This window comes from Dipteris shenzhenensis, chromosome 7 (genome assembly GCF_047967505.1).
Source record: "Dipteris shenzhenensis isolate YYH24624 ecotype China chromosome 7, Dip_SZ_1.0, whole genome shotgun sequence".
Lineage (NCBI taxonomy): Eukaryota > Viridiplantae > Streptophyta > Polypodiopsida > Gleicheniales > Dipteridaceae > Dipteris > Dipteris shenzhenensis.
In genome coordinates this window covers 25,605,798-25,677,886 of record NC_141602.1, presented here as the reverse complement: position 1 = coordinate 25,677,886, position 72,089 = coordinate 25,605,798, and the positions used below count along the sequence as shown (strand labels likewise).

Sequence of the window (72,089 nt, the reverse complement as noted above, 5' to 3'; positions counted from 1 at the left end):
ACCTTCATAATGGTAAAAAGTGTTGCAGACTGTGACGGGCTAAATTACAAAGTTGACTAGCTATTTCAAGTCATCAACCGTTAGATTAGCTTTTTATCAACGGCTCACGAGCAACGCTTCATTATAGTCATAGGATCTCAAAGTAGATCCAAGGGTCTATAATGCGCAATGCTTTGGAGAGGGGCAGAGTGTGGTACGCATGGCACAACATGAACATGCTTCAACCACGACCGTACGATTCAAAAGGAATCGACAATTCACGTGAAGCACCTCTCCTAGATCATAGATTGAAGGCCCTTCATCGAACGATAGACATAAACCCTCAAGACTGCACCACAAGCGTTGCCGCCAAATGAAAAAATGGCTATTTTACATGTGTTTCTAGCCGCCTCCTGCATCCATCGACGACTGAAAATTGACTCCGGTCACCGATTCCTGGTCGAAAAGTGTGGCCACCAGCTTCTGACCTACGGCCGGTCGCCACTGCTGCACACTTTCCTCCCGGGAATCGGCTCCCGGAGCCAATTCCCTACACCTTCACCAACCTTGTTTACGTTTTGCTTCTCTACTTTGACCTTTACTGCCTTAGTTCACGTGGCGATGTTGGCGTTGCTCTACTATGACTCTGGCCTCCTTTGTGCCTCTACCCTCTGTGGCCCTCAAGCATCTCTTCTTCGCTCTATTCGCTCAGGGTTTGCTCCACCGCTCTTATATTGCCAGCCTCATCCATTGTTGCTTTACATTTCCATGGCTTCCCCGCTACCGCTGACTTGCTCTTCCCTCCGCTTTGGTTTGCCTCAAGCCTCTCTACTATGGTGACAAGCTTCTTTTTATGTAACTATGACCTACAAAATAATTGCCACCTTTTATGTAGGGCCGAAAGCCGGTGGCCACACTTTTCGATCGACTCCGGAGCTAATTCCCTACACCTTCACCAACCTTGTTTACATTCTACTTCTCTACTTTGACCTTTGCTGCCTTAGTTCACGTGGCGATGTTGGCATTGCTCTACTGTGAATATGGCCTCCTTTGTGCCTCTACCCTCCGTGGCCCTCAGGCATCTCTTCTTTGCTTTACTCGCTTGGGGTTTGCACCACCGCTATTACACTACCAGCCTCATCCATTGTTGCTTTACATTTCCATGGCTTCCCCGCTGACTTGCTCTTCCCTCTGCTTTGGTTTGCCTCAAGCCTCTCAACTGTGGCGACAAGCTTCTTTCTATGTAATTGCAACCTACAAAAGAATTGCCACCTTTTATGTAGTTGCCGTTGACTATTCTTATATGTTTGCTATCCTTTCAGGTCATCCCCTTTAACCGGTTGGTCAATCCATCCCCATTGATGTGTGTGTGTCTCCCTTCCACTCTTCTTCCTCGCTTCCACTCACTGCATGTTGACCTTTAAGTAGCGCTTTACATAGCTACCTCTTTTGTCAACAGTGTGCCTTCGTTCACCTGCCTTTTTGGTGCCCTATGTCATACACTTTCTCATAAAAGTCATTTTGGGATGAGCACCTTCCTTATTGCTGGGTTACATTTTAATTTTGGTCATGGTTTTCCATGACCTCAAGCCATTGCTTCATCATGTCTCTTCATGGCTCCTCCTTTTGGCCCTCTTTGGAGATACACCCCCCTTATGCCCCTCGATATGTGTATTATTCATAGCTGCTTTGGATGGAGTAATATTATGCTCTTGATTTTGCGGCGGCTGTGTGTCTATTATTCATAGCTTCTTCGGATGGACTAATATTATCCTCTTGATTTCGCGACTGTGTGTTTTTTCAGGGACTTCCTTTGGGTAGTGCACACTTTTTCTTAAAGCCTTAACCACATTATCTGCATATCAGTTTGGAACGATGATCCCAAAGGTTTGCAAGCGGCTCAATATGTATGTTATTCACAGTTTCTTCGAATGTAGTAATGTCTTTCCAGAAATTCCTTTGCGTAGTGCGCACTTTTTCTTACGTGCTTTCCATGATGAGAGCCTTCTAGACATATATCACCCACAGTCATCTGATTTCCTCTACAAGATCATGGATGACAAGCATCAAGCTTATCCCCATATTGGTTACTTGGAAAGCCTGGAAAAGATAATTCCTTTCGTTCAAGAAGTGAAACACTTGAAACGGTTGAAATATTTGGGCACAATCAAGGTTCATGGTACGCATGGGGACATCATGTGGAGATCATCGAGCAGAATTTGTTCCCAATCTAGAACACGGGCGCTTACAAAGGACAATGATAGCTATGGTTTTGCGGCGCTCTATTCTTTAATGTATAATCTAGCTAATTGGGTCTTATTTTTATTCTTCATGGTCTTTCACTGTTATATTTCTTAAAGATTTTCTTGAATTTTTAGCTATTACATCTATAAATGTGTATGTATTTAATCCCTAACATTCAAGCTCTCTACATTATCACTTTCTCTTTAATTGTTTCCTTTTTACTTGTTTTATTCTTCTTTGCCTTACTTTATTTTTCTCTCTCAAAATTGCCTTAAAACATTTCCTTGTTAAATGCATTTCTTAAAGCTATAACTCTCTTAATTTTTTCTTTAAGTTTTTTCCATTCATTTTTAAATTCTTTTTCTTTACCTTCATTCAAGGGAGTGGATTACCCCCCTTAATTTTTTTTTCCAAAAAAACGATGGATGTGGATTATCCTCCAAATTTAATTAAATTATGCATGTACAATAAAATAATGTAGCTTTTACACTAAGTGCAATTGCCTAATCAAGTTTGACCACTTTTTCAAAAAGAATTGGATGTACATACTCTTGCATGAATGTCTTACACCTTTATAGTTCTCATATTACTATAGAATCTAGAAGGTTGTGCTCGTGCCTAGGTAAAGCAATAACAAGCCAGGGAACACATGCATTACTTGTCTTCCCACATGATACCAATTTTGTTCTAACAAATGGTTTTCTGTGGATGGTGATAAGGTAAGTGGACCCTGACCTCGGAGCCTGGATTACCTGATGGATTCGATACTTTTTGTACTAATTCTTTGCTTAAATTTGCATAATATAAAGAAACTTTCTATTGCCAATCCTTTTGCTCAAGTCCTTACCAAGAAAAACAATAATAAAATGTTTGGATTTCAATATTGTCAAAAGTTATGTCAATTTTGTTTTCTTAAAGTTTTCAATCCATTTATCATATGCAACTTTTTATAATTATCCAAATGATTGAATTAATTGTATGGTTCATTTATTGATGGGATCTTTAAGAGAGCATTCATGAAGGATTTTAATTGATATAAAAGCAAAACCTCTAAAATCATATGAGTTCCTAAACACTGTATTGAAAGGCCAACCTTGATGAATCTGGATCATGATCAAGAGTAGAAACCTTTGCTCATATGCAAGTAAATGAAACTAATCCCCAATTTCTTTAGCTAACTAATCCCCAATGCCAAGGTCCCACACATCTTTCCAAATCCTTATGCCTTTCTTTTGAAGCTTCCTAGCCAACCTTGGCTTTATCTTTAGTGGAGGACGGCCTTCCTTCAAAGACTAATTAGTAAGCTAAAAGGACCTACCTAGCATTCCATCCTCTAATAAAGAGTGGAGGCCAACCTGATAGCATCTTGCAAGAGTTAAATTTCCAAACTTGTATCAATTCAACAACAATTGTGATCGTGGGATCTTATCCAAAACTCAAAAAGCACCAAATATTGCCATAGGGTGTATGGTCCTTTTATACCCCGGATACCATTGCATATCTAATATCAATCTAAACACACCCAACATTGATTACATCTCAACTTCAAGGGCCATTTAGAATGTAATCGATCACACTTAGACTTCATAGCATCAAGACCAAGTCCCCCTTCCTGCATAGCCACCACCACCACATCCCAAGAAACATAGTGCCATTAATTCTTCCATAAGGATCATGAATAGAACCATCCATCTTACTAAATGTATTCTAGACAAGGGGAAAATAGACAAAACATAGACTACAAAGGAAGAGAGAATGCACTTGGAAATAATGATCCATCTTACAAAGGATAACTTCTGAAATTTCCATTTGTTAAATTTTCTTACCAGTTTTTGAAAATACCATTCAAAATTTTTTTTGAGAGAAAACCTAATCCAGTCACAATCCAAGATATCTAAGCACCTCTCGAATCCACTTGAAATTAAAGTTACAAGTCCACTTAGGGAGTTCATTCCATCCAAGCCATATTGCAGTAGTCTTTGTTTGATTAATTATAGGATCCAAAACAAAGTCCTGAAAAAAATTAAGAACATTCCTTATGTTTTTTTTCAGTGCCACCCAAAATACTTGTATTGTCATCCACAAAAAATTGTGAATAGAAGCACGAACCATCAGGTAAAGGAAAACCCTTGATTAGACAATGATTCCAATTATAGTAATAGAAGTTGATTGGGATTCCATCTAGACCTAGAGTCTTGCCCCTAGTCATGGGTGGACAACAATAAACTTGACCTTAGACATGGAGAAAGTTCATTGTAGCTGCAAAGCCTCATGAGGGTAAACAAAGTACTAAAGATTAACTAAAAAAGCATTGATCAAATTATCATAAGCAAGATGTCGAATGGGCATAGACCTTGCAATACTCGAAAGATGTCTAGGATGGATCTCAACAACCTAGAATCACTATAAACAGGGTTATTGTTTTGGTCATCATGAACCATAGTGATGTTCTCCTTCAATCTCGTATCCCCAACCACCTTGAAAAAGGATGAAGAGGGCCAGTCTCCTTTATCCGACCATCTGATCCGAGCTTGAATTTTAATTTAGCATATTCTCTTTCTCTTAGAAAATTCCTAGTAGTGCTCAAAAAAAAAGGAAGAGTTGGATCATGTGGTGAATCATCAAGTGCAGAGACTAAGCAATCCCAAATCCAACAAGCTATCTTTCCCTTGGATCGAGCCATACAAGACTTGCTCCTACCAAAAATCTTTCCAACTTTCATGATATCTTTGATACAAGCATCCCACCTCTCAAGGAGACACACCTGCATCTTGCTTCCATGGATGTTGAATTGCCTTATTAAAATCCTTCATTCCCAAATAGGAGGTGTTGAGCTTAAAAGGAATCGGGCCTTTTTTTGCTTCAGGAAGAGCAACAAGATCAAAAGTCACTAAAATAGGAAAACAATTTGAAGAAACTACATCTGTTAAGAGATTGCCTTGCATGGTTGGACCAAGCCACGAATAAGTATATTCTATCCAAGCATGCTAGTCATCACAAAGTATCCGAGTGACGATTGTGCTAAGTAAAAGTATTTAATTTGCTTAGCATGTCAATACTAGTCCAGTCTGCAAACGAGCAGAGACCAGAATTCTCCAAGCTTCTTCTTCCTAGTTAGAGTTCTATACCACTGTGGAAATGGTCTCTAGGATCCGAGACACTACTAAACAGACATCTTGCTTCCCATATAAAAATTATTTAAGCCTCACCCATAGATCAACCCAAACATTCAATTGATCAATGGCATAGATAGAAAGAACAAAGAAATTAACTCCTTGATATAGAATCTCAACAAGAAGAAACTCACCATGATCATTGCTACAAACAAAGGTGGGCTTAAGAGCATCTTTGATCAAGAATGTAGTACCACCTTTCCCAAAAGTGCAGTTTCACCTTTCCCAGAGAAAGGATAGTTGTAGAATACCCGATACATTGGCAAAACTAAATCTACTAGTTTCTTATCACCAAGTTCTTGAAGCGCCAAAACATCCGATCTGCATGCATATAGTATCCTTTTCATAGCCCTCAACTCTATTTAATTCCTATTTGTTTTGGACCATGGAGGCTAATTAATTATGTTTGTCCATGGATTAATTCATTTATTTTGGTTAATTTATTTATTTAAGCTGTCTAAGAGGAGTGCACATTATTCAAGAGGGTAGGATTAGAATCCACAATGTTGTCTTTCCCACATGTGAGCCCTATCACTAAGCTATAGAGTGGAAGAGCATGCTAACTAAAATATCATAAATGGTCCCTCTTCCCTTCCCCCTTTAAGTACGTGAGTTCTTCTTTAAAGCCCCCTCAAATCGTCTCTATTCCCCCTCCCCCTTTAGCACTTTAATGCCCCCTTCTTAAGTGGTCCCTCTTAACTGAAACTCCTCCCTCCTCCCTTTATCCCTTAGTTTAATCATGCCCTTTCCCTCTTCCTTTTCACCCCGCTTCTCTTCTCCATAACTAATTAATGGGAATTTCCCATTTTTCAATGTATGGGGGAACATACCTAACACTTTGCTTCCACCTCAAACAAACACCTCGCACATTCCGGGTCATCATGACAATAGCAGGAGATAAAGTTGGTTGACTATTCATCAAAGGGAGCACTACCTTGCTCCATATCCACCTTCGCCAGTGGAGCAAACCCATTAACAAGCGCACTTCCAATCTAGGCCCTTCCTTTGGCGGCTTTGAGTGATTCCCTGCACTAATAGTTTTATAGATGTCACTACGGGTTTTGTTACCAAAGGTTTCCTTCCAAGATGCTTGGCCACTACCATCGGCCTCTATTTCAATGTCTGATGGTGGAATTGGTTTCATTGGTAATCGTTACCACCTTTTAATACTAGCTTGTGCCACAACACTCCTCTGAATCATTGTTTCTGTGTCTTTTGTTTTATGACCTTGACTCGATCACCATAACATCTTGAGACATATACTTACTAAACTAGAAGAGCAAGCAAAACGTGAAAATCTGAACAATTTATGACCTTGACTCGATCATTTTAACAAATTGAGACAAGACTTACACTAGAGGAGCAAGCAAGACGTGAAAATCGGAACGTGTGAGCTCTATTAGATTTCAAAATAATGAAGAGCAAGCAAAACGTGAAAATGGGGAACATGCGAGCAAAATTAAAATCGCCGTTGCCGGGGATCGAACCCGGGTCATCCGCGTGACAGGCGGATATACTTACCACTATACTACAACGACCCTGCATGCAGAAAGATATAGAGTAAACATTATTTATACATAGTTTTAATACCCACCCAGTGGTTTCTGTTTACTCAGTCTTCGTAACCTCTTCAAGTAGCGCCCGCCGTCAGCTTGTTCTGACTCCTTCGGACGAATTTCCTTGAAAGTTAAACAAAATTAAGCAGCAGACCACGCTTGAGAATGTCTGAACCGCGAAATCGTATCGCCTATTGCTGTCCAGCATAATCCGTTAGCGTTCTCCGGTTTGTAGCGGATATCGAGCTACTAGCGTTGACAATATAGCTGAGTGAATGGCGTGAGTAAGCATTGAGGAGGACTTTAGTCCACAGCAACGGCATCGTGAATACTAATTGAAGACCCTTAAGAATCCCGATGTAACCATATGAGTATTGCATACTACTTTTCATAAGTCTCGTTCTCTTGGAAGTTGGTCAAAATGCAAATCATTAGTCACGCTTCACATTGTTGGCAAGGTATCAAATACACAAAAATGAGATGGGATGCATTTGCATGTGTTACGCTTAGGCGAATACAAGTGTGACCTTTTGGATAGATGTGCTTAAAATTTACTTACTCCCATGGCCACTCCATTTAGGCTATAGATATGATATTAATGCAAGTGATCTTCTACATTGGTGCATCGAGTGTTTCCATGTCCATGTATGATAGGCTATGTATAGGCCTCGGATATGATTACTTGAAATCTTTACTATACCTAAATCAATTTGGTATAAATGAAACTTTATAAATCCCAATGAGGAGATTTAGTTAGAGCATTGAATGATTTTACAAGCTCTAAAGCTAAGGCATGTCTAAATTTCTCAATCTGAAGGGGCTTTTTTTATTTTCTTTAAAAATAAATAAATAAATAAAGTTCCACTTTCATTAAGGGTCTAATCAAGCCCAAAAGAAATGACCAATAACAAAATTTGCTTGACAAAGGGGGCCACATGCCCTCAACCTATGCTGTAAGTAGCAATAACAAGCACTAGTAACTGATATGGATCTCGATCAACAACAGATTCCTCTTAACCATAGGATCTTTCCTAGTCAAGACCCATCCCAAGTCCCTTAGGATCCCCTTCACCTACACAATAATAGTCGAGTTCTGAAAACTAAAACCCTTGGCTTCATCGAACACCAAATTAATGTGAAACTCCCACAAGGTGATCATCACTAATGTGCATATATATGGCTAGCATGCCACCACAGAAGATGGGAGGTGTGTATCCTCACCCAACAACACCATTCTCCATCTAGAACCAATTTAAAACTTTTCCATGAGGCCTAGGACTAATTAAAAACTTTTCCATGAGGCCTAGGACTAATTAAAAACTTTTCCATGAGGCCTGACTCATGTACTTCCCTTTCCACCTTACCCAAACCTCATTAGAAATACAGCAAATGGCTAACCATCTCCACCGATCTATTACAAAGGAGGTACATAGGAGAAACACGGAGGTTTTTTGCAACTTAATACTTGATGAGGATCCACTGATGCAATACCTTCCAAAGAAGAAATCGAGCTTTGCCTGCCACATAGCTCTTTCAAATAGCTCTCAATCTTCAATGCCACCATGCTTGGCCTATTCTTAGAATCCATTCTCTATTCAATTCTTGAAGAAGCATACTACTGTGCATTAGGTGGTGATATATCACTTATATCTTGAAGACCTCCCTCCATATAGATGATGTATCATATTTTGTGGCCAAAAATCAGGGATCCACCCAAGAATGGCTCATAGCGGATCCTTCTCACTAGTGCTAAGAGTCACCCGGTTCCCAATTTTCTCTACATTTAGCCAATTAGATGTTAATGGATCCCATAGTTCTACCCAAACCCTCAGACCTTTCCTAAATAGGCTGCATGCCCTTAGGACATCATGAAAACTAAATGGCTCCTCTTTGAATAGTGTACTCCACTAGATATTTTCCCATAGACTAGCATCACCCTTCAACTCTTTTCAGCCTTTCCATGATAGTAACCTAATATGAGCCTAATACCCTCCTTCCAAGCTACCACTAACTGTGGCAACAATATCAAAACTCGACACTCAAGCAAGGAAGCCAAATACAAGACAATCATACCATGGTAGACCCTCCAACCCCTTGCATCCTTGCTGTTACCTTTTCCTTTGAAAGCCATCACCATTTTGGTGCATGGGGAGAAACTATGAATGTGACAGGGAAACCATTTAAAGATAACCTATTGTGTAATATTACATTGGGCAGACCTAAACCCCCTTGCAACTTTGAAACTTTAAAAGGGTCCCAAGGAATATTATGCATCCTTCTTTTGCTTTTGTATTATTGCCATAGGAAAGTGTAGCAACCTTTCAATTTCCTACCAATTGGAATTGGAGAAGTTCCATACCATTGCTACATATGTTGTAGTAGCCGAGACGATATGTTAGATGATGAGGAACCCAGCACACTAGCTCAGTTGAAGGCCATGCCATGCCTTGAGCTTCACTTTAACATGTTCCAAGAACCATAGGAAACTCTATCAAATAGTAAGACCAAGGCTAAGGGGAGTGCCTAGATACGTGACTATCTTGCCCCTTTGAACCATCTATATTTAGAGCTCTCTTAGCCATTCTAGTGGATGGCTATAGTCAATTCCCAAGGCAAATGTCTTCATCTAGCTCCATTGTGATCTTGATGCCCTGCAAAACAACTTTAGAACCTCCATTACATTTAGCACACTCTCCCTATCTTTGATGGAGAACAAGACCATTCATCAGCAAAATAGATTAGTGTTGAGCTACTTGCCAGATGCTAGAACAATTCCTCTCATACAGCTCGCAGAGATGGCCAAGTTGAGCAAGTACCATGCAAATTGCAAAGAGCAGCTGGGCAAGGGGACACCCCTACCAAATGGATCTCTTCAAATCATATGTTCCCACCACACCCATGTTGAGACACAAGATGGTACAGGCATTGCCAAAAAAGATAAAAAAGATTGATAGGATACATCTCATATGACCCTATCATAAGCCTTATCTAGATCAACCTAAACAACAAAACCTTATGGTCCATACGTGAAGCAAGATCTAGTGCCATAGATATGGCTAGGATGTTTTGTACATGAGGCATGATCTAGTGCCATAGATATGTTTAGGATGTCATGCACCTTGATAAACCCACACTGCTCCTGATCCACTACATCCATGCACACTTCTCTTATCCTTATGCCAAAACCTTAGAAATGAACTTGTAGCTAGTGTTCAGCATCGTGATTTGTCACCAATCCCCAATATTCAACTGTGATTATCTCTTTGGGAAGAGTTTGACAAACTCTGCATTCACATCTGGGGACAAGAACCCCTAATTGCCGAATCATCCATATCCGTTAAGTCATTCCCCATGATGTCCCTAAATTCTCTAAAGAACTCCACTAGCAACTTGTATGGCCCAAGTGCCCAGTCATTCTCCATTGAACTCAAAGCATCCTTTAAATATTCCATGGAGAATGGTCTGGCAAGCACTACCTATTGTTACTATGACACTCTGCTATCCAGTTGTGGGCGCGTGTAGCCCAAACACATTTAAGAACTATTTATCTTTAACAATGATATAGGATGTATGGAAAAACCTTAATGGGAGTTAGTTGTGCAACCGCTGATGAGGCACGTCTACAAGTTAGCAAGCAACTACCATATGTAGTTAGTTAGTTGTTCGACTCATGGATCTATCACGTAGTATTCCGAATGTGGATATGATGTTGTTAATCGAACTCTGTTTTGCCTAGTTCTATGCCTACTTTATATGTTATTGTTACAGAAGCATTTGCAATATAAGAAATATGTAGTTGTTTACTTCAATCAACTAGCTCTATTGCACTCAATCTTGAGTTGATGTGTTCTCTTTCAGAAGTTCTAAATGCATTCATGAAGATACCGTATGTTTACTAATAGGTAGATTTTGGGATCTAATCTCTACCTATGACACTAGCGATCCTGCAAATAAATTGGTCATTTTGACCGAATAAGGCAAAGGAGTTGAAAGACGAAGGAGATAGTCAACATGTCGAAGCCACAGGTGCTCTACCCGTAAGGGGATGAACAATCAGAATGACTGAATCGAATCCTAAAATAGTTAATGATCAAAGAGATTAAGTCAACACAATCTGCGCCTACAAGCAATCCAATGCTGCAAAGCAATTAGCCATTTTTCAATTGCAAGCATGAGAAGAGAGATCATATGGCTCCTTCATGCAAATGTTGTGGAAGCGGAGTGCATGTGATAGAACACACGCAGAGTCTAGTCTGTGGAATGATAACCTCTAACACTTGCAGGGAGAAATAAATATTCTCTACCATGCTCTCCAATCACTAAGGAACCTCAAACAAACAACTGTGAACGGTGGAAATTGTGAAGCACTTCAGGAGATTATCAACAATGTGCAGGAATTAATCCGTGATTTGAAGCAGAAGAGGCAAGAATTCTTGGCCAAAGAAATCATGGATGGAAATGTTAGGGAGCATTGAGGCGGGTGCAGATAATTCAATCTAAAGACCGAAGGAGAAAGAGTCGAGCAATCTTATAGAATGTTCATGGAGAGAGTGGTAGCAGATGTTAGACACGGAGGAAACAAAGTCATCTCCTCAACATATCAGTCATCTCTACTTTACAAGGGCCCAAGCAAGGGGTCGTCTCGATGCAAATGAGAAAGGACCTGGCAAGATGGTTGGAACGTAGGGAGAGGTAGGAGAACCAGTCCAGCCAAAATTGGATGAAACTGCTCTGAGTGCAAAAGATGAAGATTGGGTTGCTGGTAACACAACATCTAGTGAGGATCCCTCCACGAGTTTGGGAGGAAGTTCAGAATACCAAGATGCAGTTAATGTAGAAAATCTCACATGGTCTCTATCAAAAACCTTCATTCAGGCAACTTTTGGGTACCATGCAAGAGTTGGGCTGTATGTAGGAGCACAAAGGCAATTATTTGATCCACTCTCAAGAAAACCCCACCCAAGGAGAGCAAACCAGTAGTTCTAATCAATCCAGTAGGTCAATATGCAGAACCCCAAAGTTCGCTCTGCTAAATTCAGTGGCAAGACAAAAGAAGACCCTGATAGTCACATTGGGCAATTTGAGACCCGATGGGTAGCAAGTGGTTTTGAAGGTCAGCTTGGTGATGTGGTCAAGAAGGAACAATTGGCAGCAACCTTGGTAGGCAAGACCATGAGTTGGTTCATTCAATATGGTATGAATCACTTTTCGGACTATGATGCTCTAAAACAAGCTTTTATATCAAGATTCTCACAAGAGAAAACACCAGAAGCAATCCTCAAGAAACTTCAACAATTGAAACAGAAGGGTTTGTTGGTAGAAGACTATGCCTAGAAGTTCCAAAATCTGAACCAGATGCTAGCCACCACATAGAGACCGACTGAGGAACAATTGGGGGATTACTTCTGCAAAGGGTTAAAAAAGGAATTGAGAAGTGCTATGGCAGGACGGGACACATTGGCAGGAGCCAACGACTTTGACAACATGGTTGCAACAGCACAATGTGCAAAATAGAGATTTGGTATGACCAAAATCAAATCAAAGAAGGGGAAAAAGAAGGAGGCATTCGGATGCTTCAGACGATGAGGACATGAAGTCCAAGAGAAAAAGGAAAAAGGAATCCAAGAAGGGAAAGTCCAAGGGGAGCTCCAAGTCAAAGAAAAAGGCAAAAGCTTCCTCAGGGGATGAAAAGCTAGAGAAAAATATAAAAAAGCATTTGAAAAGTATGGGGCTATCAGAAGCCAGTTCATCTGAGAAAGCTCAATGTGATTTTTGCCTCAAACGGAATCATGACAGTGCCAATTGCTGGTACAATCCAAATTATAGGGGGTGGTTTCCTCCTCACATGCAAGCTGCTGTAGCAGTGGCACAACCACTTGCAACCAATCAAGTAGGGGTAAATGAGAATGCTAACCAGATGAGAAGACCAACATACCCAAATTGGGGAAACAATCCTCGACAAGCCAATACAAGTAATGATGCACGTAATTGCACATATTGTGGAAAAGTTAGACACATGCAAGGTCCGAGATGTGAACTCTGGTGTAAACATCGCAATGAGAGGGGCATCTTGATTGTTCAATACAGACACAATCACAAATGCATACCTCATCCACCGCCAGCCTAGGCCAATGCTGTGATAGTACAGCTCAAGCGCTCAAGCAGAATGGGGTAGAGGAAGGACCAGGAAAATCGAAGCAAACAGAAGCACAAAAGAAGAAAGGTATGGAGCCAATATTGGCTATTTTATGTGATTGCTCAGGATGTCAATAGATAAGTGACATGTAGGAAGGACAAAATGATTCGGCAGCACTGGCTATAACAAGGTCTAAAGGACCCATTCCAAAGGAGGAAAAAGTACCAATGGCAGACAAATGCAAACACCCAATTGATTAGGATGAGAAAAAGAAAGTTTGACTTGAGTTCTTAAAGCCTTGGATAAGGTAAATGCATAGAAAAAGGTTAAGTGGGCATTGATGGACACCACATAACCTATACCTGCCCAAGTGAAAATGGGTGAATTAGTACAACTAGCAGAGAACAAAGAACAACCTCAATGTGCAAATCCAACAGTGATTCAGGTGAAACCAAAGGAAGATCAGGCTGATAGCAGTAAAGGGAGCATAGAACAACCTGAGGTATCTGATAGGCAAGATGAAACCCAGAAAGTAGACATTCTAAAAAACAAACGGGCTTACAAAGAGGCTCAGCAAAGGTGTGGCATGCTTAAGGAATCAAAAAAGGAGGTTACAGGGGAACAAGACGAATTGTTTTACAGCCTACTCAAGGCGAAGATTAATATCACATTGGACCAGCTTCTTAATCTGGTACCAGAATTCAAATCGCAATTGTTGGCTAGGTTGTCAGTTGACATGGGGAGCCTAATGGATAAGGCAAAAAAGGAAGAGGGAGAGTCTGTTGAAGTTGACCCAGCTGTGAATGCAACATAGATAGATGATGTGGATTATACTGTACCACTTATTCAAGTGGAATATAAGTCACAGATGATACCAGAAGTCCTGCTAGATGGTGGGTCACATGTGAACATCTTGTTCAAAGACCTTTATAGGGTCGGTCACCCAATTGAGCCTAACCGACTACGACTGGTGGCTATATAAGAGCAAGCCCGTGAAGCCCATTTCATCACTGGCTATAGCAACCCTGATTCCTTAGCATCCAGCCTCCGTCTTCTACTATTTCCAGCATGCCATCGAAGCTTCTTTCACAGGAGCGCACGGTTGAGAGGCAGCGCCATCTATTGTATCAGTTCTACAGTAATCAAATTTTTTATTCTCCATACTATCTTGTTTTCTCTCTTGCATATGAGATCCTGTTATCTGTTGAGCACAGACGTTGTATTATTTTCTTACATGGTATCAGAGCCTAGACTCTAGCGAGAAGATTTGGTAGTGTGTTTCTGTTTGTGAGCAGATTGTGAGAGATGGCCCAGCCCGCAAGACTGCAAATCCCACCATTCGGCGAAAGCAAAAAGTTGGACGGCTCTAACTATCCACTCTGGAAGTTCAAGATGAAGACCATCCTAAGTGCATACGAGCTTTGGGACACTGCTACTAGGGTGGACGTGAGGCCGGTTACGAGATCAGATCTAACCAATGCAGGACAACAGATAGTACCAACTGCGAATGAGATTCTCACGTGGACAAGATGAAATGCAGATGCGCTATGTTCTATTGTCTGCAGTGTTAGTGATTCCGTCATGGCGTTAATTCAACATGTCACCACAGCAGAGGAGGCATGGACGGTCTTGAAAAATTAGTACGAGACCACGAATCAGATGCGGATTCAGAATTTGGAGACTCAACTCGCGAACGAGAAGTTGTTTGAGTTTGAAGTGGCAGAGAAGTTCATCACCAGGGTAAGGAATTTGCGCGATCAAATGACTGCGATTGGCATCACCATCATCAGTGAGAATCTAGCACAAAGGTGCATACAGATTCTCCCACCAAAGTACGACGGTCTTGTTATGGCACTGAATACGCAGAACAAAAATCTACCCCTCAACTTTGAGGATTTCAGTGCGATGCTTCTGGAGGAGGAGATGCGTCAAAAGATGAGGACTGGAGAAGATTCGGCTTTCTAGACCGGATCAAAGAAAGGTAAGGGTAAGGACTCTGGTAACCCATCTTCTTCTTATGATTAAAAGAGAAAGAAGAAGATCAAGTGCTTCTATTGCAACAAGGCAGGGCACAAGCAGAATGAGTGCCGAAAGAAGATTGCAGATGAGAAGAACGGAGTAAAGAAAGAGTCCAGCAATAGTGCACAGGCAGTACCAGTAGAGCTGTTTGTCGCAATTGAGGAGATTTGCATGGAGGCAGTTCATGTACCTACGGATGAACCTTGGATCATTGACAGTGGTGCATTGTGCCACATGACCAGTCGAAAGGATCGGTATACCTCTCTTCAGCCGGTAGGGAATGACATCCTGGTAGCAGTCGGCAATGATGCAAAATGTCCAGCAAAAGGAAAAGGTACGATTGCTCTCAAGTCAGATGGAGTTGTAAAACAGTTGTCCGATGTCCTTTATGTGCCAGATATCAAGAGGAACTTGTTGTCCATTTTTGCGATCACAGATCAGGACCTCAAAGTTCAATTTGATAAGAATGGTGCAAAGATTCTAGATCTTCAAGGCAAGGTCGTTGGTAAAGGTATACGGCGCAACAACATTTACGAACTCTCAGCTTTCAATGCTCGAGCAGATGTGAAGAACACTAAGCTATGGCATGAGAGGTTTGGTCATCTAAACCTTAGTTCTTTGAAGGAGATGCATAAAAGTGGAATGATTGCAGACCTACCAAAAATTTCAGATTTGCTCAATTTATGTAAAGCTTGCATGATGGGCAAGCAGCATCGGCATCCCTTTCCTAAAGAGGCCAGCAGGGCAAAAGCTCCTCTAGAGCTCGTTCACACAGACCTCTGCGAATGGATGGAGATGGAAGCTTTGGGTGGTTCCTACTACTTCATGATGCTGATCAATGACTACAATAGAAGGATATGGATATACTTCCTGAAGACTAAAGACGAGGCTTTTAGTAGGTTCAAGGAATGGCATGTAATGGTCGAGAAAGAATCGGGGAGGAAGGTGAAGAAGTTGAGATCAGACAAAGGTGGAGAGTTCACATCAACTGAATTCGAAAGTTACTGCAAAAGTCATGGGATCAAGAGGCAGAAACCCCCGCCACATACATCACAGCAAAATGGAGTAGCAGAATGCAAGATGCGCATCATCTGTGAAATGGGCCAGAGTATGATGAAAGGGAAAGATTTTCCAAAGACTTTTTGGGCTAAAGCATGTAACACTGCAGTTTACATCCTAAATCATAGCTACACGAAGGTTGTGAACGGGATGACTCCACTGCAAGCCTTTTCTAGTAAGAAACCTTCAGTTGCACATTTCAAAGTTTTTGGATGTGACTGTTTTGTGCATGTCCCTGATGCTACCAGGACCAAATGGGAACCGAAGAGCCTAAAGTGTATTTTCTTGGGCTACAGTGAAGAGGCAAAGGGTTACCGTCTCTATAACCCTATTACCAAGAAGGTAATTGTAAGTCATGATGTGGTCTTCTCAGAACAGCCGCATTAATTGGAGGAGGATGCTTCCTTCCCAGACAACCAGGACTAGGATATCCATCCAGTACTGCCATCAATAGCAGACCAAACTCCCCCAATGGTGCTTGGGAGGATTCAAGACAAAGAAGATGAAGAAGAGCCTGCAGAACCACAACGGCAATGGCCATTCCCGAAGTGGGTAAAGCAGCTTTTGTATGGTAGAGAACTCTAGCCATTGAGGAGGAACCATCCGAACACCGCCGGTCCAAGAGATTAGAGGAGCAAAGAAGGGCACAGGAACACTTGGTCAACTAGGCTTTGATGACAGAAGTGATCTGTGCTGATGAACCCAAGTGTCTTGAAGAGGCACAGGGTGATGATAGGTGGATGGAGGCTATGCAGTCGGAGTACGGCTCCATAATGAAGAACAACACTTGGGACCTTGTGGATCAACCACCAAAACACAAGGTAATCGGAACCAAGCGGGTGTACAAGACCAAGTACAAGTCCGACGGCACGTTGGATAAGTACAAGGCTTGGCTCGTGGCAAAAGGATTTGCACAGGTACATGGTTTTGATTATCAAGATACTTTTGCTCCCTCAGCTCAACTAACCACAATTCGCAATGTTTTGGCTTTAGCTGCCTAGGGAAGTTGGCCCGTGTTTCAGACGGATGTGAAATCCGCCTTTCTAAATGGAGATCTCAAGGAGGAGGTATACGTGGAACAACCACTAGGTTTTGAGATCCCCGGTTCAAAAGGTAAAGTTTGCAAACTGAAGAAGGCACTTTACGGGCTGAAACAGGCCCCACGAGCGTGGTACCAGTGAATTGATGCCTACTTTCTACAAAATGGGTTTAGGAGGAGCCCATCTGATGCAAATTTGTATATCTTCACAGAAGGAGGCAGGTGTATGATCATGGTCCTTTATGTGGACGACCTCGTCATAACAGGAAACCATGAAGAGAAGATCTTGTAGATGAAGCATTTGCTAGGAAGAGAGTTTGAAATGACAGACCTCGGACTGATGCATTTCTGTTTGGGGATTAAAGTTTGGCAGGAGCCGAAATAGATCTTCATTTCACAGTTGAAGTATGCTGGAGAGATACTGAAGGCATTTGGCATGGCTGAGTGCAAGACAGTTGGTACCCCTATGGAAGTCGATGCGAAGCTCTCAAACGAGGATTCATCACCATTGGTGGACGAAGCGAAGTACAAAAGGCTTGTGGGCAGCTTGATTTACCTGTGCAACACACAGCCGGACATCAATTTTACGACTGGTGTATCGAGCAATTTTTCCAATAAGCCATGGGAGAACCATTGGAGGGCAGGGATGTGGGTGCTGAAATACATCAAAGGCACACTTGATTATGGCATCACCTATAGCAAGGGCAACATCTTGACTGGATTCTATGACTTGGATTGGGCACAAGACGTGGATGTTGAGATATCGAGCTCCACTCGTGATATGCCAGGGTGACTGTTGTGAATTTATGTCACCGACTTGTTAGCTACAGATGCGGTTGGTACACCACCCACGAATAATAGCTGGATGATAGCTATCCTTATCCACTCTAGTCCGTGGCTCAGTTAGTATGCCACCTTAGTTAGTTGAGTTTGGTTTGAGACCCACATATAGGGTTCTTCTATTTCTTTGTACTAGAGTTCTTTTGGCTTTCACAACTAAGAAGAGGAAAACTATTTTCAGCCTCCACCTGTGTGTGTATTCCCCCATTGTGCATGTGAGAAAGCCGCAAGTGAGACTCCTTCCCTCTCTCCCACTATCTTCACATGGTATCAGAGCCTTGTTCATGGTAAGGAGCTCAAGAAAGCAAACCAAGTTCGTGGTGTCCTGGTAAGAGGACCAGTGTTGCTTTCTTATTTCGAGTTTGGGAGCAAATCTCTGCAGGTAGCACAGCCAAAAGTGCAAGAGTGCACTGTCTCAGATTGGGACACCCTTCGCAGTGTGGTGAGAGCGCAGTATATGCTATGGGAGAGGCAAAGCCCTTGGTGATACTATTTTTTTGATTCGAGGCCATTTTGGTGAAGGCGGAAGTTCTTCGCAGGCACTCAGAAAAAGGCCTTGTTTTTGCTGTGCGACCACTGCTCGGCTGGTCGGTGAAAAGTTGCTGCAGAAATTGCATCGTATGCCTGTGTGCAGTGATATTGGGAGTTGCAAAATCATGCTTGTTGCCTGTTGATGCAAAATCGTCACTAGGAAGTGATTGTGTGGTCAAATACCACTTTCGTCAGTTTTGCAGATCTGCCCGTGTGAGGCAAAAGCCGTGTTTTTCGCAGTGACAAAATATTTTGCAGTGTTCTGTAATGGCGTCTGATTCTCTTTCACAGATTGTCACAGAAAAGCTTGATAAGAACAACTTCCAGGCATGGAAGTTTAGAATGACAAATTTCCTTATGGGAAAAGGCTATTGGGAGTTCATTACAGGAAATGAAGAAGAACCAGTTCTTCCTAATGTTCCCAATCAACAGGAAATGCAGGCATTTAAAGGATGGCATGAGAGAGCCAGAAAAGTTATGTACTGGCTGTCTATCAGTATTTCGGATTCTATGATTGTGCATATTCAGGATGCAAGTATGCCAAAGGAGGCATGGGATACTTTGGCAAAAATGTACAGCACAAATACGCAAGCCAGGAAAATGCAGCTCAAATAGGAGTTGCACAATGTGCAGAGAGAAAATTTGAGCATAAATGACTACCACATGAAGGTGAAGAAAAATTGCAGATGCACTTGCTTCCATTGGGTCGCCAGTGGAAGATGATGATCTAGTTTCTGTGACTTTGAATGGTCTAGGAAAGGATTATGCACAGTTCCGGACATCCATTGCCATCCATAAAAAATTTCCTGATTTTGAAGAGTTGTTTTCTCTTTTAATTTCTGAAGAGCAGAGAAATGGGGGTGCATCTTCTTCAGGAGGAACTTCAAAAGAAACTGTCTTCTACTCAAATGCTGGAAGAGGTAGAGGCGGAGGTAGAGGAGGCCGATCTGCAGGCCATGGTAGAAATCAGAATATGCAGCAAACTCAAGAAAACCAGTCTTATGGAGGAGGACGTGGTAACTCTAGAGGCAGGGGGAGCCAAAGAGGCCGTGGTGGATGGCAGAGAGGCCAAAATGCAAACAACAATGTTGAATGCTACTACTGTGGTAAAATGGGTCATATGGCTAAGGACTACTACAAAAAGTAGAATGACATTATAAATGGAAAATTGCAGCAAGGTAATTATGCATCTTCTAGTAGACAGGGTGATGACAGAAATGAGCATCTATTTATGGGGTGCAGCACATGACCAATTCTGTGACAAGTGCAGAAGAACGAAATGATGTGTGGTATGTTCACTCAGGTGCATCAAACCACATGACAGGTCATGCAGAGTGGATGCAAGATGCAAGGAAAATGGAAAAACTAGGATTTGTGGAGACTGGTGATGATACTGCACATCCTATTTTGCAGATTGGTAAAATTCCTTTGTCTATGCAGGATGGGAAAAAGAAATACCTGTCTAATGTATTTCATGTCCCGAACATCACCAAGAACCTGGTTTAAATGGTTGAGCAGGGCTTGCAGGTCTGATTTAATCCTCATGGATGCTTTGTTGAGGATATGAAAAATAACGGTCGCTTGATAGCAAAAGGAAAGAAGAAGGGCAGGATGTTTACGTTGGATGCGGACATGCCTGAATTGAGTGCAGCAATGTTTGCACATGGGACCGGTGTAGTTGCAAATATTGATATCTAGCATATACACATTGGTCATGTTAATATACAGCGACTTAAATCAATGCAAGCCCAAAATATTGTTGCAAGATTGCCTAAATTCAAGGTTGCAGAAATGCATAAGGTTTGTGAAGCTATCAATTTGGAAAACAGGTAAGGAAACCATTTCCTAGGCATGTTCAAGAGAGTAAAAAGCCATTGGAATTAATCCACTCTGATGTATGGACTACTAAAGCTGCATCTATTGGAGGCTGTCACTATGTTGTCACTTTTATTGATGACTTCAGCAGAAAATTTTGGGTGTATTTTATGAAAAAGAAAAGTGAAGTGTTTGGGCACTTCAAAGCTTTTAAAGCTATGGTTGAAAAAGAAATAGGCCTGCATATAAAATGCCTAAGGTCAGATGGAGGGGGAGAGTACCTCTCAAATGAGTTTGCAAGGTTCTTGCAGGAGCATGGCATAAAGCAGCAATATTCATGCAGTCATACCCCACAACAAAATGGACTTGCAGAAAGGAAAAATAGGCATATTGGAGAGGTATCTCGGGCCATGCTAAATGAGAAAGATCTACCAGATTATTATTGTATTATTGGGCTGAAGCAGTTGCTACAGCAATTTACATAATGAACAGGACTCCCACTGCAGCAATACATGGCATGATGCTAGAGGAGATGTATACTGGTAGGAAACCAGACATTTCTCATTCAAAAATTTTTGGTTGCATTGCCTATGTTCATGTGCCAGATGAGTTGAGGTCCAAGTTGGATCCAAAAGCTGAGAAGTGCATCTTTATTGGTTATTCTCTGTAGCAGAAAGGGTATAGATGCTATAACCCTTCTACTCGTAAGTTTATAGTGAGCAGAGATGTTGTTTTTGATGAGATGAGCAGCTAGTATAAACCAGTAAATGTGATGATTGATGTAGATGCACAAAATGGTAATGTTGCATAGAATTCAATGCAGCAGTCACAAAATATCAGTGGACCTGCAGTGTCCTCTAGCAGTGGTTCACATACTTCACCATGGATAGGCAGATTGAGATCAAGAGAATCTCCTCAAAGCAATGTAGATAATAGTGGTACGCAGGTATCACGAAAAGGAAAAGAGAAGGTAGATCAGCCCATGTTTAATGTGAATGCAGGTCACTCTTATGTGGATGGTGAATCCAGTGGCTCAGAACAGAGCATTGATGATGAGTTGGGTATTCCTTCTGTTGTTACACCTAGAGTAAGGAAGACCCGGGATGTTTTGAGAGCACCTGGAAGTGAGCCTATTTTGCGCAGGTCTACCAGAGCTAGGTATCCTGTGGATAGGCTAAAATATGATGGATTTACAGCCATTCACTATGCCTATATGGTCAAAGTGATACAGGAACCAGAACCCACTTCTTTTGAACAAGCCATGGGAAATGAAAAATGGGAGAAAGCCATGGATGAAGAAATGGATGCCTTGGAAGCAAATGCTACATGGGAATTGGTGCCTTTGCCTAAAAACAAGAATGCAATTGGCTGTAAGTGGGTTTATAAGATCAAGCACAATGCAGATGGTTCTGTGAATAAATACAAGGTAAGATTAGTTGTCAAGGGGTATGCACAGACATATGGCATTGATTATGAAGAAACATTCAGTCCGGTTGCAAGGATGGCAACTGTAAGAGCAGTCATTGCTATGGCTGCATCAAAGGGATGGTCTTTACATCAGATGGATGTAAAGAATGCCTTCTTGTATGGTGATGTGCAAGAAGAGGTCTTTATGGAGCAGCCAGCAGGTTATGTTCATGCTATTCATCCTGAGTTTGTTTGCAGGTTGAAGAAAGCCTTGTATGGCTTGAAGCAAGCACCTAGAGCATGGTCTGATAAGATAGGACAATATCTTGTCACTATTGGCTTTAAGATTTCCAAGGCAGATTTCTCACTCTATGTGAGAAAAATAGAGAAAGGGATTATGCTGCTTGTCATTTATGTTGATGATTTGATCATCACAGGTGATAGTGATGAAGATATCCTTCATGTGAAAATGCTATTGAAGCAGAAGTTTGAGATGAAGGATTTGGGAGAGCTACGTTATTTCTTGGGCATTGAGGTGATTAGATCACCAAGTGGGATACAGCCCTTGCATAGGCAGTATGGATTGGACATGCTGTCCAAATATGGGATGACAGGCTGTAAGCCTATTTAAGTTCCTTTGGAGCAGAATGTGAAGCTAAGCACAGATGCAGGTGAGCTTCTGGAAGACCCTACTATGTACAGATGCATAGTAGGAAGTTTGATTTATATGACTATTACCAGGCCAGATTTAAGCTATGCTATTGGATTGGTAAGTCAGTTTATGCAGGCTCCAAGGAAACCACATTTGGATGCGGCTAGACGCATACTCAGGTATGTGAAGTCCACATTGCAGTATGGACTATTTTATGAGGCTGGGGTTCAGATACAGTTGCATGGATACACTGATGCTGATTGGGCTGGTAGTACTTCTGATAGACGATCTACCAATGGATATGTGTTCTCCTTTGGGAGTGCTGCAGTCACCTGGAGCAGCAAGAAACAGCCTACAGTTGCCTTGTCGAGCACAGAGGCTGAGTACAAGGGTGCAGCAATGGCTGCATGTGAGGTAGCTTGGTTGCATAAGCTACTTTATGATATGCATCGGTCTACAAATGGGCCAGTTGTCATTTATTGTGACAACATGAGCAGTATACACTTAGCAAATAACCCAGTCTATCATGCTAGAACAAAGCACATTGAGGTGCATTATCACTATGTGCAGGAGAAGGTTTTACTAGGTCTTATTGATCTAGTTTATGTCAGCACAGAAGATCAAGTAGCTGACATATTCACGAAGGCATTGGGCGCAGAGAAGCTGCGCAAGTTCAGAGACGTGCTTGGTGTGCAAGAATTGGGATTGAGCTCGAGGGGGACTGTTGAGATATCGAGCTCCACTCGTGATATGCCAGGGTGACTATTGTGAATTTATGTCACCGACTTGTTAGCTGCAGATGCGGTTGGTACACCGCCCACGAATAATAGCTGGATGACAGCTATCCTTATCTACTCTAGTTCGTGGCTCAGTTAGTATGCCACCTTAGTTAGTTGAGTTTGGTTTGAGACCCACATATAGGGTTCTTCTATTTCTTTGTACTAGAGTTCTTTTGGCTTTCACAACTAAGAAGAGGAAAACTGTTTTCAGCCTCCACCTGTGTGTGTATTCCCCCATTGTGCATGTGAGAAAGCCGCAAGTGAGACTCCTTCCCTCTCTCCCACTATCTTCATAGTGGACAGCAGGAGATCAGTGACAGGTTACTATTTCTCACTTGGATCTGGAGTTGTGTCATGGGTCAGCAAAAAGCAACCCATAGTTGTTCTTTCTTCTACAGAGGCCGAGTACAAATCTGCATGCTTTGCTTCTTGCGAGGCAATGTGGTTGAGGAGGATTTGGGGGACATGGGTGCAGTGCAAAACAAGCCTACACAGTTATCATGTGACAATCAAAGTTGCATGGTGATTGCAAAGAACCCGGTGTTCCACGCTCGCACAAAACACATTGAGATTCAATATCACTTTGTATGTGAGCTCATCATGGATGGAGAGGTCGACTTGGTGTAGTGTCTGATTACAGAGAATGCTGTAGACATCTTCACGAAGGCTCTTGGAAGAGACTTGCTAGAGAGGCATCTTCATTGACTTGGCATTGGGCCAAAAAAGTAAGTTCACTTGCGGCTGGACATTGAGGGGGGGTGTTAGATATCAATGCTCCACTCTCATGTAACTATGCGGGAACTAGCTAACTCTACTTGTAAGCCCCCCATATGAGGAGAAGGCATTTGAGTAGCTCGGTTATCTGGTAGGTCCTAGTTTGGACACCAGATGGGGGCCATGTGTGGCCTGATGGCTGGACAGCTTCAGATAGAGTTGGCACATTGCCAACTAGGCTACATGCAAGTGCAGGAAGGCATCCCTTGACTGACTGTACTGAGGGTTGATAGAGCATTTCCTGGGGCATCCCACTCGGGTTGCGGGGCCCATTTGGAGCCTCAGATGATCCCGAACGGATAACCGTAGGTTAGTTGTTCTGTTTTGCGCACCGGTTCTATCATATGGTTGGTGGCCTATTTTGGGACTGACCCCTTGTCGACCGTTTTGGGCGAACTCGGTCACCCAATTGAGCCTAACCGACTACGACTGGTGGCTATATAAGAGCAAGCTCGTGAAGCCCATTTCATCACTGGCTATAGCAACCGTGATTCCTTAGCATCCAGCCTCCGTCTTCTATTATTTCCAGCACGCCATCGAAGCTTCTTTCACAGGAGTGCACGGTTGGGAGGCAGTGCCATCTATTGTATTAGTTCTATAGTAATCAAATTTTTGATTCTCCATACTATCTTATTTTCTCTCTTGCGTACGAGATCCTATTATCTGTTGAGCATAGACATTGTATTATTTTCTTACACATACAAGGTGACTACTGGAATGACACCATTTTGTTTGGTATATGGGTGTGAAGCTGTGGTTCCAATGGAGTTCATTGTTCCAAGTCTTCGAACAGTAGTTGAATGCAGATTGTCTCCAGAAGAGTCAGTTCATCATAGGATCCAATAGTTACTAAAGTTGGAAGAAGATCGGGTTGTTAGCTCATACAATTTAGATGTGATCCAGAAGCAGAGACAAGCATGGGTCAATAGGAATATCAAATTTAAGGTGTTTCAGAAGGGGGATTTGGTATTGATGTTTAATTCTAAATTGGGCCCTCGTCGTGGTAAACTAAAGTTGAGATATAATGGTCCCTACAAGATTGTTGAAGTCTTAGGAGAGGGAACCTTCAAATTGGAGGAAATGTATGGGAATGCAATTCCGAAATGAGTGAATGGATATCGATTGAAACCATATCATGCTCCAACACTTTCTGTGGAGGTTGTGGTAGAGGTTTCAGTGGTGCAGTTCATGGTGGCAAAGTTGTGTTCAATTGGCTGCTTTGGAGGTCCGAAGATCCGAAGTTCCAAAGAGATCCGAGATCCGAATGCAGAGCTATGATTTGAGATCCAAAATTCCAAAGCGGCGCGAGATCTGAATGCGGAGTTGTGCTTCAAATTTTAAAGTTTCGAATGCATTAGTAGTACTATCTTTACTATTGGCGACATTTCATGCATATCGATGATGATTCTTCATGCCCAAGGCAGGGGGAGGCTGATGCAATGTTCGGCATGGTTGGTTTGTCTAGTCTGATTACGATTAGTAACATCTCATCATTATAAAAATTCTCTTCAGTTTGAGTTGACGTGTGTGGGGTTTAGCTATTTGGTCCTTGCCAGTATCAATTTTCTTTGACTTCTGTTCGAAGTTGTGTTCAAGCCAATATTTCCTAGAGGATGTCCATTGTGAGTGTGGATCTTCATAACGAAGGAGAGCTCCCAAGGTCGTGTCTAGAGCTTGATCTGCTATCGGCCACGGCAAGTGAACAGATGGCCCCAAAATTGAAAGTAGCACCTGTGCGATGCAGTAAGAGGGTGAAAATGGAGGTGAAGCTGCCAGAGGAGGATTTGCTAGATGTTTCAAAAGATTTAGAAACAAAGTCAAATGAACCTCCGAAAAAGCAAACGTTGAAGAAGCAGTAGATACTTGAGAGTCCACTGGTTTTTCAACAATCCAAGGTATTTCTCAATTTGATGGTGAGAAAGAAGAAGATCAAGTTGTATGACTTTGCATGCTTACCATGGCAACTGTGGTGGGATAATCCTGAAGTTTTGAGTCAGCTGCAGACATTGCAGTGCACAGCGGGAGAAATTTCTTTGGGAGTTAGAATGAGTTAGAATAACACTAGAGTTGATAGCTATAGTTTTTCATCTACCATACTATGAGGAAGAGATTCAACTAGACAAGTGTTCGGATGATGTAATGATGGCAGAGTTTGGGAATCCTTATTCATCTAAGAATTTTGGTTCATAGAGCGACTGGTTCTGTTGGTTTGCAATGACTATATGGCAAAGGAAAATTATGCTTATCTAGCGGCAGCAGAGCAAGGGGAGAAGGTGTCGTGGGCTACACTGTTGTGCACAAAGCTGTTGCACGAAATTTCTAAAAAGCAAGTTCGCACCCCGAGTCAATTTTCAAGAATTGCTCCTTATGTCACAGCCTTATTTAGTCATGTTACTCCTAAAAAGGGAAAAACTCTATCTCACAACAAGGAGAAGGGCAAGTAGTTGTTTGGTGATGCAGATGAGATTATCAATAATACAATTGATGATTTGGTGCAAGCCAAATACACTTATCAACAACAATCAGTAGAGATGGTGATTGGTAAATCACTATCTTCAGCTTTATGGAATACACCTATTGTGAGCAAGGAGAAGCTGCTACATAAAGATCAACCAGTTAAGAAGTCAAAGATTTGGGTAAGAAAGGGAGCTATGATGGATTTAAAGAAAAACTAGCCATGTCTGAGGACCAGAGCATGCAGGGTGTCACTACAAGGCACATGCCTATTTCCGACGAAAATACTGACCTTTTTTGGACTAAAAGTTTTTTTTGAATGAGCGCAAAGGTCGGCATTTACGTCGCTATATAAGTGTCACTATATAGCAACACTGGTAAACGTCGCTATATAGTGACACTGGTAAACATCGCTATATAGCGACGATTAATAAAAGCTTTAAAAAACATTAGTGGGGCTAAATAGGGCCACAGCAAGGCCTATTTTGCCCCACTAATGATTTTTTTTAGTAATTACAAAAGAATGTTTTTTGTTACAAAATTATCCTTGTGAAAAGGGTGATACAAAATTGCTCAAACAAGCTGAGTGACAGAAGCATATACATGTCAAAGATATACAACATTGTTTGTTACAAAATTACCCTTTCGAAAAGGGTGATACATAATCGCTCAAACGAGCTGACATACGAAAGCATATACATGGCGAAGTATATGCAAACTACTACTAAAACAACAACTACTATTGCTCATCCGAATCCTCGTCCTCGTCCTCATTGCACTGGCTTGATCCCTGGCCCTCGTAAGCTACACCTCAGATCCCTGGCCCTCGTGAGCTACACCTGATCCTTGGCCCTCGTTGAAGCCATGTAAGCCTAATTCCTCATCATCACCCGCTCACCTCCGCTGATGGGACGTTTGAGCTTTGATTCTAAGAGTGAAACCATATTTATTCGAAATTAGATTGGAACTTAAAGAATAAAACAGTTTAAAAAGTGAGATTACAAGTAGGAGTAGACTTATACCGTGTGAGCAGCCACCTTAACCCAATTGATCGTCACTCCCAGCGCCTCCTACTCAATAAACCATGTCTTTGTTCCTACGCGAAACCCACGTCTCATCTCTATGTATGTGGGAAGGCGTGTTGAGAGTTGTGGTGCCATGAGCACATGTAGACCAAAGGTATGAGTAAAGGGAAAGGTGCCACATGGCATGGAGGAGATATCCCACATGTGACCGAGCAAATGGATGTAAGTACCCTCACCTATAAAAGGGAGGTTCATTTGAAGTAATATCAATCAAGCACTTTGCACTATCTCAAGATTCTCTTTATGAGTCCAAGCTAATCTATCTTGGAACCTAATTGACTGAGGTACACGTCATGAGCACTCTCTTCATCATGTTTCCACACAGGTTCCATCCACCTTAGAGTGCTCCATAGATCCTGAGGCACACATGTTTTGTCATGGTATCAAAGCATAGGTTTAGCTTTCCTAGTTTAGCTCATTAGTAGTTTACTAGGATTGCTCCCATTCCTAGATTAGTTGTAGGCACACCTTAGGAACTCATGTTTTTCTCCTAGGTTAGTTTTAGTTGTAGATTGAGTACAAATTTCCGTCCCTTGAGAGAGAAATTTCCGTCCACTTTGAGAAAATTTCCGTATATATTTTTGTTCATCGCTTGAGTTCTTTGTAAGGATTTCTCTTCATTCCATTGAGAGATTGTGAGTGATACTTTGAGATGAAATATAGGGAGAGTTTGAGAGTTATTCCGAGAGAATTCCAAGAATTCCTTCTTCTCCGATTGAGAAATAAAGCCTGGGAAAGTTTGAGAAAAGGGGAGATAGAGCTTGTTACTTCATCTAATCCAACTATGACTCTAAGCAACAGACAGCTACAGGCCTCCACGAACTATGATGACGGACTCCACTCAACAACGCCTAGCGAGCACACGCCTTAGCAGACATGACTCTTGCTCACAGCAGTGCTACAGCGTCAACGGACAGCCTAGACCTTCGCCCTTTCTCAAGCTTCTGCCTCCAGCCAATGACTCGGGTTCTCCTTATGCCAGTCAACGGATCTCCAAGCGGACCATCAAAGCTTCAGTCACGATCTGCAGCTCACATGTGGGGTGGGCTATGCAATGGTAACCATCCCTTCAATGAGTGCCCCTGCCTTAGGTCAAGACAAGCCCTCTACTACATCCACTACTACAGATGGGGAAACCATGACACGGTTCAATGAGATTCCCGAGGATTCTACCCCAACCGATGTACCAAGCAAGATCTCTCCCTCTAGCCCTGACAGCCCCACCCAAGCCTATGAACTCGGGATAGTGAACTCGGGATAGTATAGGACACAACAGGCTCCCTTACTGCCACCAATACTAGGCCCCCAACCTCCCTCACCCCATATAACCCCCGTAAGCCAAGTATTGGTAGAAGAATTGCCCAATGATTGGAAGGCAACAGAACAAGACCACGATCATCCTGACTATTACCCTTACAAGGAAGAAAGTGGCACCCTAAGTCACTACCTCTTACATGAGCATCAACAAATCCTAGTGTTCCAGACAACTCCCATGAAGACAACACTTGTGATGCGAAGGACTCCGATCCAATATTATAATTGCCAGGGTCTGCATAGGGCAAATGAAATCATTATGTTGTTTTTGTTAATTATGTTCAATGTTTGAGAGCATGAGGGACAATTACTCAAGATGTAAATTTATTCCATGTGTATTATATAATTATATGGATGCCTAATGATGCGACTCTTTAGAAATAATAAATGTGGTCATGAAAATATAATTATTATTATAATTTGGATTGTTGAGAATGAAGCAAAGCAAGAGGCAAGAAAGAGCATTGAAAAAAACATTTCTCCTTTTTTGTTGCAAAAAAAAATACACATTAAAAGCATCCGCATAGTATCCAAAATGTAACATGTACAAAAAACATGCAAATGTAAATGAATTTTAGTCTTAAAAATTCGAAATAAATGCAATGATGAAGGATTTGAAGCCAAGTCTTCAAGCATGTAGGCAATATCTACAATGCAATGTGCACACTAAAAAAAGATTTGGAGCCAGATATTCCATTGACTTTTGGTGATATGTTGTACCTAATGATTATACTAACTTTAATCATGAATGCTTGTTTCAAAATTAAGGCCATGCATGTTTGTTTCAGAATTCATGCTTTCAACAAATTCATGTTTCTACAAAATTCATGTTTTTCACAAATTCATGCCATACATGTTTGTTTCAAAATTCATTTTTTTAAGACCCCAAAATTGTTAATGCGAAAAAAAGTGGGACTTGGGATTTTCCCATTTTTCCTAATACGGTCTTTTGGGGACTATAAAAGGGAGCTCTATTATTGACGAGAAAATTGTGCTGTAGTGAGAGGATTGGTTCAACTCTTTTAACCTTGCAAAGTGCAAAAGTTATAAATTTTGTAATAAGCCTCAGGGTCAGTTCTCAAGCTTGAGTGCAATCATATGTATTATCAATGAGGTGGTGTTATTGAATGTGTGGCATTTTAGAATACAAGGTGGTGGAAGAGTCAACTTCACAATAATCAATAGTAATTGGATAACCTAGGCTAGAGTAGAAAGGATTTAATGCTTTAGAATATTTTAACTACTTCTCATTCAGCTGGATGTTGGTGCTCTTATGTCCATTTAGTCTCCTTACTTTATGGAAACAACACCATCAACAAGTCTTTTACACTTCTTTCTTTTGCTTTGCCAGGCAAAACAACATATGATTGGCGCATCCTATAGAACTTGTGCCCAAAAGTGGCATTATGTGAGACATACATCATCTCATGACGTTATCCTTACCATTATATGCGACTCTTTTGTCACAAAAAGAAATACATAGGGTACGACATTTGGTTTGTGGGTTGAAATTTCCGAATTGGTATGGGCAGCATTGAAGGGGCACAAAAGAGAGAGAGAGAGAGAGAGGAATGGGCAGGATTGATGAATGCAAGTCGCATGGCCAAGGAAGCTCTAGTAGCACCTGCCACGTGGTAAAATATCTGCAAGGCTGGCGCGGCGAGAATCTGCCACGTGGCAAGCATAGGAAGTGGCCTCTTTTCTTCTCCAGCAAAAGAGGACCTTCTCCATCGTCAGAGCCAGAGCCAGAGCCATTGAATTTCCATTGGCATTGCCATTGCCACCTCAGATCGCTCCTCGATGTCTACATTCAACAACCACCCCGATCATCCTGTCTCCTCTACCCTCCTCTCGCCTTTCAGAATCGGCCCTTACCTCCTCTCCCACAGGTACCTACCTGCCGCCTGATCTTCGTTCGACTTCCTTTCCTAGTAGTCCCACCTCCATCGACTTTGTTGCTTGATTCGCTCCCTGCCTTTCTCTGCTCGTCCATTTTGCAGCTTGCACCCTTCTCATGTACTGTCAACTTTTCACGTTTTTACTTTGTTCTGTTGTTCCACCCCGTCAGGGTCGTCTTGGCTCCCCTCACTCGTTGCCGTGCTCTCAACCACGTACCTCAACGTGCCCATGTCGACTATTATTCTCAAAGGGCGACTCCCTCTGGCCTGCTCATCACGGAGGCCGTTGCTGTTGCTAAAGAAGGAATTCGGTACGTGACCCTGGATTAGACGTATGTCATGATGTAAATATTGTGTCCTGCGCGCTCACACTGTTAGCCTCTTTCAAGTCATTCTTTCGTTTACGTTTGATGCAGCGCGGGAATCACCCATCTCGAGCAGGGACTGATTTGATTTTGGTGATTTGAAGTTTCCGGGAATTTTTAACGACGAAGAAACTGAGTCGTGGAAGACAATCGTCAGTGCGGTGCATGAAAAGGGCGGTATCATCTTTTGCCAGCTGTGGCACGTTGGTCGCGCTTCTCACACATGTAGGAGAGCATTTTGTTTCGTGTCCTTCGATGCCTCCCCTCTATAATCTGCACTGTTCTTCGTTCATGTAGCATTCAGTTGACGGCCAGTTCCTTTGCTTGTCAGATTATCAACCCCACGGTGAATCTCCTGTTTCTTCAACAAACAACCCGATTCCAGCACCTTGGAAGATTAGAATGCCTGACAACCAGCCAGCTCTCGATTATTCGAGTCCGAGTGCCCTGACGACAACAGAAGTCGCAAAGGTCGTTCAACAGTTCCGCCAAGCAGCTCGCAATGCCGTGGCAGTGGGTAAGAATTAGTAAGAATTTAGAGTATCAATTCGCCTGCACACATGTTATACCAGTTGCAATACTTTCGTCATCTATGTATCCGCATTTATGTTCCTTCCTGACTAGGAATAATTGATTTCAGGATTCGATGGTGTGGAGATACGCGCTGCGCACGGATATCTAATTGATCAGTTTTTTAAAGATAGTATAAATGATCGTAACGATGAGTATGGCGGCTCAATTGAGAACCACTGCAAATTTGGCTTGGAAGTGCTGTGGGCTGTAGTAGACGAAGTAGGAGCTGATAAGACGAGTATTCGGATCTCACCCATCATTGATTATTTAGGTGCAACAGACTTGAATCCCACGGCACTGGGTCTCTATTTGGTAGAGCAACTGAATCAGTCGAACCTTGCATATGTGCATTTCACGGAGCCACGCTACACGTCACAAGGCACGACCGAAACAACCGAAAACTGCCCACAATTCTTAAGAGCTTGCGAACGGCCGGTGATGAGCAGCGGGGGCTACACCAGGGAGTCAGCGATAGAAGCAATAAGAAGCGGGTATGCAGATTTAGTGGCCTATGGGAGGCTCTACATTTCCAATCCCGATTTGCCCATACGATTTGCATTGAATGCAAGCCTTAACAGCTATGATAGGTCGACGTTCTACACGCACGATCAGGTGGAGGGATATACTGATTATTCTGTTCTCGACGTGAAGCAGGTGAAGTTGGGGCTAGACCAAAGTTTTGAGGAGCAAATGCGTCATAGCTACTACGCAAAAAGCCGTTACGCAGAAAGAAGTCGTGAGGATTTCGGCAAGCTTTGGGCAAGTTTGAGCAAATTGTGCTCAAAATTGTCTTAAATTTCCCGAGTCACTTGTCCTATCGAGGGGCACCTTGCCCTAGACCGGTGGGCAATGGGTCCATAGCTGTGGCACTCACATTAAATGTGTATACAGAGCTTTTTGGAAAGATTGAATCCATTCAAAATTCGTCATGGCCTTGGGCTAATTATCTTGCTGTACACACTAGGTAAAATTGACATGATTCATAGCCCCTTATCTATACAAGATGGGGATTTCTTATTTGATAAAATGGAGAAAATTTATTTGTAAATTGGAATAAGGGTGCTAATTTTACCCGTGCTAAGTTTCTTTCTTATTAGCACTATTAGTTCCTCCTCTTTCTTGATTTCAAAATCCAGATGTTTGTGGAAGCCTTCATTCCATCATTCTTCAAATATGAATGGAATCTTGAAGCCCACTTGCATGTCTATGACATTGTATGAAGGAGTTTGGTCATTCCTAGTAAAACCACCCACCTCCTTTTAGATAGCCCTTAACTTTGGTACATTGAATTAGGCCTAGTAATAAATACATTGCATAATATGCAACTAGACACGTCAACAATGCTCATTAGACTCTAGTACCTAGTTTGTACATGAATTTATCTTTGCTTGCATTAGTGGTGAGGGGGTCACTAAGAAATATGTAAGATAGCATGTATAATCAACAAAAGGGTTTTACATTTTTTTGGAGTTACAAAAAATATGCACATCCTTGGGGTTTTCTAATTCAAAAAGTGAAAATTTCATACTTAAGGGATACTTTAATCATCTCAAAAGCTATAGAAGGGGTGTATATAAGTTATAAAAATTCATAGGTAGGGTTTTTCTAAATACGGTCCTTGATCGCATGTGCTATATGGGTTTTTTACATAGTGGCCTCCCTTCGGCATTGGTTGCATGCCATGATGACCGTACTCATTAGATAGTTTTAATTCTTTTGTAAATGGACTAAGTTGTCATTCCTCATCATAACAATGATGCCTTTGGGGCATTGAACTTCTAATTGTAAGCATAGAGAAATAAGCAATAAGACTAATAGCATGTGCATGATGCGTGAGAACACATGCACATGATACATGAGCACATGCACAACATACGCACGTGCATGCATCCATACACACACACTCGCATGCGTGCTCACACATGCACACATGCATGCATGTGCACATGCACATGCATGCATGACATTATTTATCATTTTGTATCGCTTCCTTCTTATGCACCCTTGTAATAGGGCCATAAATATGTGAAAGATGATTGGATTTCTTAATTTAGAATATCAAAACCACTAGTATTCCATTTTTCCTTTTCACGACAAGATATTGGTTGTTTTTTTACAAAAAATCCAATGAAGTTTATGAAGAAAATTAACTTCTAAGTCTAAAAACATCAGTACTAAACAGTTGTGACACTATTATTGATATGGAACAAAAGCAATGGGTTGATATTTACGTTGAATGCTTACCATACATGCACTCAAGAAAAAATTACGAGATAGAATGGTTTTGAGCTCAAATTTTCCTTCTATAAGTTAGTATATTAATTAATTAAGGTGCATCCAAGTAGATGTGCTATAAAGTATACAAATGGACTCTAAATGGATGAGCCCAAAGGGCTATAATATGTATTATAAAAGAGGGGAGAATAATAGGTGAGACGTATGAGAGTAAGTGGTGAGATGTATTACAAAAACCATTCTCACTTGATAATACTAGATGTTGCACCCTACATGTAATACTTAATCTCAGTCATAGTTGGAAATTTGAAAATGCAACGTGAAGATATTGTGATGGAACTTTTGAATAAGATGAAGTTGTAAGAGATGGACTAGCAAAAAATGGATTTAAGATGTATGACCTACAGTTCATGGAGATGATTTTGAGTGCTTGATAGATAAATTTGATAAGTTGATTAGTCTACCTAGATTTAAGAAGAGGATTGATGGAAAGGGAGATGGCAATGGTTATGCTAAAGCTACATTGGTTACATTCATAGTATGGAATTCAAAGGCAAAGGAATGCACAAAATAGTAGGCCTTAGTCTAGGCCTAAGACAAATTAGATCCATAGATTCAATTATGGATGGATCAAGTCCTCATCAAGCCCATATCTGATGTCTTGTTGATGATTATGTTAGCCATCAATATTCCATCTTTGTTATAATGTGTTGATCAAAAGATTCGAGTTGTCTGTGTACACCTCCAGCAAAGAAAAGGGCAACAAGACAAACTTGAGCCATTAGATTGTAGTACCAGATTTGGTGTTACTAACATGACCCTATAATGGAGATCTATTTTTTCAAGTATATACTAGGTAGTGCACATCTCTTGTTCTGCATCATACTACACACTCCATTATGGTGTAGTTTGTGCATTCCCTCCACTGCATCATTCTATTACTATGTCTTTTTTGGTGATTATCCAATCATTTACGAGTCATTTACAAACCCAATAAAACCTTTGGAGATATTCTCTCCATTCTCCGATCAACAAAGACATTTGATTTGACAAGTTAATCAGTCTTTTGCCATAGACTTGATTGATAGTCTAGATCTATTAGAACTCCTCTAATAGCTATTCAAACTACTTCTTCACAAGGTAGGCAAACACTATGTGTTTTATCATCTAGATATTAATGTAACAAAGGACTTGTTAGTTGTTGGTGATGATGTTTTCTATATCATGTGCAAGAGTTTTAAAGTCTTCTTTCATGTGGGCCATGGCATATATACTGTGGAATCATTGAACCCGATGTTGGTATCCCTAAACTCATACCTCACACAAGTCAGTTGCTTAATAGGTGGTAGACCATAGACCATGTCCCCCCTCAAGCATTTGCATGGGCTTGACGTGAAGATATCAAAAATCTTGGACCACAAACTAGAATCAATATGTGGTATCAATATGTGTCATTTCAAACATGTGATAAAAAACATCGACTTGAGTGTGAAGGAAAACATTTTGCCCAGGATTATATGACATCTAAACATGAAACATGTTGTGAATGAGACAGAATTTTCAAAGCAATCAATATCAATGGAGATTGTAGATAACTTGAAGACATGACTAGATATTGTCAAAGGAGTGCAATTGTTGAAAATTTAGTTGCAAAGAGAGCCTAAAGAGAGCTGCCACTGCACATGATTACCAAGACAAATCAATGGAAAAACAATATAGTGATACCAAAGTTGCTAAAGCCCTTGGTATTCAACCACAAGATTATCCACCAGCATTTAGATGTGGGTAAGCAATGGAACTTGATTTTGTGATGAGAAGGAAAATTATACATGCATTTGTAGACCCTTTGACATTACTTACGAATATACTCCGCTTTTTTATGGCCTCTAATGCATCTTTAGTAATGCATCCTAGCAAGGCAATTGGAAGAACATACTTTAGAAACAATGATGTGTCAGGGGTCATTGTTTGCTTGGGTGTAGCCATTTTTGGTGAGGTTCAGGGACTTTTTTGTGTATGGGTATCTTGCATGACCCATAACTTATGCATTGCTCAATAGAATTCGGCAAACTTTGTCTTCAAGTTGTAGTACACATTCCAAACTTGAACATGAGAGCAAAAAATTATGGAATAAGGATTTGGAATGAGACCCATTATAAGTGCTATGTTGCATGTGAAGCATGCATCCTGAAGACTATAGGATATAGTGATTTATTCAAAAACATCAAAATTTTATTCTATACATACATGCAACCAAGTAATCATTCTAAAGTACACTATGTGAGCTTCTCCTCAACCCAAGGACATACCTAAATGAGATCATTATGTATGGATTAATGGGCCTCCAATGTTGTGCTAAAGTGATGCATACCCATTTGAGGGCACGCTCCATAACTTTCTTTTGATTTGTTGAAAACCAAAACGGATTGAAAATTTGGAATCCAAACTATTGGGACTAGTGCATGGTGGTCTTAAAACATTGATAGTTTTTTGTATTGGTATCTAGATTCACCCTAAAATGGAAGAAATTGGAAAAGTACAATTTGTGCATGTGCAAAGATATTTTAATAAATCCAACACTATTTACAATTTTGAATTGTTTCTTTTTCCATGCCCTTGCTTGCTATATGGCTCATAAGCATGCCAAAGGTCTTTGCATTTGATAATACACAGCATCAAACCCAATAGCGTGCCCTTTGGTCTATTTGTGTTTTGAAGCATTTTAGGCCACATTGCACTTGTTTTGGATATCCAATTCTGTTGACGTGTATCGTCGGAGGGGGAAAAATCGACGACTAAAATTTTGCTATTCCCACAAATTTCAAATTTTCAAACCTATCGCCCATCAAATCTTGGAAGATTTAAGTACCTGCAACCTAACCCCGCCCTACAACCCGCATGCACCTCGACGTGACCTTGTGCAGACTTTGGTTTGCCATTGTCTTCTTTCAGGTAAGTTGTCTTCTATTCTTTGCTTACCTCACCAGCTAGCTTCTCTGGGTGTATTTTGGATTGATCGTGGCCATGGTGTCAATGGCAACATGCATCTCACCATGGCTTGCAAAAGAAGCAGACAAAGGCTGTGAGACAGGAAAGCCGAAAAGCCAAGTCACGGCACAAGGAACAGAGTGCGGGTCGAGGAAAGCACTGGCATGGTATCGAATCGACAATGGAATACACTTTTGCAACATTTGCAAAGGGAGAAACAACGAGAACAAAGAAAACTCCTTGCCGAGCAGCAGCAAGAAGAGATTGCAGATGCACGCATTCGATCATTACCATCGGAGCGAAGAACACGAGTTGTGGTGTCACGATTGGTGGGAGAATTCGAGGCAACAACATCAAGCCATTCAAGTAATTACCAATCTTGAGTCTTCATAAGATTTAGCGTGCACCCTAAAGTTCATAGAGTAACAACCCTACCAACACCTCGGGAGATGCACGCCCAAGAGACGATGCTCTCTAACCTGAGAAATGACCTACGTAATGTGAAAGGGGTGCATAGCTTAGATCAACTAGCTGCAAAGAGGGCGACATTAGCTATGTTGGTGTCCGCTAATGTTGGTATCCCCTGAAACAAAGGAGAAATGGCTTCGGCGCACAATGTCGAAGATGTTGTCAATCAGAAGGACCAACGTGCCTCCAACGATTGAATGTAGAGCAGAAGCATCATCTCGATCCGAGAAGCCCATGGGCTTCAACAAAATGCAAGAAAAGGAGAGAGAGCCTAAGTGCGGAGGTCATTACTATAGTGACAATGTTTTGGCATGAAAATATGAGAGTTTCTCCAAATAGAAAGGACATCTGTAAGAAGCGGACGGGATGAAAGGTGTTCAAATAAATTAACAAGAGGAGTTTATATAGGGTCATGAGGGTTACTCTAGAAGTAGTGTAAGTGAGGGTAAAAGAAATGGTTGCAAGCTAGAAAAAGAAAGGAAGCGGGTGGTTACGGGGGACAAAAGTGAGTGTGTGCAAATTAGGAAAAAAGAGGAGGGTTAATGGACTAAATATAATTATAGAAAGTCAACATACACATGCTAGATACAATGCAAGTCAATGGTGCCTAAACCAACCCGGTGGTTGTTTGTGATTGAGCTTTGGGATAGTTTACTTGTTTCTTTTCTTAAACTAGACTTGGACTAAATGTGATTGTCCTAAACCAGCCCAGTGGTTGGAACATCATGCAACCGTAGGTTGGTTTAGCTCAATTGCCAGTGATGTGATTGTCTTGAACCAGCATGGTTGAATAGATATTAGTTGTTGTCCAGCCCGGTGGCATGGTTGAGTAGAAATTAACAGCAATATATTATTATTTTACTAAACCAGCCCAATGGTTGGAACATCATGCAACCATGGTTGCTTCAGCTCAATCACCAGTTATGTGATTGTCTTGAACTAGCGTGGTTGAACAGACATTAGTTATTGACCAACATGGTGATTCAAATTATTGTGTTTCTTAGTACTTAAATTCGTTAAATTTAATTTCCAGCTATTCGGGTCATATACCACTGTTAAATTGTGGAATTCAAAAATGAAAAGCAATATGTTGTTATTTTCTAATGGTGAAATTCAGAAATGAAAAGAAATATACTTATTATTGTCTAATATGTAAAGTTGAGACCATCAGGCTAAACCATCCCGGTGGTTGAAACTATGACAGTGTCCTAAACCATCCCGGTGGTTGAAATTGTGACTATCCTAAACATGTCCTAAACCAACCCAGTGAATGAAATTGTGACTGTCCTAAACTAGCGTGGTGGTTGAAAATTGTTCTGCTTCATTATATACTTTAATTAGATTGTGTTTTGTATTCTTTCAGTAGTAGCAAAAAGGGGCTCATTGTTCTATTGTTTCCGCATGTTGGGTCAGTAGACGGAGTTGTATCTCAAGTTTGTGGATCATAATCCACCGGACATTTCAATTGGGCAGAGGAGCTTTGAGCATTGTAAGCCCTAGTACATCAGGAAACTCAAAGACAGGAATGTTTGTTATTGCAAAACACACATAGACTTTGACCTGGCCCGGCAAGCTATGAATGACTTGAGATTTGGTTGTGTTGGAGCATTGCTCCATGGGGATTGATGCCCATGCCTTGCCGATGAATGTGCAGTCTGTAGGCCACTTGGATCCTCATCATGTGTTATAAGGGAGGGCAAGTTTTGTAGCCTGAGGTCTCTGTGGCAGCCAGTGGTTTGTCCAGAGGGAGACCATGAGTGGCACAGGATTGAATGCATTCATGGCACATGCAAGCATTGCAATTTGAAGCTGAAGAAGAAGACATTCAATGTCTGTCCAAATGAAATGAGGGAATACAACCATGTTGCTCCAAAATGGACAAGATTTGAAAATGTCAATGTTTAAGGATCCGATAAAAAGAGATGGCTACTATCATATAATAGCACCTAGCCAAGGGAGCTTGTAGGTCACGTGGTTCAATCCATCCCAAAATATGTGCTTCACAATTTCACAGCCAGCTGGCAGGATAAGTAATTTAGGACTCTATCATAGATTTTGCAAAAAATTATTATTTTCAAGAACAAGATGAGATACAAAGTCCTCACTGGTATAAACAAATAACAATTCTTGTGCATATCACATATAGTCATTTGCTTGATTCTTCCACACCTGATGCCAATCTATTTGATGACTCACAGGAGTCTAGGTCAGTGCAACGCACTTACCATTTCTACATTTCAGATGATAGGGAACATGACACCCTAAGAACTTTCCTTTTTCCTTTTTCTGCATTAGGAATGGCTAAAAAAGGAAAATTCCCATGCAGAAAATATAAAACAACATTGGGTGTGGTTAGATGGTGCTGCCTCTCAATTTAAATCAACACGTGGATTCTACTTCGTCTCAAGGTTCAAATCCCTGACCGACGATCTAGACATGATGTTGAATTTCTTTGGGTCTAGCCATGGCAAGGGTGAACATGATGGATGCGATGCTGTTATTAAAGCAAGCTCTATTTAAACGCCAATTAGCATGCCCTCAAGAAAAACTTAATGATGCCCATGATGGTGTAACATGGTGGCTTATAGCCAACCTCTCCACAGGAGTGCATTCAACATATAGTAAACAAAGCCTTAAGAATACTGTAGTACGCAGAGTGTTCCATGAAGTGAAAGTGGATGAAGTGCAAAGGAGAAGCCAGCACGGTTGCGAGAAAATTAAAGGAGTTCATGGTTTGCACAGCATATGGGGCTTTTCAAACAACCAACTAATTAAAACAAGAAAACTTTCTTGTTTCTATAGTGCATGCATCATAGGGGATCATGACGATTGTGAGAACATTGCAACTCTACAAAGACATGGGATCGAGTTCAAGTTTTCCTCTACGTTCAGATGGAGTCACAAACAATGGAGATGCAAATGACTCGCCACAGTTTGAGGAGAGTTTCGATGACCTCACTGACTGTCTAGAAGAGGGGCATAACTTTGCAGTTGTCATAGATTCTGGGGAGAACGAGGGAAGGGATGTAGTAGTCGGAGCTTTTTGGTACAAAAAAACATCCAACAGAGGTTGCAATTACGAACTGCTACATAAGAGTCCATAAACATGTGTGTACTCTCATCTAGTAAGAGCTATAAATTTCCTGATGCAACCTGTGCCACAACGAAAGAAGGGCAAGAGTGTCTTCAAATTGGATTTAGACATGCATGAGCACATCTTGGGGTGTCTTGGAGTAGTGGATGAGGATGACTCAGATAGTACTAAGAAAATGTGTGTAGTCTCATTGCAGGGAAATAATATGTCCACTTGTCCTGTAAAATGGAATTTGTATTGATACTGCTTCTTACATCCCAAACAACCACCCTGCTAGTTTTATTAAATTATTTTTGTAAATCCCAAATGGTAAAACCCATGCCTGTTTTTAGTATATCCCAAAAACCACCATGTTGGTTTTCCATAACGAATCCACACATCCTACAAATCCATTCATCTTATAATAATAGAAGCAAACCACCACGCTAGTGGATGTTCATATCCTAGTGCAAACCAACCACCGCACTGGCGATAACGTATCCTGCACTACTACCGTGCTATCCCTACACTACTACCATGCTATCCTAAAATTCTTTGCACTGTGCTATACTAAAACAGTGCCCTTTACACTTTTTATCATTTCATTTTGTAAATCCCAAATGGTAAAACCCATGTCTGTTTTTAGTATATCCCAAAAACCACCATGCTGGTTTTCCATAACGAATCCACACATCCTACAAATCCATTCATCTTATAATAATAGAAGCAAACCACCACGCTAGTGGATGTTCATATCCTAGTGCAAACCAACCACCGCACTGGCGATAACGTATCCTGCACTACTACCGTGCTATCCCTACACTACTACCATGCTATCCTAAAATTCTTTGCACTGTGCTATACTAAAACAGTGCCCTTTAGACTTTTTATCATTTCATTAACCGTCAAATTTCATCCCATGCTTGCTTTTAGTATATCGCAACAACCACCGCATTGGTTTCCCATAACGAATCCATTCATCTTGTAATAACAAAAGCAAACCACTGCACTGGTGGCTATTCATATTCTATTGCAACCAACCACCATGTTGTCGATAACTTATCCTGCACTAATCCTGCACTACGACCGTGCTATCCCTACAATACTACCATGCTATCCTAAAATTTGTTGCATAGTGCTAGTGCCCTTTAGACTGGCTATTGTTAACCATCAGATTTCAACCACCGGGCTACTTAAAACATTTAATTACTAACATGGAAGCAGGTCGATACAAAATCAGGTATTACGAGCACCATGAGAATATCCACAAGTTCAAGAAATGTTTGCAAGATTTTTATTATTTCAAGGAAATTACAGACTCCAATAAAAAAAAATCAACCTCTCTATAGTAAGCATCTCCCAGCTCTGGAGGCCAGTCTGTTGTACTATGGTAGACCTCTTCACACACTCGAATCACACACTACTTGCTTGACTCTGCCAAGTTATATGTCCATAGTAACTCCTCCTTTCGCTAGGGGTCCTCTTCATCCTGCTCTTTGTGCTCTATACATCTTTGAGCTCTTTTATGTCCTGCCAAAAGAAGCCTACATCATGAGATTGACAAGTACCTTAAAGGAGCTAAAAAAACAATAGCCAAGGAAATTAATAATCACCATCTGTGCCGACTCCAAGTAATACACCCACCACCAAAGCATGTCCTCCTTGTAGCTATTTTCCTCCTTCTCTAGGTCTATTTTTGTGAGGATGCCATCCAACATCATTTTCAGATAGAACAAAATCATTCCAAAGTCTTTTGGGTATGCCATAGATTTACAGTAGGTGGATCGGTGTACAAAGTTTGAATCTATGTACAGAGTTTTGGAGCTAGATTTCCTAATGGGCTCTAAGTTGTGTCTGCATTGCACTTAAATAGGGAGAGAGTTCATTGAGCCCGACATTCTCATTCTTCAGTCTCATGTTAGTTGTCTAATCTAAATCTTTTGTCTCACATTAGTTGTCTAATTGAAATCTTTCATGGTACAATAGTTCACTAATAAAAATCCTTTAGTCTCACATTAGTAATCTAATCAAAATCTTTCGTCTCACATTACGTGTCAAATCGAAATCTTTCATCTCATTATTATCACCGCGCTGGTGTGGATCAAAGGACACTATCTAGTCACTTAGCTGAGAAAACATTACCTAAGTAAACTTAGGAGAAGATTAACGATTCAAGAGATTACACAAAGATTTCATAGATCACAATCTCAATGACTGCTTCCCTTCATGCCACTTCCTCTTTCCTTGATTTGAGCTTCCTGGTTGCAGGCTCTCGGCCCTTTTTCTCCTTTTTGAAAGGGGGCTGGTTCCTCCCTTCAAGCTCCTTTTCCTTACAGTCAGGTTCGGTCTTGGCCTTCTTCAATTTGAGCTCCTTGTCTTTAAGATCTTTTGCCCAAATGGCAAATTGAGCTGCAGCATCTACTTTCTCGTCGTAGATAGCTGTAGTAGGCAGGCACATTTGATCTGTCCATGACCTGGGCAATGGCAAATGGCATTCTCTAGATAGCGATTTTGTATGCACCCACACTCCAAAGCAAAAAATGTGCACATGGTGGTAGCATGCAAGCCATGGATACAGCAATCATCTATGATGGGGGTATGGCAGACCATGCATTTTGGACCCTGCTGCATAGCAAGATAGGCATCCAATTTAACTATTGCAGCCTTCAATACCACAGTCTTGCTCTATACATGACAAAGTTGCTTCTTGATTCCTTCCTCCCTCATCCTAAGGCTGCGGATGTTCTCCTTCATCTCCTCCACTTTTTGCTCACTCTTTGCAACACCTACATCAGAATCCCTCAGCATCTGTTGAACTTTCATAAATTCCTAAAAAACTTCTTCATGGGCAAACTAGACTTCCACTCTAGTTTGGAAATCTCGCAGGGCAACGAACTGATTTTCATAACTGTCGAAAGCCACAGTAAGCTTGTGCAAACATCTATCGTGATCTTCTTGCAGGGTGTTGTAGGTTGCTCTTTGGACTTCCAACAGTGTTTCATAAAAACAACCCTCACCGTGGCTGCTGCAAATTTCTCCACAGTGGTGGCTGGAACTTGCTCCACCGTGGTGGCTACTCTTTGCATCCTTCTTGGCCTAGGGAGCTGCCTCGTTGTCTTCTCCACCCCAGCTTCTCTCTGCCCCATCCTTGCTGGCCTCGAAGCTCTCTCACAGTTCCTGCATCACCTTTTTGGTTTCTAAATTCTCCCTTTTCAGCTCTTCCATCATCTAGTCTTTTTCAATGTTCAATGAGTTCTACATGTTGCAGAGCCATTTGTAAAGACCTTCCTTTTTGGCTCTTTGATCTTCAAGGTCCTTTCTCATCTTTTCTAGCTCCTTGTCTACCATTTCCCCATCATTTCTCATTTCTTCGAGCCTATCTCAGAGCTCCTTCATGCACTTCTCTGCTTCTTCTCTTCTATGCCTTTCCATGTCGACCAATTTTGTGGCGGCCTCAGCTTGTTGCTCTTGTGCCTGCAAGGCCCTCGCTTGTGCCTCTTCTACCTTGGCTTCTGCACCTTCCGTGAGACTTTTCTCAAGTTACAGTGCCTTTGATGCATCGGTGGCTTTCTCTTGTAGAAAAGTCACCTTCTGAGACATCTGCTTCTCGTATTGCTCAAAAATCCCTTTAAGGGTGGATGCCATCAGGTGCATTGCAACTCCAACAGGCTAAGATGACAATTGGGATTTTCCATCCACACAATTCTTCAGGTTGCTTAACACGCTCTTGGAGATCTCCCTTGAGAAAGATACATCACGTCCTTTCAGTTGCTCTACTACTACTTGAACCTGCCAGAACTTGCAGGTTCCTCCCGTATCAGGAAAGAAGTGAATTGTCTTCTTCAGTACATCTTGGAGGTCTTTTGGCAAGCTCAAAATCTTGACTCCACCTGTGCTTGCGTACTACCTCCAGAAATTCCTAGAGCCTTTTCAATCACGCTTTCATTAATGGTAATTGTGACCTTGCCAAACTAGTTGCCCCTCCTTCACGTTCACCTCCTGCACCATCCTGGTGAAGTTTTGAAGAGCATCCAAATTGGGCTTTTGAATAGCGAGAGAGGACCTCCCATATGTCAAAATTTCAAGATGAGGGGAGGAGGGGCTCTGGCACTGTGCTGTAGAGGGGGAGGAAAGATTGTCTGAGGAGCTCCCGGACTGTGCAAGGTCCATTACAAGAGGGGATAGAAGTTGTAAGAAGAGTGCAAGGAAGAAAGAAATGGTCAAGAGGGATAGAAGATGAAGCAGTGAAAGAAATGGAATAGTGGAGGCTTGAGATTGCAAGGGAGAATGAAATGTTTGGAGAGGTATATCAGAGGAAACGGTTAAGGGAATGGAATAGCCGACTACACTATCAAGGTGAGAGCCACTGCAGTGGTTATAGCCCGACTACTATCAAGGTGAGCCACGGCGATGGTTGGCCCGAATTTTGAATAATTCAAGGCGACAGTACTTGTGGGGGTTAAAGGTCACTGTGCCTTTATACTGGTTATGTACAATACTCAAACACATATATAAATGAATGAAAAAGAAGATTAGGGTGGTTTTGCACCCACCAAACTTGTGTGGCTCTCTGTCTCTCTCTCTCCCTCTTCTGTTCTTGCTTTCGTTGAGAGCACTCTCAACTGGTATCAGAGCCCGGGTGATATCGCGTGCGTGAATGCTTGGAAGCTCAGCAGCTCTGTGAGAGGAAGGAGAAGCTCTGTGGGAAGCTTTGTGGGTGACTTTACTTGCATTCGAGTGTGCAGAGACCTTGGAGGAACCTTTGGAAAAGTCACTTTGGCTTTGCGAAGTGGTTTTGAGAGCCTGTTAAGAGTTTTCAAAGAAAAAGTCGTTTTTTGAGCTTTTCCCTGTTCCGTTCAATGACAGAGACTCCGTATTGACTTGTAGAAGCAACTATTGCTTGCTTTTGGTGTCCACATTACTTCAGGAGCTTGGAAACACCTTCATTCTTGAATCTGGGATCATTCCATTGGATTTTTGACTCACTATGTCAGTTTCTGCGTTTTTTGCCCGAGTATTGGAACTCAAGTTTGGAGCAACCATTTGTAGATCTGTCAGTTCCGGTGGACTCAGGAGGTCCTAAAACTTCTATGTTGCTCATCATTCGCACTCCGGTGGAGTTTACAAACAGCTCTATTTCCAAAAACGTTTTTCAGTCGGTGTGTTGGACCCAGTAATTCAGACCACGGTTTCCAAAACCGTCTGTCCCATTGCATTTCGGACGCCCAAAAACCCCTACCTATCAGTTCTTGCATGATTCGGTGGAGGATTTTCAGAGTTATAGATCTCTGTGTATTCGATTTTGTCTCTCTGTTATGCATTTTTCATTCTAAGGTTTTGAAACCTTAGATTTATACCACATGGCAGTGGATAAGTGTTGACTCCCATTTCTCACTCATCGGTTGGGATTTTGGAGTTCTGGCAGAAGAGAGATATTTGCAGATTCTCTTGCTGATTCCGATTATGCAATGGTGCCCATGTTTTGAGGCATCTCAGGCTCTATTTTCAATAGCGGTCATTACCGTGGGACCATGATTTCTTGAGCATACCTTATGCAGATCACTCTGGTTGCAGCAGTGTGCGCTCATTCGTGGTGTGTATTTGGTTGCAGTGGATGATTTATAGGCCGTTTGGATGCATTGCGGTCCTTATTGGATGCACTGATAGGCCCAAATTGCCTTGTGGGATGCTATTTTTTATGGACGCTTTGCACATGGATGCTATTTTATGCTGAGGGACAGCTTTGACACATTGTAGGTGATGCACTGATAGTGCTATGCTCTCTTGGATGAGATATTATTGATGCATATGCCAGTGGACAGTGTTTATGCTTGAGTCATTTGGCACTTATTGGCATTTTCTTTTGGGCTAGATTTGCTCATATGGATGCATAGTATATGCACATGAGTTAGATGCATCTTTTGATGCTTTGAGCTTTGAATTTTGGTGATATTTCACTCTATTGTGGCATACACATTTGGGTGCACCTGGTATTTGGTGTGATTCTCTCTTGCAGGCACTAGCATTTGGGATTTTGTTTCATTTGTATCATGGCATCCTCTTCCATGTCTGAAAAGGAGTTTTTCAGCATTAAAAAGTTTGATGGGACAAACTTTTCTTTGTGGAAAGAACAAATAAGGGATGTGCTTATTCAAAAGAAGCAGATTAATCCCTTGGCAGGTATTGAAGCTAAGCCTACGGATATGTCTGAGGATGATTGGAATGAGTTGGATGCATTAGCAAAGTCTACTATTAGACTTCATCTTGCAGAGTCAGTTTATTTCATAGTAGTAAATGAGCAGACTACGGAAGATTTGTGGAAGAAACTGTGTGCCACTTATGAGAAGGAAACTGCCTCTAATAAAGTTTACCTCATGAAGAGGTTGTTTGAGCAGCAGATGAAGGAAGGGGTCTCCATTGCTTCTCACTTGAATGAATTCAATATTATTTTCAGCCAGCTTCAGGCTCAGAAGATGAATTTTGATGCGGAGACTAAGGCAATATTTCTCTTATGTTCATTACCATCCTCATGGGATACCTTCTGTACAGCTGTCAGTAACTCTGCACCTAGTGGAGTACTGAAATTTGATGATGTTGTGGGTAGCTTGTTGGCCTAGGAGATTAGACGGAAGTCTATGGAAAGCAACAAGCAGGATGCAGCCTTAAATGTGCAAAGGGGCAGATCACAATTCAGGGGGAAGTCCCAAGAAAGAGGGAAGTCTCGTAGCAAATCCAGGGCACGGAACATTGAGTGTTACCGTTGTGGCAAGAAGGGCCATATGAAAAAGGATTGCTACAAGCTAAAAAGAGAGCAAAAGGATAAGAAAAAGAATGCAAATTGGGGTGCAAATCAAACGGAAGAGAGTCCAAGGGAGGACAAAGGAAAAGTGAAGATCGAGGAGATCAATGTAGTCACACATGATAATGACAACGACGTTCTCTTCATGTCTAGTTTATCTGCAGAGTTGCTTACCACTTCAGATGATGCATATTCCCAGGATTGGATTTTGGATTCTGGTGCTTCATTCCATGTTACTCCCCATAGGGAATGGTTCTCCACTTATGACAGTGGAAAGACAGGTTGTGTGCATCTTGGAAATGACTATGCATGTGACATAGTGGGAGTAGGTGACATAAAGTTTTCTTTTGCAAATGGGTCTGCATTTATTTTGAAACATGTGAGACATGTGCCTAAGCTGACCAAGAGTCTTATTTCAGTGGGTCAGCTAGATGATGATGGTTTTCACACCACTTTTGGCTTTCAGAGTTGGAAAATTCAAAAGGGCTCTATGCTTTTGGCCAGGGGTGCCAAGTGTGGGACTTTGTATCCCTTACATGTATCAGGGGTATTTGATCATGTTGTTGCAATAACCGAGTAGCCAAGCACTTCTTTGTGGCATTGCAGGTTAGGGCACATGAGCCAGAATGGAATGAAACTCTTATGCCGTTTGGGTTATGTACCGCATTTGAGTTTCTCTGATTTTGAATTTTGTGAGCATTGTCTCTATGGGAAGCAGACTAAATCAGCCCATAAAAGAAGGGGAAAGAAAGAGCTTGAAATGCTTGATTTGGTGCATTCAGACGTATGTGGTCCCATGCCTACACGGTCATTAGGCGGGGCTGAATGCTATGTGACGTTCATTGATGATGCAACTAGGAAAGTGTGGGCTTATGCTATAGCTCGGAAGAGTGATGTGTTCCAGGTATTTCAGAAATGGCTGGCCTTGGTTGAGAATCAGTTAGGTAGAATGCTTAAATGCCTATGGACTGACAATGGTGGAGAGTATCTCTCTCATGACTTTCAGCATTTCTGTGATACACGTGGGATTAAGAGGGAGCTCACATCCCCTCGTACTCCAGAGCAAAATCCAGTTGCAGAAAAGATGAATCGTACCATTCAAGAAAGGTTGCAATGCATGCTTTCCAATGCAAGTCTTTCTGGTGGTTTTTGGGCTGAGGCAATGAAGACTGCAGTGCATGTGATCAATAGATCACCTAGTAAGAGTTTGGATGGTGGTATTCCTGAAGAGGCATGGAGTGGCAAGAAGCCCTCTTACTCTCATTTGCGTATATTTGGGTGTGAGGCATATGCACATGTGCCAAAAGAGCTTCGAAAGAAGCTAGATCCTAAGTCTAGGAAATGCATCTTTCTGGGTTATGGTGAAAGTGGAGAGATGGGCTATCGTCTCTGGGATCAAGAAGCAAAGAAGATCATATGCAGCCATGATGTGGTCTTCAATGAGAAGAAGATGCATAATGCACCCATGAGGGATGTGGAAATGAGGAGAATCACTTTCCAGGATGTGAATCCACCTGCATATGTTGATAGGCAGCAAGTTGTCCATGCACCAAATGTGCAAGAAATGGTACCACCAAGTACTCCCACAGGTATACAATCAAGGGTAGATGATGGATCATCTATTGGTGGAAATGATGAGCCAAATGTGGTTGATATGCAGGTGGGACAGCAAGCTAAAATGCCCTTGAGAAGATCATCTAGAGTGTCTAGACCGCCTGATAGGTTTGTTTCAGGGGTAGACTATGTGATGCTTACTGATTGTGGGGAGCCTTCTTACTACAGAGAGGCTATGATGCGTGAGGATCAATGCAAGTGGGAGTATGCTATGCAATTAGAGATGAGTTCACTTATGAAGAATAAGACTTGGGACTTGGTTTCTTTGCCACATGGAAAGAAAGCATTGCCATGTAAATGGGTCTACAAAATGAAGGTCACAGGTGGTGATGTGCCTAGGTACAAGGCCCGTTTGGTTGCTAAAGGGTTCAAGCAAGAGAAGGGTGTGGACTTTGATGAGATATTCTCTCCGATTGTGAAGATGACCACACTTAGATGCATGCTTGGACTAGTGGCATCAGAGGATATGGAACTTATGCAGATGGATGTCAAGACAGCTTTCTTGCATGGGGATTTGCATGAGGAAATTTACATGGTGCAGCCGGAAGGCTTTGAAGAAAAGGGCAAAGAGCATTTAGTTTGCAAGCTAAAGGAGAGTCTCTATGGTCTTAAGCAAGCACCTAGAGAATGGTATCAGAAGTTTGATGCTTTCATTCGGTCCCAGGGTTTTAGGAGGAGTGAAATTGATCAGTGCCTCTACAACTAAAGGGCTAAGGATAATAGCTTGATAATCTTGGCACTATATGTGGATGATATGCTATTGGCTAGCAAGAATACTTATGAGCTAGATGCATTGAAGGCCAAGTTGCATGAGGCCTTTGATATGAAGGATTTGGGACTTGCAGGTCATATTCTTGGTATGCGCATCACGCGTGATCGGAGTAGGAAACTCCTTTGGCTTTCACAAAAAGAGTATGTTACAAAAGTATTGCAGCGTTTCAATATGGAGGGGGGGAAGGCAGTGAGTACTCCATTGCCTCCATATGTGAAACTGAGTCATACAAATAGTCCCAAATCAGATGAGGAGAGGGCCATGATGGCCAAGGTTCCTTATGCATCAGCAGTTGGGAGTCTTATGTATGCTATGATAGCTACTAGACCAGACATTGCATTTGCAGTGGGAGTTGTTAGCCGGTATATGGCTAATCTAGGAAAGAGGCATTGGGAGGCAGTTAAGTGCATCATGAGGTACATGAAGGGTACCAAGGAGATGTGCATCTGCTTTGGTAAAGGAGACATGTGTGTACTTGGGTACACAGATTCAGACTATGCAAGGCATGTGGATAGTAGGAGATCCACTTCTGGTTATGTGTTCACCTTTGCAGGTGGTGCAGTGTCGTGGATGTCTCATGCACAGAAGTGCATTGCTTTGTCTACCACAGAGGCTGAGTATGTTGCAGCCACAGAGGGTTGCAAGGAGGCTATATGGCTTCATCAGCTAGTGGAAGATTTGGGGATTCATACAGGTGTACCGACATTGCATAGTGATTCCATGAGTGCTATTCAACTAGCACTATTCAACTAGCACGGAATCTGGTCTTTCATGCAAAGACCAAACACATTGAGGTCAGGTACCATTTCATCAGGGAGGTACTTTAAGACAAGCGCATAGAGCTTGTCAAGGCTCATACAGATGATAACCCTATAGATATGCTGACGAAGAGTCTACCTAGTCAGCGGTTTGAGTATTGTTGTGTATTGATGGGCATTGGATAGTATGCTCACTGGTTGTTCTCCCTTAAAGGCACATTTTCCTTTAAGTGGGAGGTTGTGGGGGTTAAAGGTCACTGTCTTTACCCTAGTTATGTACAATACTCAAACACATATATAAATGAATGAAAAAGAAGATTAGTGTGGTTCTACACCCACCAAACTTGTGTGGCTCTCTGTCTCTCTATCTCCCTCTTCCGTTCTTGCTTCCATTGAGAGCACTCTCAGTACTAACTTGCATGGTAATGAATGATTAGAGGTGGTGGCATCTAAGATTCCCAGCCATGTCTGTGGTGGCATCTCAGATCCACCAGGTTGTCACTTAATTACCAGCCGCTATAGTGGCCCATAAATTACTCAGCTTCTAGTTACCACCACCGAGCTTGCATGCATGGCTACTACAAGTGCAGTAAATTATGGTAATGAGCTTACCCATCATGGCAATGGCTTTTCCGGTGGTGTAACAACAGGTTGGTGACTTATACCTTCATCATTTGATATTTCCTCCTCCTTTATAGCTCCTGGGACAGGTCCATAGTGAATTACCTCTTCACTTGATGATAAAGTGGAAGAGCTCTTCTCTGCCTCCATTGCATGTGGCTACTCCCTAAACACCACATCGCGGCTCGCTATGATCTTCTTTGCCTCTCGGTAACTTATATGATTTCTTCTCATCACAATAGCCTAAGAAGATACATTTGGTGCTTTTTGGTTGTAGCTTATTTCTCTCTTTGTCTGGTACATGCGCATAGCATTCACACCCAAATGTTCTGAAGTGGGAGACAGATGGCTTCTTACTGTTGTAAGCCTCATGTGGTGTTTTACCTTTGACTGCCTTTGTATAGCTGCGATTAAGGATGTAAAGTGTAGTATTGATCGCCTCAGCCCAAAAATGGTTTGGCAGTCCAGCACCTTTCAACATAAACCTCCCCATCTCCACGGTGGTCTACATTCGGCATTCAACAACCAAATTTTGATGAGGTGTATGTGGTGTCGTCGTTTATCGCTTGATCCCTTTGCTCTTGCACAAATCTCCAAACTCTGTAGAAACAAACTCACCCCACCACCATCCGATCTGATTTTCTTCACTTTTCTCCCTGTTTCATTTTCAACAAGCTGTAGCCATTCTTTCAATTTACCAAAAGATTGAGCCTTTTCGCGAAGAAAGTACACCCACATCTTCCTACTATAGTCGTCGACAATCAATAAAAAATAGGAAGATCCCCCCAAGGCCTCTGTAGGAATCTTACCACACAAGTCAACATGCACTAACTCTAGAGGAACGTTTGCTTTATTCTTGCTTTCTTGTGGGAATTCCTTTCTCCATTGCTTGCCCATCATGCAAGCTTCACACGGTTCTTTGATTTCTACTACTGCAGGTAAGTGAGCAACCATACCTTGCTTCTGCATCTCCTTTAGCACTGCAAATCCGATGTGGCCAAATTTGTCATGCCAAAGTCTGCTTGTGCCCACTCCAGTGGTGGGTGTAAGAGGACTTAGCTCATACACGTTGTTCCTCCTTACTCCTATGCCAACAAGATTGCTAGCACTATCCAGAATTTTTGCTCTTGTCTTGTTGAACCTCACCTCATGGTCAAGGTCAGTTATGGAAGCAACTGATAGCAAATTTCTCTTGATTTATGGAACAAACAGCACATTAGATAGTTTCTTAACATCTCCATTTATAGAAACAAATGAAACCGTACATGTACCCTCAATAAGGCATTTGCATTATTTCCAACCGTCACAGTGATGTGTTCCTGTAGAGGCTCCATGGAACAATAAAGACCCTTCTTACAAGTCATGTGATAGGAGGCACCACTATCCAACACCCATGAATCAGTGGTTGACGCTTCTTGAACTGAGGAACACTTTTCCTCAATGGCCAGAAATAGATCCAACTCTCCTTCCACTGTATTAGCTGTCTCTTTCCCCTTATCTGTCTTTTTTAGGGTACCATTCTTTTCATCTGCTTTCTTGACCCGACAATCTGTACTAGTAGAGGACTCACCTTTGGTGGAGGAACCACCTTTGCCTTTCACAGTGGCAGAGAACGTGGCATCCCCATTGCCACCTCCATCTCGAGCTTTAAGCCTCAATCCCTCCTCCATAAGTAAAGCACAGAACTCCTCAAATGACAATGGTTGGGGTCTCACCTGAGTGTTTAGCGCTGTAACCAGTCCATCAAACCTTGGTGGACATATCTGGAGACACCACCGAGCTAGCTCTTCGCTAGTCTTTTGTATCCCAGCACCAGCCATCTAGTCACACAGATTTTTGATTTAGGTTATGAACGCCTCCGCTGTCTCTCCTTCATTAAACTTCTCAGCTCTACGAGCTGATTCTCCAGGTTCTAGATCCTTGTCTGATTCCGCATCTCATACTGACTCTTCAATATGTTCTAGGCCATAGTTGCCTTAGATGTATGCTGAATCAAGGTCAAAACACTATCAGTAAAACTTGTAACTAGGGCACACAGAGCATCTGCATTCCTGTGTTTCCAAGCTCATAGAAGGTCGGCATTAGGAGGTATCATACTCCCTGGATTTGCTAGGTCGAGGGTTCCTTGTGGTTCTGGGTCAATTCCCAATACTGTCTCCATAAGCTCATATGAATCCAAAATAGCAGTAATTTTAAACTTCCACAGAGTGTAGTTCATACCATCTAGCTTGCCTTCAGTGAAGGCTGGTGGGTGAATCCTCAACGCCTCAATTATTGGTGCAGCAGCAGCTATGTTGAACTCGAGCTGCTTCCTGTTGAGCTGCTTCCTGTTGCCATCACTCCGTATGCTATTGAAGCCCTCACCTCTCTTCTATTCTTCGATCCTTAGAGCCGCTTGGCTCTAATACCATGTTAAATTACATGATGCAATGGAACAAAAATTGAATAAAGAATAGAGAGTACACAGCAAACTGGAGAGGAACAAAATTTTCCTTCAATACTAATGTAGTACAAATGATGGCTCCATCCACCCGTGCACTCCCACAGTGGAGCTTAGATGGTGATCTAGACAGATATTAGGTGAAGAGCTACTAGCTTGAAGATCTGATCTGAGTTGATCTCATATGATGCAATGGACTGGGGAGGTCGCCTCGTTATAGCTATGAGGGCGATAGTCGGATCAACGTAGTCGGTGCAACCGACCAGTCAACCTAGTTGGTGGAACCGACTAGTCATCCATGGAATATTCAAGGAATATTCCCTATATCATCACCTCGGGGCTCTCGCCCTTGAACCCCCACCAGGGGGGCCGCTGGCCTCCTTGGGACCTCCCAACTGGGGGCCAGCTAGCCCCCAAGCCCCAGCAAGAGGAAGGGGCTCCCACGCAATCACCTTTCTACCATCAATGGTCTCATTTGATAGACCTCATCTGACATGCAAGTCAGGATCCATCCAGTGTCTCGGGCTCACACATGGCTTCTCCTCATATGGGGGCCTTACAACTTGAGCACGTTGGAGCACTGGTGGTTACTAGGAGGGTGGGGCATTGAGCATATCTAACACCCCCCTCAATGTCCACTCGTAGGTGAACTACCTTCTCGGCCCAATGCCAAGTCTCTAAAGATGACCCTAAAGCTGATTCTTCCCGAGTGCCTTGGTAAAGATATCTGCTCCATTTTGCTCTGTTGGACAATAGATCAATTCCACTATCCCATCCTCGATCTAACATATGATTGGAACTTTAGGTTGTTATTTCATGCCTTTGAAGACATAATACAAAAACTTCTTTTCGTCCAAAGAAAAGAAAATTTTTCATATTTAGGCTTGCATCATTGTAATGGAATAGAATCGAAAGCTAACAAAAGAAGAAGAAAGCCTAATTTTGAATGAAAAGTACTATAGAGAGTTCATTGACTTATATATCGGACATTACAATGCCAAGCATATATTATTTTACTAGTCCATTGGCATTATTCATGTAAGAGACAAAATAATCACATTATGCTGCAACTAAGACAGTATTGAGATACGTTAGAGCCACAAAATAGTTTGAAACTAAATACGAAGGAACTAACATTTGCTGAATAGATACTATGACTATGCAAGCATTCAAAATATAAGAAGTTTAACCCAATAAGATTATGCAGCTTTCCTTGCATAAGGAGTGATTTTATACTTATCTATTAGGAACCCCCAAATTGAATTTGGGGCCCTATTAATTAGTTTGTGGTAGGGAGGGGATAGAGAGGTAAAAAAGGAGGGGGTGGAGGGTCGCATTGCATGGTATGACATGTGGTGACATGCCATTTGGTGGAAGGATGTGGAGCAATCTAGATTATTTGGAGGGTAAATATAACAGCATCCAAGATACAATGCATGCGTATTATGGTTTGTATCTTGCGCAATGTGCTTGATAGTGATAGGGAGATCCACACAACGAATAAGAGTGTGGTTGCAAGGATGGAGGGCATGTGTGCAATCAAAGATGAAGGTGAAAGCTCTAGCTCGGGTTCATGTAGCAAAGAAGATGAGCATGTCTAGAGGCGACCATGAGGTTGCAGCAGCAAGGCAGGAGTAATAAACAATGTCAATAAGAAAGTCAGTCTTCTATTTCACTAAGATTGATTAGGGAGGGAATCTGATGTGGTGTTTCTTGCATGGTTGCAAGACAAGGACTAGGAGGAAGAAGTCATCGAAGTCGTTTGCAAAGAAGACGCCTGAAGTAAAACCATTCAAATTGAGTGTCACTACTGGAATAGGTGGTAGTGACATTGATCTTATTGCACTCACACATATTGAGCAATTTTTGGAGGAAGCCTGCATGTCGGGATTCTATGCGATGAAGAGGGGATGAGCACAATCTCATCTGCACCTCCGAATGGTGATCCCGATATCCTCTACAAGTATTGAATAAGTCAATTCAGAGGTTACTGGGTTGGGATGTTGATAGGCCAAAGGGTGGGGTGATTATTTGCCGTTTGCTCAAGCAGCGTAATATGCACAATTTCCACTGGATGTTAGGATCTTGTTTAAAGGATTATGGGCAGCCGCATTTTAAAGCATTTGTAAGAATGCCAGCTCAAAGGATCTAAAAGTGGGCATAGAAATGTACATGAGATATGGTGCAAATGAAATCAAGAATCATGTGTGCCTAGCTAACTAGTGCTAATGTTTTTTATCGTGTTTTCATGTATTGGAAGTTCAAGTTGGGATGTAGGTTAGGGATGCCATTTAGCAAATGCGTGTTGAGGATGCTGCAGTCTGGGTAGTATTATCCCTCTACCACTTGGGTAATTGATTCGCAAGGCAAGGGGATGGATGCAAGGTGTTGGGATGTGTGTGATCAAGGGCTTGCTAGGTGCATGTGTGCATCCACTAGCAGTCATATGGTTGTGTGTGTGTGTGTAGGAGAGGCACACTTAGTGCCATAGACCATGACACAGGTGATGATGTAATGAAAAGGCCCCCACATGGGGTGGTGCCTATGATTGTGGAGTTCTTATGATTTAGGAGTTATCTCCTTTGATGTAGGAGAGGTGCATTGATTTAGGCCAGCCTCTCTCCCATTCTATAAAAGCAAGGACTTCCTCTCAACTCAATGGAACATTTTGCCATTTGGTTCCCACACTCTCTTCCATGATGTCCTCCTTCACTCCCACTTTCCAACATTTGGTATTAGAACCAAACCATCCACTGAGCCCTTAGTCCATTTCAACTTCAAACTGCCACCTCATCACCTTCTTCTCCACTCTCCACCTTCTTCCACATTTTGCCCTCTTCTCTCCAAATTTTTCTTAGCTTTGTTCTGTTGGAACACTGAAAGGAAAGAGTAGAGTGGACACAAAATCAGAATACTTGCTTGTAGAATGAAGAAGAGAGAGGTCCTTAAGTAGGCACCTCATACAAGGTCACTGACATCACTGATGACCTCAGAGCTCCACAATCATCTCCTCAATCTGCTCCTAGATTCACTCAATCATCCTATGTGGCTCTCCACCACCTAACTGTGCTTGTGGGCACCTAACTGTGCCTCTAGCACTCACACATAGAAACATAAGGTGTGCCTGAGGCATACACCTTGAGATATCCCAACAAACCCCAAGGAAATGCCTCAAGCTATGTCAAGGATACATCTAGTCTCATAGTTTCTCATGCCATCTCATGGTGGTCAAGGATAAATCTATGGCTAGGTTCTCATGCTAGCAAGGGTTCCCTTGGGTGTAAGGTAAACAAAAAGGGATACAAAAAGACCTTCCAATGGTTATCTCGCCTGCATGTACATGCACACAATGTCTGCAGGAGGTACCATTATGGAACAAAACATATACATGGCCTACATCATAAGGTGACCAGAGGTGTTTACAAAACACACAAGACACAATAGTTTATTTCATTCATTTTGGAGGACTATCCAGGCTGAGTACCTTGACATAAAAAGAGAGATCTGGAGCATACATAGAGATGTGTTTAAAATGCATAATCTTCAAAGGATGCCTCATCTTGTGGAGGCTCATTAACTGTAAGTAGATTTGCATTTTCTGTCTTTGCTTTGGCTCTGCAAAACTTCTCATGATGATTGTTCTTGCCACAGTGCTTGCATGGATTAACTTTGAAGCAGTCCTTTGAAAGGTGATTTGTCTTTCCACAGTGATTGCAAGGAGTATACTTGCCCTTCTGGAATTTCATAACATAAGCAGTGTCATTGCCTTTCCTTAGCTCCATATGCCTTTCTTCTTCTTGGAGAGCAGAGATAATGCCTTCAAGGTTAGGATTGGGAAGATTCTTCAAAGTGCTAACAATGTGATCAAAACTTTCAGGCATACTCTTAAGTAACACTGCCATAGCATCATCAGGGGTGATAGGAGAGTTGATAGAAGCTAATTGAGTCATAAGACTCCGCATATAGTTGACATGAGCTGCTAAAGTAGTATCACTTGCCATCTTTAATTCAAAGAAAGAGATTTTAAGTGATAGTTTAGAGATGTGAGAGCTTACACCAAAAATCATGTTTAGCTTCTGCCAAGCTTCCGAAGGAGACTCCAAGTCAGAGATATGGTGTATATAATCATCACCCAAAGCAAGAGCAATGATACCATATGCCTTTTCTTCTCTTGCTGGATCCCTTGCCGATCGTGTCGGAGTTGAAGATTGTCCAGCATTGGAGGCCGTAGAAGAAGCGGTAGGAGTAGGTTTGACAAGTCCCCATAAGTTCTCCCGCATCAATGCAAATTTCACCTTCATTTGCCATGTATGGAAGCCCTTTCCATTGAACTTCTCAAGATTATATATGGTAGCCATGAGAGGGTCTAACCCAGATATTGGGCAGTGTCTATCTCTCTTACAAGGCAAAAATAACTGAAAGACTTCCAAAAATATGAGCACTTGATGTAGCAAATAGTAGTGACTAGATTTCAAACAATGATGCTTCTTTTTACATGCTTCATAGAAGTGGATGAAATAAACACTTTCCAATCAAAACCAGGTCTAGCAAGTCAAAACAAAACTGAAGCAACACTTGTATTGAAGTTATTGAAAACTTCAAAAGACCAGAAATGCTAGAGTAGCATTTTATGTAGCATCATTTTCAAAAGCATGTCAAAACTGTCAAAACTAGAGAGCTGAACTTGGAGGGCTTATAGCACACTCTTCAAAGCAAAAGAAAGGGGGCTTTCTGAGGCAAAAGAAAGCTGGTATACCACAGTAGATCCTCTGGGAAGAAGAGGCGAAAAAATGCGTCAGGTCGCCTTCTCCTTCTTCCACAAAGTCGACTGGTTTTTCTCTGTTTTCTCCTTCAATATGCAGCCATTACTGCTCAGATTTCAGCACAAGGTAGCTCTAGGTATGGACCAGCCCCCCCTGAAAGGAATTAGAGAAAGATCAAGTGTGCTAGGAGAAAATGCAGAAGAGAACTTCGACGACCTTCCTGTAATGGCGACGAGCAGAAGCGAGCATTCGTCAATTCCTTGCAGCCAGAAGTTCACCCCAACTAGGTGGATCTTCAGCTGGAAGGGTGTGGGAAATGGCTAAGAATCGGAGGAGAACAAGCTTAAGCAAATTTTTGGAAGAAGAGGGAGAGATGGTGAAGAAGAAGAAGAGGAAGAAGATGATGATGTGGCAAAAATGGGTTCAAGGAGGATCAAATGGCTCTGATACCATGTTGGAACACTGAAAGGAAAGAGTAGAGTGGACACAAAATCAGAATACTTGCTTGTAGAATGAAGAAGAGAGAGGTCCTTAAGTAGGCACCTCATACAAGGTCACTGACATCACTGATGACCTCAGAGCTCCACAATCATCTCCTCAATCTGCTCCTAGATTCACTCAATCATCCTATGTGGCTCTCCACCACCTAACTGTGCTTGTGGGCACCTAACTGTGCCTCTAGCACTCACACATAGAAACATAAGGTGTGCCTGAGGCATACACCTTGAGATATCCCAACATGTTCTCTCCATCTGCTGTGCCATTTGCCAAACCCTTTGAGTTGGAGATACCTTGTCTTGGGGCAAAACTATGACCCAGAGGAATTAAGCTTAGGTCATCTCTATTGTGCGTGCCAACACGAATACAATGCGCCAAGTAATTCCACCTATTGGAGCCATATCTCAACAAATGCTTTGAGCACAAGCTGGGCGACACTATGAGCTACCTTGAGTCCAAATTTGAGGGCCAAAGCTTGCTACAGTGAGGAGTATTTGCATTTTTCACAATTGAAGTCGGACGTTTGAGCACCTAATTGCAATCTGCTTCAAATGCCCCTTGAATGCACTCTTCAACTTGCTTCAACTTGCTTCAAATGCCCCTTGAATGCACTCTTCATTGGTAATCAAGCTTTCAATCTGCTTCAAATGCCCCTTGAATGCACTCTTCAACAAGTTGAATTGAGACCTCCAAATTGCTTTATTTTTTACTCTTCAATTTTGGGCATTTTTTATTGTTGAATGCTTGATGCAAGCTTGGAGATGACTTATTGACAAAAAATTATTGGTTAATAATGCCTAGCTCTTTTTCATCTTCCAATGCTTCATATGTGAAAGCAAAGAAGAAGAAACAAGCACCCATATATGTCAATAGGAAGGTAACAAAACTTGTGAAGGAAAAGTCACATAAACTATATTATTATTTTGATGCAAAAAGTTTAGGATTTTCTAATTTTATGGCTTGCAATATGCACTTGCATGGTTGAGACTCATAAGCCATTTGTAAGAGAGCAAACACTGCCTAAACATAAAGGTAAGACCCTCTCATGGCCACCTTTAAGATAGAAAAGATCAATGGCCAAGGTTTTCACACTTGGCAAATGAAAATCAAATTTGTGCTTATGGAAGAGAATTTGTGGGACTTGGTCAAGTCAAGGAATCAATCATCTCAAGAAGGTGAATCCACCACAACAAAAGGTAAAGGGAAGGCAAGTGACTCTTCTTCAACTACAGCTGCAAATGCTAAAAGGCTAGAGAAAGCTTATGCAATTATTGCATTAGGTTTGGGAGATGATTATGTGCATCATATTTCAGATTTGGAATCCCCTTTTGAGGCCTGGCATAAGTTAGATGTGTTATTTGGTGCTCTCTCTCATACTTCTAAGTTGAATTTGAAAATTAAGTTCTTTGAACTTAAGATGGATGGAGACAATGTTGCAGCTCACGTTAATCCTTTGAGAAGTCTTATGACACAATTGGCCTCAATCGACTCTCCAGTTACTAAAGATAATGCTATGGCTGTGCTCTTGAAGAGTATGCCTCAAGACTATGATTATGTTGTGACTACCTTGAAGAATCTTCCCCAATCCACACTGGAGGGCATCATCAGTTCTCTACAAGAGGAAGAGAGAAAGAATACTTCAAGAATTGGTAAAGTACACACACAAGCACTTGCAGTAAAGTTTTCATCAAAGAGCAAGTACAAGGCACGCAAGCATTGTGGAAAGACCAATCATCTTGAAAAAGATTGCTACAAGATCCATCCTTTCACTTATTGTGGCAAGAACAATCATTCAGAGAAGTTTTACACAATGAGAAGAAGAAAAACATGACAAATCTGGTTGAAGAGAGAAATCCATCAACAAATGAAGAATCAAACTTTGTGGTAGAAGATAAAGACTATGCCTTTCGAGCACTTTGTTTTTTGAACTTCATTTATCAACACTTGGTCAATTTTTGAGGTTCTCTGCCTGGAAAAGTACTCCAAAAAGAATGTTTTGTGTTTTGTGTTTTGTGTTTTGTGTTTTTCTTTTACCTCTAGTGACCATATGACATAGGCCATGTGATATGTGTTTGATCTATCCCATTTTTGTAAACCTTGACCCTTAGGCATCTTTGCTAGCATGAGATCCTAGCCATAGATTTATCCTTGACCACCATGAGATGGCATGAGAAACTATGTGACTAGATGTATCCTTGACATAGGAAGAGGCAAACCCTTGAGGGGGGGTATGTTGGGATGTGTGTGATCAAGGGCTTGTTAGGTGCATGTGCATCCACTAGCAGTCATATGGTTGTGTGTGTGTGTGTGTGTGTGTGTGTGTGTGTGTGCGTGTGTGTGTGTAGAGGAGAGGCACACTTAGTGCCATAGACCATGACAGAGGCAATGATGTAATGCAAAGGCCCCCACATGGGGTGGTGCCTATGATTGTGGAGTTCCTATGATTTAGGAGTTATCTCCTTTGATGTAGGAGAGGTGCCATTGATTTAGGCCACCCTCTCTCCCATTCTATAAAAGAGAGGACTTCCTCTCAACTCAATGGAACATTTTGCCATTTGGTTCCCACACTCTTCCATGATGTCCTCCTTCACTCCCACTTTCAAACACAAGGCATGCGCAGTGCATGTGGAAAGCGATGATTTTTCCAACTGCCTTGACTAATAGCAACATGAGTTTGATCTTCTTTAGTTGTGATGCTTCAACCATTCAGCCATGGATTGATCTAAATATAAAGGAGGTCCTTCATGCACTGAGGTATTTTGACTTTGGGATACAGTCGTCTGCACTGAATGCAAGTCCAGGTGGGCCTATTGACGTTCCATTGCCACACACGAGTGGAAAAGATAACTTTCTTCAATGCGAGGAAAGTTCGTTATTTGACAGCTAGTCATAGTGAAAGTAATGCCTCAGTTCATCACTGTCCTAAGAAGGAGCCAGTTCTTGCCGATTAAAGCAAAAGTACGAGTAGTACTTGTGCCCGTATGCCTGCTTATCTTTCATTGGTGATGATAGTTCAAGAAACAAAATAAACATAGCCTAAAATCAGGTTTCTTTTATGGAGGTTCTTTTTGTAAAATCGGTTCTTTTTTAATTCGATGAAAGCAGCGACTTTATTATAAATAGTTTTGCAATGGAATAATTTGAAGGCAGTGGCTTTACATATTGTAAATATTTTTGCAAGTTGTAATGTAAATGCTAACTTTAAACGTTAAATGTAATGTTAAATGTGAATGTTTAAGCTTATGATAATTTTTACTAAGGTAGATTAAGATTATTTGTAAGTTTTAATCATATGCTAAGACAATTATTAAGGCTAATTTTATTATTTAAGATTTTGTTAATTGAACGATGGTATTCGGCCACTAATTAAGTAATAGGAGACATGTATGTTGCTTATCAATAAAGCATCCAATTTTTTTCTTGTCATCAATAGAAGAAAAATATAGAGCTCTCACAATAGGAGCATGCGAACTTATTTGGCTCAAAAAACTATTTAAAAACTACTACTTTTAAGTCATTTGAAGCATTGCAAAGAATCCAATACATAATTTTGAGAGAGAGCATATTCATGTTAGAGAGCATTTCATCAAAGAAACGGTGCTACTTGGTGACATCAAACTATGATATTATGATAGTAAATATAATATAACAATAAATTTACCAAAACACTTGGAAAAGTGACTTTTGGGAAGCAAGAATAAGCTCTTGGTTTGGCTCAAACAAAGGACATCTCCATTAAGGGGGAATGATGTACAATATCTCAGACGTTCTTCTAAGCCCACCAAACTCATCATCCAAGGAAAAGCCAACTTCATGATGTTGAACTTGAGGGAAGGGGATGATGAGAATACAAACTCAACATCGTGTCTACAAATAAACATATTGGGAATAGTGCACTAACACAATAGAGTGCTAAATAGCCCAAAGGGAAAGGACACCTCAATTGAGAGGGAGTGATGGATAATAATGCTTAGTCCTTCTCCAAACCCAAGTATGATCATCTTAAGGAAAAGCCAACTTCATGAAGTTGATCTTGAGGGAAGGTGTTGATAGTGCAAACTCAATATCATGCACATACATGTGTATATTGTGAATATTATACTAATAGAAAGATAAATAGAAAAAATGGGAATAGGTTATGAAATCCCTAAAGGTACGGTACATGTGCATATTCATTCTTCAAATTAATCTAGCATATAGTGTTGAGGATTCATATTGACATCATGTTTCAGATTATGAATAACACTAACACAAAATAGTGTTTAAAAGGAAAAAGGGTTGGCAACCCTACCCTAACCCCCCTAAAGCATTTATATATATTCATTATTTTCAACTAATATAGTGCTCTCTAGTTTTTCCCTCTCTCTTCATCTCCACTCTCCTTCTTTGTATTTGCTCATCATATCAGAGCCAAGCCTCTAACTCAACATCACTTGCCCAATGGTTGGAGAAGTAAACACGAAGAAATCCAATTCTCATATTAGATTGAGGAGGTGATGTTAGAGTTAGCTCAAATGTCCACCTCTCATGTAACCCACCAATATTCTGTGTACCCAATGTTGTAAGGCCCCCATATGAGGAGAAGCCATGATGGGTATCAGATATTGGGAGGGATCCCCAGTTTAGACACTGGAAGGGGTCTTAGAGTAGACCAGATGGTTATGAGACGGCTTAGGAGCCAAGAGTAGATACCCGTCTGCACAAAGGGGGGGTTCGGGGGGGCGATAGCCCCCCCGATAGCAGGGGGTCCGGGGGGCGCAGGCCCCCGGTGGGGGTCTGGGGGCAAAGCCCCCAGCGGCAGGGTCCGGGGGCTGCCGGTAGCCCCAGGCCCGACGGTATGACCTATGCGCGATCCTTCATCTGCCCGACGGCATGTTTTCTGAAGGGTCGGTTGGTCTTCCAGGCCGACTGTCTATTAGGCCGACTACCTATTACAGGGCCGACCGTCAACCACTTACACTATATAAGTGGCCACCCCCTATCATCAGATCACCAGTTCTTCACGCTCATAGTCCTCCGTCCAGCATCTGTCTAGATCACCATCGAAGCTCTGTCTGTAGAGCGCACGGGTGGACAGCCAACCATCAGTTGTATCAGCAGTTTGGTATATCAGAATTTTTGTATTCTCTCCAGCTTTCCATCGTGTACTTGCGTTTTGTTGTTATCTTCCGCTGCGTACTATTTTCTTACAGGTGAATACATCTCTTTCACACACATGAACTTTTACAATGGTACCAGAATCCAAAGTCAATTCACATGAGTAGATACTCATCATAGAATGCAGTAGCTAAAAGGGACGAACGAGACTTTCACAGACAATGCTAGAGCAATGCTCACTAAGAAGTGTCTTCCAAATAAATATTGATCATAAGCAATCAACAACAATTATTGCATCATCTTCCAACCAAACCCATTCAAAGTATGACACCCTATGAGGTATTCGCTAGATGTAGCCATAAATTAAGCATCTACGCTAATGCATAGCACATGCTCACATATATGATGATCATCATAGAAAGTTGGATGTCACATCAATGTATCATGGTTGGCTATTATGAAGAGATATAAGCATACAAATTGTATGATCCCACCAATACAAAAGGTCAAAATTCCTAGAGATATAGTGTTTGGTGAAGAATCGGATCCTCCTATTAAGAAAAGTAATTATCTCATTTGGGTTGAAACATGATCGAGTGTAGCCATTTTTTGTGAATTATCAAATACATAAGAGATAATCAGACTGACAACTCGATCATTAGTTTATTTGGGCAATGTATATGTTTTAGGATAGCACTTTGCAGCAATGCGATTCGTTTTAGTATAGCATGGTTGTAGCTCTGAGGTTGGTTGCACAATAGGATTACAAGATGAATGGCATACAATTCTATAGATAAAGAGAATGATCCTAACAGGGACTGTTTTAGTATAGCACCCTATCAAACCTAGCCCGGCTACCCTGCCAATAGACAAGGGCATGATCGCATCCCCTCCATTTCCTCGTCTCAATGGCTTGTCCGCCTCCCTTCTCAGCCCTCCCATTTCAGGGGGGATTCAGAGGGGGGGGCTCATCGTCCTGATCAGTAGCTCCCATTTTTCAGCCTAGGTGCCCTCTCCCAAGAGATTTTTGGAGATTGGGGCCTTGGAATTACTTGGAGATCCCAGAATCTTACCCTCTACTATTGGAGGTGATGCTCATTGTAGCCCTAGAAAGGGGGTTTGATCAGTGTAGTGGGATCCCACACACATCTAGTTTGGAGATTCCAATTCGACTCCATAAGGTTGCAAAAGTGGACCCCAGGTGTATTTGATACTGTGATGGGGGATCAGATCTCATGCATGCTGGATTATTGGATGGGTCCACTAGGACTAGATCTTTGGCATGCCCATGGTGCTGAAGTAAACTTCTGATTGAGCTTCAAGCGGGAGAAGCCAATTTATGGTTTGACAGTAGGGGTTATCAGATTGCCACTTGAGGTAAGGATTGATCCGGCACACTATGGGCCACTCCAAAAGTGTGCTGAGTTGTTCGTTCGGAGTGGACGTTTCCTTCATGTTGCAGTGGGCATAGAAGCTTGGCAAAGAGCCAGTGTCCACCTTGGTATGCCATCGCACGGATACGGACTACTTGCCCTCTAAACTCCCCTCAAAGTCACGAAAGGTAGTTATTCTGAAACAAGCATCCACCCACAAGCGAGCCTTTTTTCATGCTTCCCCGTCCTCATGAGTTGGACCATAGTGAGTTGGAACGTGCATGGGCTCCACGATCATGCACGTAGTCAATTGCAATACATGATCCTTTAGCAGGAGTTGCATAGGGCAGTGGTAGGGCGAGCAATGGACTTCCCTTTGATACATGAACACATGTTCTCATTATCATACATCAAATGGCAACACCACCTTCCTCCTGAGAGAGATTCAGAGGTGTGGTCTCCTGGAGCGAAGGGGTCTGCATCTTGGTCTCCCAAGCGGTGACCCCAAAGATCTATGATCAGTGAGCTTAGGCAGTTTGAATGGGAGTCAGGATGGGAGAGTCGAGGATTGGGATCCTGAATGTGTATGCCCCAGTGTGCAAATAGCATCGTCCGGCCTTTTGGAGGAGGCTAACAGAGTGTCTGCCATATGTTGACTCCTAGATCGTTGGAGGAGACTTCAACGACCTAGAGATTGGGGTGGACAAGCACAGTGGTGCCTCCTTTTTCAAGATGCCAATAGTAGAGCGAGCACGTGGGAGCAGTTCATCTTCACGATCAATGGTAGAGACCCGTGGCGAGAGCCAGAGTTCAACAGGATACTTGGTAGCCTCCTCTTCTCATTCGGATAGAGAAGACATGATGGACTGCTGGTTGAGAGGCTAGATCGCTTCTACGTTGGGTATTGGGCACTCCATAGAGGCGGCTCGACAGGAATTCTAGCAGGCACCACGATGTCAAACTACTCTCTAGCAATACTCTACCTAGAGCAACCCCACTGGGGTCTTCCCCAAAAGGGGGTCCGCATTCCAGTGTAGGATGAGGAGGTTCAATAGGTTATGGAAAATTTTTGGTAGCAACCACAACCAGCGCCCTGTGAGGACTGCGCTTCGTGGGTGGCATATACGATTCAGAGGAGCAGTGAGGAGTTGCAGTCTCACACCCTTAGACAGAGGAGGGCTCTTCAGGAGCGTGAGCGTGCACTGACGAGACCTCACCAAGGCTCAGGGAGCAGAACCCCGGATCCAAATGGCTTAGTGACAAATCTGAGAGAGAGCGCCAAGACACGGAGGCTCGATGGGCTAAGTTCCCCTACCACTCCAACCGGGACCATTGGGTACAACAGGGGAATAGGATGAACTATGCAGAGGTTGGGTTTCTTAGACAAATGGATTAGAGAAGTCTCTACACTTTATGCAGGGAGATCAAGTCAGGTTCTTGCCAGTGGACATAGAAGCGAGGCCTTTCCTCTCTCTTTCTCAGTCCATCAAGGCTACTCCCTAGCTCCGTTTCTTTTCTTTTTTGTGGTGAAGGCATTGGGCTACTACTTGAGATCACAGGTGGCGGGCCTCATAGAGTTGAGGCTCCCAATCAAACAGGCTGAGGGGCTGCTAGACTCAAAGTTCGCAAAGACATAGCCTTGTACATAGAGGGCACCACAGTGATCTTGGAGAGAGTTAGGAAGCCTCGGGTGCATGGATCAACTGGACAAAATCCATCGGTTTCTTTGTAGGCTCTGAGGAGACACATGAGAATGGAGAGTGGGGGAGTGTCATTAGCTTCGCTAGATACCACAAATCTAGACAGCAAGATACCTCGACTGCTAGGTGGGTATTGATATTACAACAGAGCAGCAAATCGCCCCGATCCTTGAGAGTGTCTGGCGCAAGCTTCTCTACTAGCGACCAAACTCTCCCTAGTGGGCTATGCCTTAGTGGCAAACCAGGTCCTTCTTACCACAGCGTGGTACATTGCCTCCTGCAAGTGTTTTCACAGAGGGTGCATTGGACAACTCTAACGTTTGGTTTAGAATTTCCTTTGGGCAAGATCAGCAGACGGCACGAGGAACACCAGAGCTCGGGTCGCTTGGCAGACGGTGATCATGCCGCAAGCATTGGGAAGCTTGGGTATCATTAGTTTGCAGATGTAGAGCAGAGGCCTCTTGGGCAAGAGCCCTCGAAGCTCCTCTTCCAGCAAGGGCTTCTTAGGAACACCCCACGCACTTGGGGGTAGTGGCAGCATTCACACAGATGGATCTTTTCCAAGGGGGCTCCCTTACGGGGAAGGGTTCCCCCGTGATGGGGAGCCTCCATAGGGTCTGGCAGAGATTAGTAGGGGGCCTCATCCGTGCTCAGCCCCGTTGTTGCAGAGAGGAGTTCAAGTGCCAATCCCTCATCTGACACCCTAGATCAATGATCAGGATGGACGTATGCTCGAGCAACGGTGGATGGGAACAGTGGGACAGTGGCTCAGCCTACACCTTTGGCAAATGGAGCAGATTACCCATGGAGGGAGAGGCGAGGCTTGGAGCCATAGCGCATATGTGAGGGGGAGGGCAGCGAATGAGGGAGATTGACCTAGCCATCCCTGAGTCTTGGTGGGGGGACTCCGCATGTGGATGGACAGCAAATGGTTGGGTCCGTTTTCTTGAACTGGGGTCCCCTTGAGGATGATGCTTTAGTGAGGCAGCATGCAGCCTAGTTTCTTCCATGTTGGGCCTGGAGGCCTACTTTAGGCACTCACTAAGAGAGACCCAGAGATGGACAGGAGTCTAAATGGGATTCATTGGCAGATGATCAAAGTTGTGGGCTGATTGGGGAAGGAGTGGCACATCGATCCTCCCAACATCCCAAAGCAGGATGCACGCCTCTGGCTTTGGGAAGGTAGGCCCTTGAGGGAGGTCTAGTGGGCTCCGAGAGTGGTTTTGGCCTTCTAGGATTGGCCTCACCGAGCGGGTGGACGAGGTGCCCTTCTTTTCTATACCACTCGGATTGGTAGAAGGCTTCAGATAGACTCTTCAACTTGGACCCTTTTGAGGGAGAGGCATTGGGTGGCCCAGAGGGTACCCAGGAGGTCCGTTCCAAGTTTTGGACGCATCTATAGTCCAATTTGCAACCGAGGAAGATCTATACTTCTTCTGGTTGGCCGCCCACAGAGACTTGCCCATAGGCCCATGGTTGGAGCAGATGCGAGTGCAAGGGAAGTGTCACTACTTTTGTTGTACTGGATTTCTGGAGACGATCCTTCATTGCCTCTATGGCAACACACTAAGGATCTAGATGGAAGCCCTCAAGATTATGACCCACATGCAAAGCCTTCAAAGGGGCTACACCTAGGGGATGATGGCCTCTTGGTGAGGGACTACACTGTAGCGGAGAGGGCATAGCTTGGCCTCCATGAGCTTCTACATATTCACTCTGCGAGGAATTCGATGGTTATAAAGTCCCCACACCTGGCTGTTAGCCTCTATACCACAGATTCCCTAGGCAGGTTTTCTTCTCTCAACACCTTCAAGGCTATTGTTTTGTATGAAGTATTTCAAGCATTAATAGAAGGTTCCTTTCTTTGGGGGGAAAAAAAAGAGTGTTAAAAAGAAAAAAGGGCCGAAATACTTGACCCTAACCCCAAAGAAGTTTGTAAAATCTAGTATACAATTAGTCATTTGTGGTGTACTCTGTAGCTGTTGCCTCTCTCCACATTTTCACTCTTCTCCTTTCACTCTTCATACTTGCTGATACAGTTAGTCAATTGCTTGAATTACATTGTAGCTATGCCCTCTCCACCTCCTCTCTCTCTCTCTTCTAACAAACCCTACACATGTTAGAGCAACAGAAAAGCACATGTATAATGTAATAATGTGACAATGCATTAATATTAATCCATAAGCAAAATTGAATGAACTTAGCATGGGAGCCTCGCATTGTATTGTTAACTAATTATCATTGTGAAGGCCTTTGATGCAATACATTTATTTCTCTAGTTGTTATGTTCACATCACACTTCACCCTCTCCTCCTTTCCGTACTACAAATACATAAAGGGTTTCAAGCAAGTTTTATATCATCTTGAAGTTATTGGAGATTCTTTTGAACTAGTAGGTGTTGGTTTAGATTACCCTTGTGCTAACTCATGCCTATGCATTAATATCCCATAAGCAAAATTGAATGAGGAATTTAGCATGGAAGCTTTGCGTTGTATTGTTAACTAATTATCATTGTGAAGGCCTTCAATGCAACACGTTCATTTCTCTAGTTGTTATGTTCACATCACACTTCACCCTCTCCTTTTTTCTATACTACACATACAAGAAGGGTTTCAAGCAAGTTTTATATCATCTTGGAGTTATTGGAGATTCTTTCCAACTAGTAGGTGTTGGTTTAGATTACCCCTTGTGGCTTACTCATGCCAATGAACCACTCCATGTGTGCATGGCACATATTCCTACTCTTTACGACCAAGAATGTAGTTTTTAGTTTATAGCTCATTGGATTATTGCTTGAATCTATTTCAAAAGGATGAGTCATTGTACCTTTAGCTTCCTTGTGGTAGTTTCACAAGGGACCCTTACATATAATTTCTAAAAGTATCAAGGGACCCTCGCATATAATTTCTAAAAGTATCAATACTAGTTGAAGTTTGAGTTGTTACTCTATATTCAATACTAGAATGTCCCAATTTTAATGAGGGGGATTGACAAACATGGTGTTCATACGCTTGAGTGTTTTGTTGAGGGCCTTCATTTGTCAATGAGGAACTCATGAAATTAGCATGTATTTCCAATTATTGTGTGAACTTTGTTGGTGTAATTTTCACAAAACTAGGCAAGAAACGTGGCGCCATTGCACTTATTTGTCAAACGGGTGGGTTCCCTGTTTAGACGAGTGTTTGGAAGAATATGTCATCTCTGATGAGAGAATCCAAAGCGTGGGTATATCTTTCGGAGTGATGAAAAAATATACAAACCATTTTCAAGTATACAAGCTCTTATAGCATGGAGGAGAAAAAAATTTACAATTCCCAAAACAGCATACAGATTGCCGGGGCATCAAATGTGATACACTTGCAGTGATCTGCTGACCTTCTACCACGAAGCATAAAGACCGGGGCACAAATATGTGATACAGTGTGATACAGGTTGCAGTGATCTGCTGACCTTCTGCCACGAGCTTGTGGTCCTGTCTCGGATCTTGGAATAACCTACTCGATGAAAATTTTACACCCCCTGAAAAGGGTCAGTCATATACAATGTCACAAGAATAGACTCGCACTATCATCTCATTTGCAACCGCTTTTGTATGTTGAATGTCATGGACTGCCTTCGAAAAGTGAGAGAACTCCGACGCTCCCGTCTGTGTGAGACATGTAGACGTGGAGAACGAGGCCGTGTGAGTTCCTTTGAGGACCTGCTGAGATTCACAATCAATAAACAAAGCAACATAGCAAAGCCTTAATAACGATATCGTTTACCGAAAGTCTATGGCAAGCGTGAAATAATTAGAACGTTTAGTCCTTCCCAACCTTTTGGGAACAAAGGGATTTTCAAATGCGGGCAAAGGTCGAGCATGTGGAACCATTGTTCGTCGCATGGCTTTGATAAGCCGTTCCTCATCGGCCTGCGTAGGGTGACATATATGCCGGGGGGTCAGCAATCATTCATTCAGGACATACATCCATGATAAAACCAAGTCAACAGTCAAATTTCACCTTTCTTGCAGCTTCGAACTCCTCCCTGAATCTTTTGTAAAGATTGTGCTTCTCCGCAACCTTCGAAGACAGTAAGTAGCATGGCATGAGACTGGGGAGCGCTCTCTCTCTCTCTCTCTCTCTCTCTCTCTCTCTCTCTCCACCCTACACAGACCACAGAAATTATCCCTCGTGAACATGCAACCGCATATGATGGGCATGGGCAAACACGGCACCTAAGCAAAAAAGGTGCTGTTTATCTGATTCAAGAAACCACCATCTGGCCCTTCGCTAAAAAAAACTTGTCCATCACTGTCCCATGGCCGGCATCTCTATGCAATTCTAGCAAGAGGCTAGAGCTTTCTGGTATACCTGATCATGAAATCCAGCCAGTCTCATTCAATCTCTAAGAGACTATACACAGACCACAGAGAATTTCCCTCCTGAACATGCAGCCGGGGCAAACATGCCACGTAAAATATGCCGAGTGCAAAAAAAGTGCAATTGGGCTCTGTATATCTGACTCAAGAAACCACCATCTTGTCCAGCACGGTTCTAGGCAGGCATTTATTTGCAATTCTGGCAATTGAGGCTAGAGTTTTCTGTTACACCTAATCACAAAATCGAGCCAATCTCACAGTAAATATATCAAAGAAAAAACACACCTTTTGATCGAAGTCGGACCTCTCAACAGCACGTGAGTCAACGTGGAAAGCAAATTCATGTACTTCAGTAAGAGGCTTTCTAGATCTCTCTGGAACAAACACAGGCCCTCTGCAACCATACAAAAATTATCACTTCAGCATACAAATACACAAACATTTAGATGAGGACAAGTCGCTGACACAATCTTTAAAATTGTCAGCCTATGGATTAAAGAACGTAATACAACACGGTCCCCGAATTATCGGCACTGATAAAACACAACACGTACTGTGTCTCTTTTTAAAATGCTCTTCCCCTCCATGGTTTGTAACCTTGCTTTTTTTTGCAGCGGTATGCAAAACATGACCTTCCCTGTTGAGCCTTTTTTCCCAGTAAGTCAAAAGAAAAAATACAGTACGAGGAGAAAAGAACGGGGAAAATATCTCTGTTTCTAAAGTTTCACCATCGTGTTGCATTTTAGCAAATTTTAGAAGATCACGGTCATTTTACACCGACTCGAACATAATATTGATACGGACTCAAGGTCCCATTTCGCATACCAATTTGTTGAA

At 42.2% G+C, this 72,089-nt stretch overlaps 2 protein-coding genes and 1 non-coding gene across 6 annotated transcripts in view; 1 reads left to right on the top strand and 2 right to left on the bottom strand.

The window, feature by feature from the left end:
- Positions 1-6,862: 6,862 nt before the first annotated feature.
- On the bottom strand, positions 6,863-6,934 carry TRNAD-GUC (transfer RNA aspartic acid (anticodon GUC)). Its single transcript has one exon. It is a non-coding gene; the product is annotated as a tRNA-Asp (tRNA).
- A 23,719-nt stretch (positions 6,935-30,653) lies between these two features.
- On the top strand, positions 30,654-34,511 carry LOC147900149 (12-oxophytodienoate reductase 3-like). Its single transcript, XM_087376591.1, has 6 exons — positions 30,654-30,745; positions 30,925-31,069; positions 31,224-31,344; positions 31,451-31,636; positions 31,760-32,351; positions 34,481-34,511. Exons 1-6 carry the CDS (start codon positions 30,657-30,659, stop codon positions 34,509-34,511), a joined length of 1,164 nt encoding a protein of 387 aa, XP_087232717.1. The 5' UTR covers positions 30,654-30,656.
- A 35,607-nt stretch (positions 34,512-70,118) lies between these two features.
- The window catches only part of TPX2 (targeting protein for XKLP2), an 18,932-nt gene continuing 16,961 nt past the window's right edge, over positions 70,119-72,089 (bottom strand). For 2 of the 4 annotated variants that reach the window (XM_087376996.1, XM_087376998.1), the window contains exons 20-23: positions 71,538-71,646; positions 70,894-70,953; positions 70,708-70,802; positions 70,119-70,595 (exon numbers count right to left, since the gene is read on the bottom strand). In XM_087376996.1, coding sequence (XP_087233122.1) covers positions 70,460-70,595; positions 70,708-70,802; positions 70,894-70,953; positions 71,538-71,646 — 400 coding nt within the window. In that variant the 3' untranslated portion in view covers positions 70,119-70,459. The remainder of the gene's footprint in view (positions 70,596-70,707; positions 70,803-70,893; positions 70,954-71,537; positions 71,647-72,089) is intronic. The other 2 variants (XM_087376997.1, XM_087376999.1) reach the window with 1 other exon arrangement.

Excerpts from the sequence above, each read along its gene's own strand:
- LOC147900149 (XM_087376591.1), top strand. The coding sequence starts at position 30,657 with ATGTCTACATTCAACAACCACCCCGATCATCCTGTCTCCTCTACCCTC. Across the intron at positions 31,345-31,450 it reads TGGTCGCGCTTCTCACACAT|ATTATCAACCCCACGGTGAA; the intron begins GTAGGAGAGCAT and ends TTTGCTTGTCAG. Across the intron at positions 31,637-31,759 it reads TCGCAATGCCGTGGCAGTGG|GATTCGATGGTGTGGAGATA; the intron begins GTAAGAATTAGT and ends AATTGATTTCAG.